We start from the raw sequence: 60,948 nt of genomic DNA on the forward strand, positions 1-60,948 counted from the left end.
TTTTTCCAAGCTAAAGCAATTGATCAGTGAGAGTCCAAAAAAAAGGAGGAGGGAGTCAGGGGTAGGGGGGAGGAGGGGGGGGGGGTATGGTTCAGAGGAAGCTGCAGGTGTGGGGAAGAGAAAACACAATCACATCTCAAGTCAAACAAATGCGTCTCCGCTGATGGAGATGGATAGAGGGTTAGCATTCCAGTCCACCCTGGAGATCCCCACTGCTTAGCCCCAGGTCCTCTATCTCACTGCGCCTGCTGCTGCTGCTGGGCCAAACATCTGGAGAGAGAGAGAGAGAGAGAGAGAGAGAGAGAGAGAGAGAGAGAGAGAGAGAGAGAGAGGAGTAGAGGAGAGAAAGTTTTGGTGGTGGCGACGGTGAAGCAAGAGATGAACTGAGGTCGGGGGGAAAGAGGTGAAAGATGTTAAACGAACAGCCGTGTTTATCTTCGGAACTCCTGTGGAGGAGGGAGCCCACATAAGTGAGCTGGTGTCGGTGGGGGAAAGTTCACACCGTCCCTCTTCATCTTCATCTGCCTCACCTCTTTCCGAACATTTTTCGAACATCTTCCAGGCAGCTGAATGTCAGAGGCTGCAGTAAATGGGGCAACGTGTTGTCTAATCCCACAGCCAACACTTTCACCTCCTCTATCAGTCTGCCATCCTTCACAGAGCAGAAGCCTAAACTGACTGCTCCAGACTTTGCGCTCTTATTTTTTTCTCCCCCCTTGCCTCCTCCTTTGTGTTTTCCCCAGGAGTCCTATAAAAGCCTGCTCTGCTCTTGTTTTCTCTGCAAGTCAAGGGATGAGCTAGAGCTCATAAAGAGAAAACTCGAGGGCACACTGAGGTCCCAGGCTCTGTAAAACAGGCTGTGGCAGCAGCTCTGGTGGTGGTAGCGGTAGTGGAGAGGAATATATAGAGTTATATTTGCACACACTACACCTTGGGAGTATTTGATCCCTGTGAACACTGCACGGCCTGGGGAGGACACGCTCTGTAAATTTCCCTCCCGTGTGCTGTGTTCTCTGTAACGGCAGCCTGAGCTTGTAAAAAGAAAAAACACACACATGACAGGTGCCAAAGTCAGGAATGTGAAAAAAGTAAAAGATGAAATATTATCACGGGGCTTGTTACTTCCTAACTTCTTTTGTGTGTGTGTGTGTTTGTGTGTGTGTGTGTGTGTGTGTGTGTGTGTGTGTGTGTGTGTGTGTGTGTGTGTGTGTGTGTGTGTGTGTGTATCAGCACTTAGGCATGTATACATGCAGTTACAGAGGCAGACTTCAGACCCTTTAATTAAGTAAAAGTAGCAACACTGCAATTTAAAAATACTGCAATACAAGTGCATTGGAAATTTAACTTAAACTCACATAAGTGTTATAAGCTGAATACTTCATGCATCAAAAATAAAAGCACTCAGTATAGGTTATAGAATAGTGCCTGTGACTGTTTACTATTATGTAATTAAATGATTACTCTATTTTATATACTGTTCTCAACCTTTTTAGTCTGAAGTACTCACAGCTTTGTCAGATAAACTCAAGTATTTCATTATCATCATGTATTGATTACGAAAGTGTTATTTTAAACTGGATGTTTTAAACACTGTTAATTGGGATATTGTTACTTTGTTTTCATACAAATACTTATGAATACAATTAAATAAATGAACAAATAAATAAAAAAATAAAAAATGCAAATATAATTGCTTAGTTCAGTTTGGTCAAGTTTGCATCAGTATGAATGGCAGAAGATGAATGTTTCAACAATTTATTTATTTTATTGCATTACTGTCACAATTACAATGTGTTCTTTTTACCCACTGACCATTCATCCTGTTTAGCCTTTTCATCATTTATGCAGTACTTTTAGTGTAAATGTTTTATTTATTACTTTTGGTTGGAACTTTTATTAACTGTTTATTCATGAATGTTAGTGAACTATTTAACTAACTACTAGTTCAAATTCTCTGCAGTTTCCACAGACTCTCAACTGCAACATGTATTGTTAAAGTCTTACAGTTGCTTGTTTGTTTGTTTGTTTGTTTTAGATTTTTTTTTTCAAATAAGCTTAAAAATGAAATATAGTGGAGTAGATGTAGAAAATAACATGAAATGGAAATACTGCAGAAAAGTCCATTCAATTAGAATTTGCACTTAGTTACTGTACTGTAGTAAATTTACTTATATTACATTCCACCACTGCATGCATGTGTGGACCGTGCATGTGTGTGTGTGTGTGTACGTGTGCGGGTGTGTGGACAGTGCACATGTGAGTGTGTTTTTACTGCTGATGGCACAGTGGAGGATTTATTTGAACAGATGTGAACTCTCAGTGCCAGGGTGACCTCAGGTCCTACTTGGCTACACTGCAGCTGATCTCTCCGCCCTGGAAAAATAACACTCAGTTTAACAGACTGACCTGTGAAAGAAAAAGCTCGCAAACACACTGTGTAATAAGTCCACGAATAAGGCCACATTTCCTCTCGCGGAGTAATTGAAACTCGGTGTAACCTTATCAGTGTATGGCTCGCTGCAATGTGGAGCGCATGTGTCAGGTTGTGTCCTTGTCTCCTGTGAAATATCTCAGTTACAGTAACCAGACTTACAGTAAAACCAGAAGTTATGTTCTTTTCAGAGTCAGATATATTGCACTGGATTTATACTCTCATTGACTGAAAATGGAGAGTTTTATACCAAATGCACTGAGCATTAACAGCACCGAGCATGAGTTAGGGGAGTGCAGAGGTTGCCGACAACAGCCATAAAGGGGGTAAATTTATGTGTCGAGTGATATAGGCGGGAGGTCAGAGCCAGAGTGAAGTGTGGAGGGTCGACAAGGATGAAGAGACAGCAATGTTTGGAGAGAGGACAGGAGAGAGCCATGCTAATTTATACCCCGGTAATTGGAAACAGCAGAGTCCTGCACCTGAACCGCATTCTCGGCCCTGTGGCCAGCGCGCCGGGGCCCGGTCAACGTGGGAGGGTGATGAGGGCCAGGGGGATGGAGAAATGGAAGGGATGGAGGTTAGGGGGTCAGTGTCAAAGGCAGCCTTGTTGTTTCTGTCCCTGCAGACGGGACATAGTTTGGCGGGTGTGCGTGTTTATACGGAGGGGTCTCTACATCTAGATGAGCGTGTCTGTGCAGAATTACTGTGTGTGTGTGTGTGTGTGTGTGTGTGAGAGAGAGAGATTTTCATTTACTTGGGGGTCATGTTGTTGTGACAGTTCCACACATACACGCACAGAGTGAGGACCACCCTGCCTCAACAGAGAGACACAGAAAGAGAAGAGTGTGGAGGGGAAGCGGGGGGGGGGGGGGGGGGGGGGGGGGGTCAGCTTAATGTGTCATGGTTTCAATCTGACACGATCTAACATACGACATGGCTGGACTTCAGCAGTCTTAGCTTCCTAGTTAAATAAATATGACAGCCTCCTCAGATAATTACCGTGCTGCGACCATGTTGAGTCATAGCATCGGTTAATTATTAGACGGGGCTGTGTGTGAATACGTGGGTTCATTTTTCAAATCCCCGCCGCTTCTGAGTTTTCTGATGTCTGTAATATTTCAGTGAGTGATGGTGTATTCAGATGTTGGCTGTGACTGGGGTTTGGCATGCAGCTAAAACATGAAGTAATCTCGGAATTTAGATTGAAAAAACATTGACGTTGCTTGATGTGCTTCGTATCTGCGAGATCTGTTTGCACTGCCGAGCCACAAGTCTTAGTGTTCAGGCCCATTTAGGTCCTATTTTCCTAATACTGCTGTGTGTGCTATTGATAAAGCAAGCCATCAAGTCAGTGCTAAGTGACGGGCTGTCAGCAAAGACAGACTTCCTTTAATACGCAAGATAAATAGAGCAAAGAACAGATAAATAGATATGTGCCCAAAAGCCAAATTCCTCATAAAAACAAAAAGAGTGGACTGAGACATATGGGGAGCATATTGGTGGCAGAGTTTTGATCACACGAGTTTCTTCTGAGGAGGGGAGAATACAACAAGATTTAGATGTGGTAGGAGGCTGTTTTGTTTCCCTTTTAAGGCGTGTCAGTTGTCTGCCCCGCTTGAGGATGTTGAGAAGAAACATTTTTTTCTACTTCATCACTCCCAGTGATTGACATCTCGATCGTCCGCACACATGAATGAGTATGTGCAAGCCATTTGCGAATTATAGTGCCAAACATGCAATTGCACACACACACACACACACACACACACACACACAGAAATACTTAGACACTCTTCTACTGTAGTGGTTTGCAAAGAGACTTTTGTCCTATGATATTGCTGTTTTTTTCTCCACCTACTATCTATTCTGAGGACTGAGCTCCAAGCATACATCAAAGCCACCACAATCTGCCTGTTTCTCTCACGGTTTGTCTCTCACACACTCCTTCTGTCTCTTTCTCTCTCTCTCTCTACGGCCCACACGTCTGTGCACAAACCATGCACAAACTGAAACACATTTGTGTAAGAATATGTTATGGGAGGGATTCCACATATTCTTTGATCACTGTTCATCTGACAGCACATCCCGTCCAAAACGGTGTTCAGAAACGTTTGCGATTCATTTTCTTTGACGTTGAAGTCCTTGATTTTAACATAGTTGTCATATTTCTTTTCTTTGACAGATTATATTATTTGAGCTTGAACAAATGGTGAGACATCACCAGAGACATAGCATGTAGCTAAAAAAGACCCACTTTTTGACACAACCTTATCATTTCCACATTGATTCCACTGCCCTCTCTGGGCCAAAGTAAAGCCACTACAGCTGCACATCTTAATCTTATTTCTCCTCCATCCTTGCCTGTCATGTTTACTCCATGTTTCCCCTCTCTCCTCTCGGCTGCAGGATGCATGGTTTCAAAGGGACCACAGAACAAATCAGAGGCCCATCCCTGAGCACTGATGGCCTGTCTCTCATTTCAGATGGAGATTGAAGGGCATGTCTACCCCTGGGGCGTCAGTAGGGATCAGGGGCCTCAGTAGCACCCGCCGCCCCCGGGGCCCCTGTGTTTCCACTGCGTGGGAGCCGGACCGTGACACACACCAAACGTCAAGCCTACCGCAAGTGCCTTTCCCCCCGCCATCTTCTTGTCTGATGCATGCAGTCATTGGAAAAGCCCCGAGAGCTTCCACTGCATCCCTTGTTAGCTCAAGGTCGTGTGTGAGTGTGAGTGTGTGTGAGTGTGTGTTTTGGGTTTGGCATCCTTTGAAAAGATATGACAATAAGGAGCCCTTGAACAGGAATTATTATGTGTTTGGCTGAGAGAGAGAGAGAGAGAGAGCAGAGGCTTGTGTTGCCGTTATGGAAGTTGGAAGTTTCCCAGTGTTGTTTTGAGGTGCTTTGGGTTTGTTAGTCATAGCTTACTGTAAAGTGTCTCCTAAGACGCTCCTATTTAGAGATTGCTACGCGCACCCGCCGCTCTGAAGTGGTGTCACGGGTCAGATCATCTGGGGTTTCCTGGCGGAGGATGTGTGGGCTCGGTGGATCTGTGAAAACAACAGGGCAACAGAAGATCAATTCCAGGTTGACGGCGTAGACTGGATCTAGGCGAGACGTGGCTCCAATCTTCCCTGCTTGTCTGTCTCCAGCTCTGGTCTTTTCTAGGCCTCCATTAAGCTCCTTCAGCTTTCATATGACACGGCGATACCCATCATAAGTTGCATGACAGCATATGGACCTGAGTGACATTTGATGTGTATGGCAGGAGTGTATGGCAGCTCCTCTTTGTGTCTCCCATTCATGTGGTGAGGGCAGGATTACGACTTGATCCAATAGAGCAGAAGTGGAGAAGCACGAGCTGGGGTCAGATCTGCCTTGAATTAAGTCAGTGTTGCAGCAGGAATAATACAATCACCTCCCCCAAGTACGCCATAATACTACTGAAGGATAACGTGTGTGCATGCGTGTTTGTTTGCATGTGTGTGTGTGTGTGTGTGTGTGTGTTTGTGTGCTTACGCCGAGCTTGGCCTGTGCCGAGCCTGCGACCAAACCACAGGCTGGTGTCCTTTACAGAGAAAGAGGGGGTCTCTGTTGACGGTTCAAACACAGCCCACGGCCCCCAGCTTCAAAAGACCTCCAATCATCGCACCCACTTACAGCCAACGGCGCATGTCACTTAATGTGGACCACACTATTCATCAATTATGGTGAGCTCAGGGACCATCCAACACCCGCACCACAGCTCCACAAGTAGTGAGTTGTCTTCTGTTCTGACTTGAAGTCCCCCCCCCCACCCCCCTAAAAGGCCATGTGTTGCATTGAGGTGTGGTAAGAGCTGTCAGACAAACAGAACTTGGGCTTTCTCTTCTCTTTCATGCCCTGTTATCCTGCCACAACTCCCCAAACTCCTCATCCTCTTTTGTCTGGCCTCCCGCAGTGTCCTTTAAGCTTTATAATAGCTCTCTTCTTCCCTTTCCTCGTGTAATTGCCAGGAAACGTCCCACAGTAGGCTAATGCACACGCCTGTAATACACACACAAGTCCACGACCTTACCCCCCCCCCCCCCCCCCCCCCCCCCACCCCTCCCTTACTCACTGTTTATCTGTCCCTTGGCAAGCGAACTGAGCCAAACTGGAACTCATTTCATGTCATTTGATTCTGACATGTCGCCATGGGGTATTAGTTAAGGCCAAATGCCTTTCTGGTATCCAAGTGACAGAACGTATGTTAAGGTTGTAAGAGTGAAAATAAATGACACAAATGTGGCGACCATATTTAGAATTTCCTTTTAACAGATAGATTACGGCGGGGCGTGCAAACCTGAACCAGACCACACAAAATCAGTCTTTTTCTCCTCCTCCTCTTAGTCTTCTCTCTCTCTCAAGTCTCTGTCAGCAAGAGGACTTCCTCCTTCACATCTGGACAGGGCTTAGGTCAGGTCGTCCCGGCGTGAGGGGATGAAGGGTGACTCTCATGCGGGCCCGTTCACCTCTCCAGCGTACCTCTATTTGAGTCGTGTCTCTCCTATTCCCCTAAAAGCGGTTCAGCTGTTGGTGTATGTGTTGCTGCTTTAGTATATGTGTGTGTGTGTGTGTGTGTCCATTTGAGCCCTAACCTCAGCAGCTGTGTGTGATTTTACATTCATGTTGTCTGGGGGCTTCTTTCCTGTTGTGTTTTTTTTCTCCCTCTCCGTCTGTCCTGACACCTTGTTCCGTGTGGTGGAGACACGTTCCGGTCAGATTATGGATGTGAGCTGCTTTATGTCAGCTGCAACGCTTTAAAACGGGTATTTTCACTCCATCTCTGACAAGGCAGATAATGTACAGACACCTTCAATTATAGTGTTTGAAATTTAGGAGAAAGGATACATTCATGTCTGGTTTATTTTTTTAAATAATTAAGAATATTTTTGAACAAGTAGATCTGTCAGTGTGTGTTATTTCTGCCAATTCATATTTGGTGTGGAGATATTTAAAAATCAGTGATTTCCAACCAGGGATAGACTCATTGAGTACATCTGTTGTTGCCAGGAGATACATGGAAAGATTGTGGAGTAGTTAAACTAATTTGAAAATATTTTGGACACATGTTCTCATTCACATTAACAGGAAGGTGTGTCAAACTTTTAAGTAGTACTCTGTAGAGGACTGTGAGAAGTTCTTAAAGAGTTTTCTTGAAAAGACAGAAAACATCAAAGCATCATTCACTCCTGTTGCTTCACTTCTACCTTCGCCTGAGTCCTTCACCACTCTGTTAGATGAGTTTACTCCCCATTACCCTTAGGGATTTGGTTACCATTGTGTCTCACTACTTTTAAATGTAATATTCTTCTTTCCAGGGAAGTTTTTGGAGCTTCTTTGTGAAGGAGTTTCTTCTATCTAGCCTGGTCCTGGACTATTTTAAACAGGCCTGTATCCAGCCTCTCCCTAAGAAACCTGGTTTAGATCCAAGCCCCTCGATAACTATCGTCCTGCTATCTTCATACCTTTGATTCAAAAACTTTGTTGAAAAGGTGGTTGCTAAGCTACATTTAGAAATAATGGAAGGAAACTAAATATTTGACAAATTCCTATCTGGCTTTAGTAGTATGGAAACAGCCCTGCTCAGAGTAACAAATGACATCCTAATGACTCTGGTAATCTCACTGTTCTCATTTTTCTGGACTTCGATACAGTTGATCGTAAAACTCGGCTGAACAGACACAGGAACTGGGCTGACCGAGGTGAAACTGCTCTTCACTGGTTCTCATCTGACTTATCAAACAGGGTCGTTTTTGACAAGGTCTTCAACTGCTCTCGTGTCAATCGGGGTCCCACAGGGTTCGGTTCTTGGCCCTGTACTGTTCGGGTTATTTTATTCACAGTTTCACCTGTGTCCTACCATTGTTAGGCCAATGACTCCCCATTGTATGTCTCGTTTATCCCTGAAAATTGTAACAATCTGGATTCTTTGCACCGCTGCCTCGCTGGCATTAAGGACTGGATGGTTTCCAACTTCCTGCAGCTGAACGCAGATAAGACTGTAGCGTTTGCACCTGATCGTATTTCTAACAGTGTCACCCATAACCTTGGACCACTAACAACTAACACGACACAACCAGCTTGAAATTTAGAAGCTGTTTTTGATCAGTACCTCAACTTCAATCAGCACTTTAAGAGTCTTCCTCAAACCCTGCTATTTAAAATCAGGAATATCGCCAAAGTCGAACCAATGCTGCCCAGAAACACAGATGAACAACTTCTTCACACCCTCATTTCCTCCCTCCTACACAACTGCAATTCATTATTTACTTGCCAGAAACGATGCAGCAGTTGCCCGTGAGTTGGTGGAGAAACACTCGCAAACGCTCAACGTGGGGAACACATCACTCCAGTCCTGACCGAGCTACACAGGCTCCCCCATTCATTACAGAATTCAGTGTAAGATACTGTTGATTACTTCTAAATCCCTACATGCGTATGCGCTTTTAGACAGTGGAACAACACCCCACCCCCTAACCCCCACATTAAATCAGCTGAGTCAGCGTGTCATTTTAAAAAGCTTCTAAAAACCCACCTATACAGTCTATTATTTTTCTAATGTATATTGTATAATAACAGTAATATAATGTTTTATTGTTGTTCTTTCATATTTTATTTTATCTCTCCATATTTGGACATTTCTTGAAATTTGCATTTTCTGTGCATGATGTCCTTCTACATTCTTTGTGAAGTATCACCACCTCTGTTTTTTAAAGGTGCTATAGAAATAAAGTTTATTATTATTATTATTATTAGTATTATTATTAGTAGTAGTTGTAGTATTAGTTAACATACACCATGTGTTGTGGCCGAAAGTGCATAAAAACTAGTTAGCAACCTAGCAGAGAAGTCTAAACAGTTAGTTACACACACAAAAAAAAACAGTTTAAAAAAAGATAGATCAAATAGTCATCTAGAAATATTGGATAACCTGTTGAAATAGGGCTCAAAGTATGGGATAAACTGTTGAAATAGTAAAAAATAAACTGATAGGCAGTGGAAATGGTTATTTGACAGAATGGATAAACAGTGGAAAGCTCAAAGTTATGAGTAAATGCTGAAAATGAAACACTTCATTTATAATCTAAAATGGTTCAAACAATAGATCAAAATAACGGGGAAAAAACTCAGTTTAAATATTTATCTAAAAGCAGCTTCATGGATAAATGGTTGAGAAATGAAACTTCTGCCACTAAGCTGGTAGTACAAGTGTTAACCAAACCAACCTAAATACACACTGTTCAATTGTATGAAAAATATTGCAACAATGTCAATGTTAATAGTGTTAAATCCAGTTGAAAATCAGCTGATTGAACACATGTGGAACACGACTGGTGGTTTTAATGAAGAGGTTTTGACAAGACTGAACCCATAAAAAAATAGGGATTATGGGAACTATAGTTTAAATAGTCTGTTTTATATATCCCAGCGAAGTGTTGAAATGATTATATATTTGAGTACGTTTTAAATTAAGTTACGCACTACGATTCTCAAATAAATTAAATTCATTTCAAAAAATTCCAAAATAATGCAATTAAACATCCTACCATTAGCTTTCTTTTCTGTGACATTCTTGGTAATTTGTTGCATAAATCCATGTTGGACACACACACAAACACACACACACACGCAGGGACACAAACACACAGTCGGATGGGGCAAAGCACTGCTTCATAAACAATTGCAGCCACACACGCTCACGCTAGGAAGGAACATGAAAACAGCACTAATGGGAAAAAGATGAGAGGGCTCACAGTGAGCACACCCAGAGAGAGAGGAGGAGAGAGCCGGCTGTTGGACACCGCTGTCTCAGCCCTGCTGGCACACACAAACAGCCAGATCCAGATCCAGATCCAGAGCTGCTGCTGTTACTGCTGCTGCCTGCATCACATCGTTAGGAAAGTCCACTTCAGTTGCTACATTTAATATATTACATTTGATCTGCCGCATTTGTGTAGGTACTATTTTAAAATGTCTCTCTACTGAATCCCATTTTTTTTGAGTTTTTCTTGATGTTACTTACACACCGTTTAACTTTAATTGTAACTTATAATAAATAACTGCTCCATTTTTAGGTTTGACATATTAAAATAAAGCAGATAAATTTGGTATTCAATTATCAAAATTAGTTTTTTAATGTATTCCTTTTTTAAATGTATGTATTTTTTTAAAGTAGGAATGTGGACCACAACATTTACTTATTATATTATTAAAGAATATATAAGTTTTGTGCTTTTTGGACCTCTTATTTTGAGGTTTTCTACATTTCTACAGAGCTGCTCTGCATTTACAAACTATTATGTTCAGATTAATCCAAATTATTTATGTGTAAAAAAATGACTCCTGCTTTTTGGACTCTGAAGAAACAACCCAGGTCTAAAATGTCACTCTATCTTTTATGGAAAAAACAATGTGCAGTATTTAAATGATAAAAGCCTGATTTCCGCAGTGAGGGGAACGGCCTTGCACTGTTAAAGGAAAAAGTGTGTCATCTTGTTTATTTTCCTTTGGTTTGCTGTCTTTTCCAGCCCGTGGGGCGCGATGATAACAAAAAAATACTGCGGTGTCCACGTCTCACAGCAGACTGCCCCCAATCCAACCGGGGGACCGCAAGGCCCTTACAACAACATTTTTGCTCTGAGGGAGAGGAGCAGGAGTTACAGCCTGTGTGTTAATGATGGCTCACTGGTGATTCCCTCACATGTTTGTTCAGATTTTGGCTTTGCTTATGCATACAGGCACAAATCAACTCTCCATCCCCTTTACTTCCCCCCTCTGTCCTAGTGAGGTCTCATCTCCAAACTGATACTGCCGACGGCCGTCTTCACCCTGAGGGACACACTGAGGGACACCACATCCTTGATTAGTGATATGGTTTGATATGATACTTTTGTGTCCCATAGTTTTGTCTTCCTGAAGAAATACATCTCCCTCCAAAGAAATCCTCATTAATTTTTCTTCATAATGCCAACTCCATCATTCCTCTCTCTGTCTTATCCGTGATGTGTATCCACTGAGACTGAATAATATTTGGACAGGTGTTCTCTTATATACATTCACTTCAAGGGGTCCAGTGTGCTATTTCATTGCAGTTTCATGAAGAGGGAAAAAGGCAAGCGTATCCAAGCTGGTGGATTCTCAAGCTGGTGCTGTATACTGTAGTCTATACTGTATGCGTAATCCCTAACAATAAAAAACTGTTTAGCACCAATTTTCCTGTACTTTTAAAACCTTCTTTTTTCCCATTTCAGACAACTGTAGTGTGGAGGCCACATCTGGAAGACAGATGTAGTCCCTAAGCTTGTTCTCTGCCTTTGACTCTCTCTCGCATTCGCTCCTTCTCACTCACTCTCTCTTTCTAGCGTCTTTTCCTTCCCTCTCTCTCTCTTTCTCTCTCTCCTTTTTTTTTGCGAAACATGAGAGCTGGGCTAATTCTCTCCCTCTCTCTCTCTCTCTCTCTCTCTATTTCCCTCCCGTCCCGGCCGGACCACCCACATTCGGAAACGCCTAGCTGTTCCTGAGGCAAAGCCGCCGGCAGCGTAGAGAGACACAGGGAAAGTGAAGAAGAGAGAGAGAGAGAGAGAGAGAGAGAGAGATGTAAGGATGGGTTATGGCTGACGGTTTTAGCAGAGTATCAATTACATCAATGTCAAAGCCATAACCTGCCATTGTGTGAGGAGGAGAGAGTCTGGGAGACCATCACACTGCTTTGGTGCTCAGCTGAGATTATCCAGCATGAAGCTTTCTGTATCCACTCACTTTATTCTTCATTCTCCAGTCATTTGTTGTTGCTTAGACACATATATCTCAGAAAATAACTGCTTTTATGATTGGAGCTTCCCATTAATATATGCTGTATGTTAGACATTCTTAAATTGGATATAACTCTCCCTGACTCAATCATGCTCTATTAAAATAAATAACTTGAGATTCATATGAGAGAAATAACAGTGACATGTACTTAAAACAGCAGCTTTTATTTGCTTGGTAAGCAGGAAAAAAGTATCTCTCAGTTCACCTCAAACATTTATACTTCTTCAATAAAAAGGTCAATGTCTCCACCATGTGGACGTTTCTTGGTACTGCCTCTTAACAAAAGTGTTCTCAACCATCTGATGTGTCACTTTCTAAAGTCTAAAACTTATGACTTTTTAATGGTTAATGAATAGTGTGGTATTTATTTATAGATCAGTAATAAGCCACTAGTTTTTAGGGTTGCCAGGTAAGCTGTGGATATCCTTCAAATTAATGACACCTTAAAGCAGTTATGATGAATATTTTTATGATATCAATGGATCAGTTGGCTGTGTAATGTGAAAGGTGTCACTCATATTGATTGATACCACAGAATTTTCACATATGTTACCCTCAGATCTACAGAGCTTTACAGTGTTTTATATCTCATTGTTTTGGCTTCCGACCCGCAACTTTGCTGTTTGCATTGACTCTCCAGGCTCTCATGTTTTAATTTTCAGCCACGACGGGTGACTTCTTTCATCAAAAAAGTTCTAAAAACGGACTGTACGCTCATTGCACAGAACCAAACAGCAGACAGACAAGATTAGTGACTAGTTGGTGAACACAGAAATGGATATTTCCTGCTGGAGCTGGTGGAGACCAAAAATGGAGCTAAAAGAGAGTTAACTTATGAGTGTACTTATGTTTATCTAACCCTTTTCTGCTGGATGCATAAGAAGCAAGTGTTAGCTTAAAGGGTGATAATATGTAAGTGACACCACTTACATATTATCACTGTTCTGCAGATTTATTATTATATGATTATTATAATGGAAGAAGACTTAAGAGAGAGACAGCGTAAGTTTAGTAGAGGATGATACACCAGCCAAAAGGGATATTACAAACCTGGCAACCCAAACATTACTCTAATGAATGGCTTATTACTGGGTCTTATCGACACAGGGTCATTTAATAACCATTAATTAAGTCATTAGATAATACAGTTTTCCTCATTAGAGTGGTTCCCATCCTAAAATAGAAAATAAGTAGTGCTCAGTTGTTAATATAAATACTTGTTTTGGTGCTAGCTGATAAGCCAATAGCTCAGTAATACGTTGGTTTGCTGAACACAGTGAATTGACTTCTAAGTGCAAATGAATGCATAATAACTTTTTATGACTTATTTAGTTTTCTGTGTTTTTCTTCTCCCCACCTCAGTAGCCACTGATCCCACAGTGGCCCCCACCATACCTCCAAATGGCCCTCCCACAAACAGGCCTACCAGAGCTCCCGCCAAGGCCTCCCTTCTCACAAGCTTGGACGCCCACTTGATCCAGCCTGTCAGCTTCTCCCACAAGCCCCAGAGGAAAGAAGGAGGATGCGAGGAAGTCATGACGGTAGAAGGGAAAATACTATCTACATCCACATTCAAATCCCCTACGCTCCTCTCTGCCTCTTCCCGTACTCTCTCCATCTCTTCATCCGTCACGTTTTCCTCCGGTAGTGAGTCTGTGGGAGGTGCCTGGTCGTCGAGCTGCTCTCCTCTCCTCTGTCTGACTATCTCTAACTGCCTTGCTCTCAGCATTTCCTCTGCTTCCTGATAGAGGGGGCAGTTTAAGTGCTGTGTCCCACTCTCTTTCACCATCTTCTCCACCTTCTCCAGCAGTTCCTCCACAGCTTTCCTCTCCTCTGGTTCTCCACCACGGGTTTCCAGGGTGTGATATCTGTCACCGCATCTTTCCACCAGCGCCCCCAGGTCCTTGCGCCACGTGACCAGGTATTCCTCCAGCTGCTCGCCCTCATCCAGCTCCTCCGTATGGGTGAAGAGTATGATGGTGTTGCTGCTGACTGCAGAGGGGCCAAACAACGTTTGCAGGACGTCCAGCACTTTAGCCTCTCCAACAGCTGGCTGGTTCACAGGGACACACAGCAGGAAGGCATGAGGCCCCGGGCTGGATAAGGCAATAAAGGAGGAGATGTGCTTTCTTCTGTCATCTGAGTCGCAGTCGCCGCTGAACCAGTCTGGGCTGGAGACCACCATCACCTACAGAGAGGCAGCAGATGCATTAAGGACAAACACCATCAAAACAGTTGAATTATGTGCACATAACTCAAATATACCAGGCTTTTGTCTTTATGCTATCCTACAGTTATAAGAGTGGTGTCAATCTTGTCATCTAACTCTCTGCAATGATACAAAAATGATGAACTGTTCCTTTAAGCTCAGACATTATGCAGATGATAGGAAATGTTCAAGATCTGAAGGAAAATTCTGCACATACACTTCGGGAATGCCTTTTAGTTCAAATGTATTGGTGAAAGATCCATAAATGTGTTTATGTATATGATAGTTGATCCATTAATTAATCGATTTATAGCTTTGTCTATAAAATGGCAGGAAATTGTGACAATGCATAGTTTTGTCTGATCAGCAGTCAAAAATGAAAGACAGCCAAAGATATTCCATATTATTATAATCTATGACACAGTTAACCTCCAAATCATCAAATTTAAGAAGCTGCAATTGACATTTTTGCTTAATAAATGAATTTATTATTTAATTGCCAAAATGATGCAGATCAGCTACTCGCTACAGCTCTAATTATGTGTTCATATATTTCTCTCTTTCTGTTTGCCTATATATTGTTTTTAAATCTTTTTTTTTAACTTTTGCATTTGTCTCTTTTCACTCGTGTGTTGCCTTTACAAGACTTGACTATGCCTTATATTGTATGATCCAACTTTAACTCAACTTTTAAAAATTATGTAAAGATGCTTCCTGTCTTTAGCCATTGTTATCTGATGTAATATGTGTGGGTTAGGGTTAGGGTGTGTGTGTTTGTTTTATTCCAACCTGTCTGTCTGCAGCTTCTCCTCTGTGTTTGCTGCACTCCTGGCTGTCCTGGCCATCTGTGCCCTGCTCCTTGTCTTGCAGGTCCAGGATGGTGGAGACAGCTGGACGCTTCTCTGTCCAAGCCCGGCCCAGCACCACCAGCCTTAGCTCTGCAAATACAAATACACTGTACTTTGTTCATGGTCAACACTGTGTGTGTAGTGAGTATATTATGATAATGATATAGGAATTATCATTTCCTGTTTTACCGCAAGAGTCACATGATGTTTATTTTGCGTGCAGTTTATTCTGTTGAACAGCTGATTTAATTTCAGTCTCATGATCCGGTGTAGTCAGAAATGTTTTCAGATATTTCTAAGCAATGCCAGCGCCCTTAAACAGCCACCTCTCATTTTATACACGTCATATATATGAGCCGCACCCAAACTGACTTTTTGTACTGTTTGTGATCACAGATCCAGCGGCTAACAGACATGTAGAGAAAACCATCCAGCATACCTGAGTGTGAATCAAACGTTGCCATCTCCTCTCTTCTCTTCTTCAGTCCTGCTCACTGCCGTATTTAGTGTTGAATCAGGGGGGTTGAACACTTCCTCGTTCCTGCAGGCTGACTGGTTCTGCCCCTGGTCCTGCCTCTGATACTGACTTCAACAGAGGTGAAACACAGCTCCATCTGTTGTGGAGGTTGAGCTATGCAAAAAATGAATTGGCAGTTTTATTATTATCATTCCTGCCTACTAGTGTTAGATATGAAGAAGCCTGGATAATATGTGATGATTTGGAGGCAATAAACTTTCCTCTTTAAATGAATGTGAACTCTGCACTTACATCCAGGGGCGGATTTAGGAGTTTATTAGACCCAGGGCTAAGTCCAGAGCACCCAGAGCAAGGGCCAGTTTTTTTTTTACGTGGGCAGAATTTAAGTTGACTGCATCATATGACTACTGCAACTTAGTAGTAGTTGTAGTAGTAGCGATAAAAGTTTTCCAAAAACAATCCATAGAAATAAATAAATGGGTCAGTGACAAATATGGGTTGGCAAGATTTTTTTTATTATTATTTTAAAAATATTTTTAAAAGCAGTATCAGGTTTATTGTATTTTTATTTTTGCTGGTTTTATATCATTGACATAAAATGACATTTGCAACATTTTTTGACCAAAAGTAAGACTGAATGCGCCTGAAAATGTCAAATGGTGTAATCACAAAAGAATGATATTAAATATTTTACCTACAGTGCATTTAAGTGCACTTATAAAAAATAATTACTTAATTAATTAAACATCAAATGAAAAGAAATGTTTTAGTGTTTCTACATTTAAATTTTAAGGTACTTTGTCATATTGAGCAGGACACATCCTAAAAACTATATTTTCCAAATAAGTTTTGACATTATGTAAAATTTGTTGTTTAAAACCATAGTGTAGCATTGCAAAAGAGGATTATATATTTTTTCCTGTATATAACCAGATTTTTATGAAAAAAAATACTGGTTACACCAATCAGACACTGGGTTGCATCACATCATTAACCCAAATAACAGATATTAGATAAAACATCCAACTTTAATAAAAACAATTAAAACACATTTTTGACTGGAATGGGACCCTGAATTTTTGAATTTGATGTATTAAGACTATTTGCATTTAATGTCAAAGTGAAAACAAATCTCATTTTATTGCATACTTCAGCACATATAATCAAACCCTAACTGCACTCATTACTTATTAAAATAAAAAAGCAGGAGCTGAGTTTGGAAACAGGTCATATTTTATTGTTGCCATTTTGAAAATGAGCAGCTCTGACAGTGATTTTTCTCAACAGCTCTTGATTCCCTCGAATTTTTTAAATCCTATGTTACAGTCAAAATCTAAACCTAAAATATCAAATGTATAAAACAGCACGGTGTGACAGTACTTTTTTTTTTTTACATGGTAAAAGGAAGAGATATAACAAATATATTACATTATGTTGATGATGAGAAGACAATGACCTAAATGTTCCTGTACAAATAATAAAAAAAAAAAAAGCGGACATGTACAAGGGCGGTAAAACTCAACAAGCTAAGTGAATGCACACATACATTCAGTACAGCACATACACCCATTCACACACTGAAAACACACTGTACAGTAACAATAAACCTAAAATGACGTGCTGAGAAAAGATTAACGTGTTCAGTAAAATGTTTCATTTAAAAATATAACAATTAGAAAATTAAAAGAACAAGGTTTTTAAAAAAATACACTTTAAAAACATGTTGACACTAGAAATATTTTCAGATGCCAAAGCAGTGGCTTAAATTAAATTCTGAGGGTCTCTGCTTTAAAGGACCATTACAGTCAAATCTTTTGACTTGTGTTGCCAGATCCAGACGGATCATCCTCCTCCTTCACTCACAGCCCCGGCATGATGTAGGCAATGTTATCCAACGTATTTGACTGAAATGAAAAGAGAGAAAAATGTTAGAAAGCTGCAATAAAAACAATCAATACAGTGTGTGTAATTTGGTTCATAAATGCAAATACATACCAGGACGTTTCGAGGACATCCGTTTAACTGTGGTATCTGTGCTGTGAGGCAGGTCAACGGGCCCAGTGCGCACAAGATGGAGTCCAGAAGCACAGACAAACTCCCGGACACCGCCACCATCCCCTAACACGAGATAAACAGCCGTCACATGCTTTATTTTTCACTGCTTATTAGTGAAACATCTTCATGTTAAACATCAAATAGAAAATGTGGTGCACAAAACTTAAATGTCTGTACAGATGTTATAAATGCATACGAGTGGTAATTCACCTCTGTTTCCTGTAGCCGGTGACCAATCAGGGACAGGGACTCTCCTAGCAGCTGCAGGTGAGCTGCTGCGTCGATGGGATCCACCTCTGGGACCCGAGCTGGGGACAGGGACATGGTTCCGGGCGTTTTGTTGGGTGACACCATCCCTGTTCCTACTCCAACCACTTTGATGAGGAAACATGATTTAAAGACAACAGTAATGAGACTACTGAGGTGATAAATGCTTCTGAATCAGCTGAGTTAAGAGTCAAACACACCTTTGCTTTTGGCCTCACTGGAGCTCTTGTGTTTGACTGTGGTGGCTTCAGCTTTGTTCTGTTTGTGCTGCAGATACTGAGCCTTCTGCCTCCAAACCTGCACAGGAGAACAGAGAGAAAACCACAGGACGTTTAATGCACGAATGCAACAGCAAGCATGACAGTGTTGTTCCATTAAACTGGATGGATTTCCATTTATTTTTCCAGAATCAGCTACAAGTAAGGAAAAAAACTTACTAGCTTGTCTTTTTCAGGCATTGCCTTCCACACCTCCGCCAACTTTTTGCTTAGTTCACCAAAGACTGCAGATTAGACATATAAAGATGTTTACAAGGGTTCTATTAGGCTGCATGCACACTATTATGTTTTCCTTTTAAAACACATAACTTTTGCTATGTATACACCCAGCATCTGCGCTACTCCAGTGTTTCCAAAACCTCTAAAACGAGGACTGATCCCGTTTTATTTTGAAAATGATGCAGACACCCACCCTGACGCGTCACGCCCTTGTCAAGTGACCAACAAATGACATCAGCCTTGAGGACCAGAGGTTAATTCAACATGGATAACAAATAACAGGTGTTGCTGACATTTTCATAGCTAGCAGCTGTGTTGCAGTTAAATTCTGCATTTTATAACGCTACTGTCTATATGTGCAGGAAGTAAGCTATTGTTTGAGCAATGTGAGACGATTCCCATGTCCAACAGTGTAATTTCTCATTGCTATAGTACATCAACGTTCATGTGTTATGCATTATCAGGCGTGTTAGTATGGGTGGAGATCATTTCTGAAACGGTGCTAAAACACTAGTGTGGATGGAGATCGTTTTTGTTTTAAATCAGCATTTCAAAAATGAAAACGTATCAGTGTGGTCTTAGTAATAGTTTAAAAGGATAAGTAGTGTCATTACAAGAGAGTAATACTGTATGTCACAATATGACCTACCTAGTCCTGGTTGTTCTGCATTTATATTGACCCTGTACTCCTTACAGAACACCTGATATGCTGTTGTTATATTCTTCTTCTTGGGCTGTGAGAGGATAAAGAAAAAAAACAATTTTAAGTAAGAAACAATGAAGCACAATTAAGAAAAATGACATTTAGAAGCAAAAAGTTATCTACCTCGTAAAATTAGTAATTGAAATTTCAGCACTCAAAAAAACTTTTATTTTGACAGTTTGTAACTATAGGAATCATGAGGGACTGTATCTCACCTTGTCTTTATTCTTCGCGTGCCTGTCCCGTTCTTTGTCCTCTTTCTTTTTCTTCTTCTCTGTCACTGTATCATTAGCTTGGTGGTGGTGTGGAGGGATAGGCGCGCCCATGGCGTACATCGGACCGACAGCACTGTGAGTGACAGTGGGATGGGAGTGGCTGTGGCCCCTCGATGAATCTGGAGATACAAGTCATACAAAGATAAAGAAAAGGTAACCATATGAGGGGTTCAAAGAAGAGCTGCAATATTATAATAATATCCCCCAATTTGTTATACTCCTTTTAAAGCAAAAATTACAACATTTTGATGGTTTCAGGGTCTCAAATTTGAGTATTTGCTGCGTTTCCTCGTCTTATCTTTGAGTTTTGGGCCTTTTTAAAAATAAAATAAGACATATGATGATGTAACAGTGGACTCAAAGAAATTGAGATGGACATTTTTCACTGTTTTGATGTTTTATAGACCAAAACTATTAATCAGAAGACTAATAATAACCTAATAACCATCAGTTGCTGCCCTAAAAATATGTCTTTGTTTTGGTAGCATTTAAGTGTTTAGAGTTTAAAAACTGGTAACCCAAATGCTGCTACATAGGTGCTCAAATTTTAATAAAAAACTAGACAACAATACTACATTGTATTCCGTTCTTTAACACGTCGTAAACTCACCTCCAAATCCTTTGCTGTGCTTCTTGTCCTTCCCACTCTTATCCTTGTCTCTGTCTTTCTCTTTGTCCTTTTTCTTCTTGCTTTTCTTGCTCTTCTTCTTCTTTTTCGACAAGTGTGTGTATGAATCATCTATAACTAGCTCACCAGCCTCCAGCTCTGCCCCAGAAGAAGAGCTGTCATCTCCCATGCCTCCTCCGTAATGACCTGTATAACAGAGAACACAGAGATGGATATCAATAAATAAAACTAGTTGTAAATATTTAAAGAAGAACCATATATTGGGACTAAATAGCTTCACTTACATCCCTATGAACCTCAATTTAAGCTTTCTTACCTTCCACCTCCACCTCTTTCCCCACCACAGGCAGTGGATCTCGACTCTGCTGTGTTTTCTTCTTGGGTGACTTTGAGAGCTGCATGCGGTCTCTGTCCTTCTCTTTCTTTACACCTCCTTTGGACGAGTGAGGTGGGAAAGGAAAGGTCTCTCCTTCCTCTTTCTCTGGTGACATGATGAGCTTCATCTTTAGCCCGTCTGCCTCCCGCAGCGTCAGGGGCTCCTCTTTGGTGGCGCCGCCGTGGAACAGAGACGACTTTGAGGAAGAGGAGGAGTGTTTCTTGGAGGAAGACGACGACGAAGACACAGGCCGGGAGTGAGATAAGGAGCTTTTGCTTCCGCCGCTGCTGCTCTCACGCTTGCGGTCCTTTGAGGAGTGCGAGGAGAAGGAGGGGTAGGAGGGTTTTTTGTGCAAGTGGGGGTTAGGGTCCGAACCTGTGGCCAGGGGAGAAGTGATAGCCTGCAGGAGGCCCATCGCTGTATCTGTCGGGTGGGAGGATGAGGGGGAGGAGAGAGGTGGGGAGCGGTCTGCAGACTTGTGTTTCTTTTTATGGGGAGGTGGGCCTGTGCCATCATGGTCTAACACAGATTAAAGAAAAGAAAAAAGTAAATACACTTGAAGAATCATTTTTTATTCAAATACAAGAGTATTACAGTGAATCCACCTCTCACCTCTGTAATAGTAGTCATCACTGTGTTTCTTCTTTTTTTTATGTGAGTCCCCTCCCAGCATGAAAAGCTCTGAATCCTGATTTGGAATGACACAGAAGCTCAAAACATTCAAATATGTAATAACACCATAACTAGCAGTATATATTACAAGCTATCTGTACTAATAACCTATGATGTCATAATATTTTAAAGAGATTACTTACCTTGGGCCGCTTCTTGGAAGACTTGCGGACCTGAGCAGCGATCTCTTCTTCCTCCCTGAGCAGATCCTTGTATGACCTCCTCTTCTCTCTCTGGCTGCGACCAGCTACAAGACCCCTGTCTCCCTCCATCCCCATATCTAAAATATGTGGAATGACTGTTATAATCCTATTTTAAGCACATATAATTGATAATTAACAGCCAATGTGATGGGTCTCATGCAGTTTTGTCACAACTTATTGTATTTAACAGCACTAAAATGGATAGTTCTGATAAGCATGTGTAATAGGACCACAGTAGATCATCACTACAAGCAGACATTACCCATTCCTCCTTTGCTCTTGATCTCCTCAAAAGCCATTGTTCCTCCTTTGTCAACACGTTCAATTGTCACAGGATGTCGGTGACAACATTAAGGCAGGATACTGACCTGTTAGGTGATACCAAGAAGGAAAATGTCAATGCAAGTACCAAGTATTTCATATCTATCATCTACCATATCTATGCTAGCCCACCAAAAAATGAAAGTGAGAGCAGTTAGACAATAACAAAGTAGGAAGCTTTGCCATTTTGTTACACGAACCCATCAAAAAATGTAGCTATACCTCAACAGCGATTTAGTTGCTAAAACTATTACTAATTACACCCACACTGAGCAGTCCAAGCAACACCAGAGCTGCATGTAACCAGGACATGCTCAAAAGTGGAGAAGTGGGTCAGTGATTAGCCGCTACTTGAGGAAAAATACCATTTGCGTTATATTACAGTCATTCTCTAGTGCCTCACCGATATAAGCGTACAAAAAATTTGATAGCAAAACAAATTCCCGCCTACTTTCGTAAAGATACACAAACACACCCCCTCTCCATTCACTTTGATTCCCTAGCTTCCCCAACATTTTGAGCACTCGGGTCCGTACTGACCGACTGAGCTCTCATCTTGCCGGTGAAAGCGGCTCAGGACAGTCCGAGGCTTTCACCCACAGCTAGGCCGCGGCTGCCTTAAAAGGACCAAATAACTATGGCGGATACGTATTTATAGTATGCTCTAACACTAGGAGGTGAGGAAATAATATGTTTATTAAACTTTACTACCTCTATGTGGTTGTCCAATTTACGCGGGTCCAGTCGCCATCTTTTATTTTCGGTGAAGCAACAATACGTGTCCTGAAGAGGGAGGGGCTTGAGTGAAGCAGCCACTCAGCGCAGAGGAAAGTAGCACATTAGCAACATATTCATTATAGACTATACAATGTAGCATACTGTTCAAAATGACAACTTATTTAATGTATATATTTATATTATGTATGTATATTTATATTATTTATTAAGTGCCACAGAAATAGTAATAAAGCATTTGTGAAATAATGAATAATTGTACAATAAAACAGGAATTTTACTATCAGTTGAATAATTCATAAGTAAATATACTACATTTAAAAAAAGTAATTCATTATTTTATATTTTAATGGCCTATAAAAATAGTAATTATAAAAAAGATACATAGGTAGACAGATAAACAATTCAATGTATTTATTCAGATATATCCATCTTCCAACAACAGTCAAAATCCATTTTTACAGTACAGTCCAAATCCAAAACATAACATGCAATACAAGAGAAAAAAAGGCAACGTGATACAAAGATGCTGTTGATAAGAGGAAGAAAAAAAATACAACATGTGAAACAGTGTACTCATTTAATGAGAAATGTGTCTAATAGTTATCACAGAACTTAGCTAATAAAGGCAGGCAAAAAGAGAACATGTCAGCAAATACACACAGCTATGACTCTCTCTCACACACACACACACACAAACACACACACACACACAATAGAGAGCCGACGTCCAACTGCACTTCTGGTCCACTACCACTTTTTTATTGTTATCTTTTTATGGAAAGCTTTAATGTGATACAAGATTTTCTTTTTCTTCATACTCTGAGCTATTCTACTGCAGTGGACGGTTAAATAAGAGCATTATTTTAACCAAGTTATTTTGAAAGCACTGGACAGCAACAGCTTCCCTCTATTTATTAAATGCAAGCACAATAATAGCTGCGTAAAATATCAATGGTTACTTTACTCCAGTACCTTAGTATTGTGGACAGATATTTAGTTTCAGTTCCTCGTTCGCTTGTCCGCTTGAGGCTAGTGGAGCAGAGGCTGGCTTGAGAAGGAGCAGGACTTCAGCTCTCTATATGCTTTATATCTTCTACCTATCCCCCAAATTCTGTTTCTGTAGGCTGAGTGATGTAAAACTGGCCAATAAATCAGTCACTTCATCCACCTGAAAAAAAAAAGCAAAAATAAAACACAATCATGTATGAAATGGTGAAAGAAATATCTAGTTTAGTTACAGCATACATCTAAATGATTATGAATGTGAATCTGAGAGGCGTTCAGGGAGCATGTATGTCTCACCTGCTCTTTGGTGCGTGTTTGCTGCAGCTGTGTGGAAATGTGCTCCAGTCTCTCTTTAGCTTCACTCTGGCCCATTAGGTTCAGATATTCCCTCAGCATTTGAATAATCTGTAAGGATGGTGAAAAAATGTAGATGATAGTAAGCTGTGTAACAATCATTCTGCATCTATGAAAGGACAGAAGATGCTTTTCCATTCAGGACCATCAGGATCTATGTGTACCAAATCCCCAAATCATGACTCAAGCTGTGCAAGTTAACTCATCCTCTACCTGTGTCACTTCCCCTCTCAGGGTTTCTAAGCTGCGTGAATCTCCCTCCTGCAGGATGTTCAGCTTGGAGCGAGCTAGATGCAGAGGGGTCCTGCCTGCTCGGTCGAGGGCGTCCACACGGGCTCCTGTACGGAAACGATAAGAAGACAAATCTCTTAGTTACACAGTCTTATCACCAATTATACACCAGTGCCACAGAAAATATTTGTTTCAGAAGTGTCCAATTGAATCATACACAGGACACTTAAAATTAGCACTGGTGGACAATTTATTCCCCTTTCTAAATCAGTGCTCATCAATAGTTAAACTCATGTTATTAAAATCATTTCCTGTTTAAAAGACTAATTAAGTTAAAAATAGTGTTGAAATGGACGATGATTTATATGTTTTTCTTTTCAGATTCATATTTAGTAAGTGTTAAGTTACTAAGTCACTTTATCTCCTAAGCACTACAGCTGTCTTCACATCCACCGTGTCTATTATTTATCCATATCAGGACATCACAAAGCACATTATTGAGCTTGTATTATTAATAGTACATTATGATGAACCGCTATTGTTAGTAGGAATGTAATATTAGTGTTCCTGCAAGAAGGGGGGGGGGCAAATAAAATGATTGGAAAAACAGACAGTGTGTTATTGCACATATATCATGGAGACTTATCTATCTTACGTACAACAACATCTATGTGCCAAAATATAATTACTGTTCTAAATATGTACAAGAACAAGATGTTTTCTAGCCAACCTGAGTAACAGAACATGCTGAAGCTTTGAGAAAAACAAACCTTTGATTTATATCTTTCTATTTGAGTCTAAAATGTTCAAATAAACAAATAAAAATACAAGATTACATTTGCTGCTGACTGAGAATACGCTTGACCTCCTCTTTAATGCACATCTAGTTGTGCATTATACCTTACATAAGCTCTTTCATGGGAACAGAAACCACACTTGGAGATAGTCCTACATAGAAAACGCTTAAAATGTGAAACTGTGAGCGACACGCACACACAAAGAGCACAAAACCACTACGGTGTTCTCACCTCCTCTCAGCAACGTGGTGATTACAGGCACATGGTTGGTACAGGCCGCTGAAGAGAAACAGATTGAAATGAGCATGTTGCAACACAAAATACACTAATGAAGCTGTTTAATCTTATTACATGTAAAAAATATCACACAAATCTGATGTTATGTTTATGTTACTCTGTAGTGTATCTGCCCATTTTAACAGTAGTGAGTCTAATGCTGCACAGCTGTGTCACAATGAAACCAGAGTCATAGGCATGACTGACCACAGTGCTGCAGTCTTTACAGGTCACGCTTATTGTTCTGTCTTACCCAGATGGAGGGGGGTGTTCCCAAGACTGTCTCGCTGGTTGGGGTCAGCGCCGTAGCTCAGCAACAATTGCACTGCAAACATAAGGCAGGACATTGTTCTTGATGATCTTGAAAGCTTTGATTATTGCATTAAAAATAGTAACTCCTGTTGATGAACTGTTTTCATTACTTTTATTCCATGTGGGGGTTAAACTACAGGGCCGGTTTTGTTTAGTGTATTGTTCAAGGACATAACAGCAATACAATAACCATCAGTAACCTACCAATGCTCTCATTGCCATTGCAGGAAGAAAAATGGAGGGCTGTTCTTCCTTTGTCATCAGCTGCACAGGGGTCTATGTCGTCTTGCAGGAGCTTTCGTACTGGAAGAACACAACATTTTTAGCAAAGAAAAAATAGTCCCTCAAGTCATTTTCAATGTGTCACCTCATTGTTTGTACCTGTGTCGATGTCATTGCTGTTCGCCGCTTCCCTCAGTCTTTTTGCAGCTGTGGAGATAAGACATTCAAAGTAAAAGGTATGTAAATGTTTTTGCTTCATAATTGGATGAACAGGATCAGATCACACAGCCATCAGAGCAACAAACAAAGACTGCATTCAGAGAAATACGTGGCTTTACAATTTACATTATGTAGGAACAGGAAATTATGACACAGGTTATTAACCAGTCCCTACTGGTCAGGGTCACATTAGACCCTTATTTGAATTTGAAAGCAGTAAAAACACCCTAACACTTTTTTCTTTTAGTCTCAAATTAGATGACTCTTCCTGATGTGATCCAGAATGTACACCTAACATACAACATGGAAATATTTCAACCTTTTATAAACGTTTTCTGCAACTGAGAGACATTTTTGTGACATTTAGAGACTGTTTGACCCATATTTATTAAAAAAATAAATAAATCTTGTTGCATTCTTTAATACAATTTAAATTAAATCCTTAAATTTTCCTATTTTATGCAAAATAAGACAATAACATATTGTGATTGCTAATATTTTTTTCCTCTATAAACAAAATGCATAAAAACTGAAGAATCAACTCTCTGCTCTCTGAAAGGAATCACACATTAATCTAAGACTGATGAGGTATGTGTGGTTCAGAAATTTTAGGAAGTTGGTTATCATGACAGCCTAAATGTTAAATGTCTGTCGTGATTTATGATATTAGACTGTGATACAACTGAGTCCTCACTTTACCTGTTCAGTAATATTCAAATGACTGATGTGTTATCTAAAAGGACCATATACTAACGTTTTGTTTACATACTGTATGCAAGCACGAGACTCCTATATAGAAAATGTCGTTATTGAAATATCAATATCAAAATATCGGTATAAAAATATCTTCACACGATGTTATTAGATTTTAGCTTGTATTTTGTAGCTTAAATGTAGCTTAAGTCAAACCTAGCTTAGTCTTTCTATTACACACACACACACACACACACACACACACACACACACACACACACACACACACACACACCTTATTTACATGTCAAATGGATAAACAATGTAACTGTATTGGTCACATTAGCTGTCTCTTACCATAAATATCTTTACCAATAGGACCGTGGTTCCACGCAGCTTTATGGCTCCGCCTGGCCCGGCTGCTACCCGTCACCTTCCCCAGTTTGCTCGCCACACCGCCGGCTGCTACCTCAGCTCTCCCCGGCTCCCACAACAAGTGCAGGTACCTTAGTTCTTTGTCGTCTCTCTGTCCGACTCGACCCAATACCACCTTGCCCTCCCCTATCCCACTTATTCCAAACCCTACAGCGGTGCCACCGTCGTCCATCCCGTCCACGTTATCACCGCGATGCACTCCGTCCTCCCGGGTCTCGTCTCCGGGCTCAGGCTCCACCATGTACTCCCCCTCCGAACTGGAGCGGTCGTTATCCGAAGGTGTCGCAACGATTGGGCTCCACCCGTCCATGCTTTATAGTGACATATGGAAGAAGTGTTTACACGACACACGGTCCTTACTAGTCCTGTCGAGGCAAAAAGGAAATAAAGCAGTCGCTGATATCAGGACTCAACTTTGCATTGGCTCCGTCTGGTGCCATCGCACGACGCGTCAACACAGAACCCACCCCATTAAATTCCTCGCATCCTGGTTAATAAGTAATTAAATAATAGTGGGTACCTTTCCTTCACAGCACCAAAATGTCCCCTATTTCATTTTCCATTTCATCGAATAGCAACAGTAGTAAAAAGGCACACCCATTGTACAGTCACAGCTTCAGAGCAGCAACGACCAATCAGATCCCGCGTTATTAAATCGCTCACGTCCAATAGGATTAAGGCAAGCATGGAGCCAATCACACACGTATAATATAATAACTCTTTAAAACATATTTCTATGGATAAATAAAGACACATCTTTATTCACTCTTCAATGTGCGTTTCATTTGGTGTAAAATGTATAATGCATAATCATTTTCAGCCCTCCACCTTTACAGCTTCAAATACACAACCATTCACATCTGGATACATATGAAATATAACTTTATAATGTATATCAATATTCAGTGAGAAATCATATTAGTAATGATAATATTAATAAGGGAACTTTTAAGGGACTAGGTGACTCTCCAGTGATAAGCAGCAGGTAGTTGGGGTCCCCAAGAGGTCAGCAGATCATTCTGAGGGGCCATGAGATGATTAATAGAAGTTTATTTTCAGACTTTCCTCTAATCTGCCAGATAGTTTTACATCTTTAGGACCCATTAACATGATCAAACTAAAGCAAGGAAAATTATTCTTTGGTTGAAATAGTTCAGTGGTGACGAGGGTTTGCAAGTATAGACCTCACAAGCCAAAAAGGTTAGGAACCACTGATTTGCAGGATGGTATTCTGTCAAAGTATTTGGTCTCGTGGATGGAATTATTAATATATGGGTACTGGAGGTAGAAAGTATGAGGAACCTAAATGGCGCCATAGGCATAGCTTTAACACGCTAAGGTAAGAAATCAAGTTTCAATCCTGAAGACATTGAGGCTTCAGCTTGTGCCAGGTATTTGGAGAATGCAGTGTCAGCCTCTGATGGGTCCGCATCCTGCTCAGTAGGCATGAGTCCCGGGCCGAGAGAGTACTGCCTCAGCAGACTGTTGTGAGTGACTCCCTGCTGCTTCAAGTATCCTTGGCGGCAAAACAGTGGTGGCTTGCGGTGGATAAGGGAGAAGCGGAAACATGATTCTAAAAGATGAGAGAAAACAGGAATAAGTCACAACAGCACTGGGAGGAGTGTGGCTCAGAAATGCAACATGATTAAAAGTTTCATTTTTAATTTTCTGCAATTGTGATTCAGTGTGAATGGAAGTTTCAAGATGCAATTTACCACACTACTATAAAAATATCTCAGATAGTAAACTAATGGACAGTATCTCGACTTTCTTGGTTCTTCTTTTGGCTGCATTTCTTCTTTTTGACTGTTTTCCACATCAAACTATTTCAACAATGCTCATTAGCAGAAATGTTGAAGGGCCCTACACATGCATGGTCATCTTCACAGTTTTGTGGGAGGTTTTTTTCTGTGTGGGAGTGCAGATGACCCTGACTCTTCTGTTGGTTAGTTGCACCCTTTAAGGCTGGACAACTTTATTGTTTCCACCAGCATGAGCAGTTTAATGACTTCACATTATTTCCAGATGTAATCAGCCTAAATAAAGAACACCTGTGTGGGTGTGTAGGATAGTTAAAACTATTTAATGAATCGATTGTGAATGTCAGGTTTCTGTTAGTTTCTTTACTGACAGTAGCCGCAGTTTACTGGAATGCATCATCACTACAATACATGATGATACTTTCTGTATCCTGCTAGTGTCACTGAACACATGAAACAACAGGTAGAAAATCACACACACACACACACACACACACCCCAACATCCCAAGAAGTCCTCTATTACTGTACTGATCAACTGCAGACATCACACATTTGTAAATGTTCAACATCATTGTCCTCAATTTGTTGCCACATGTTTTGCAAAGGGGACTCATTAAAAATGTTAGTTTACCTGTGTTTATTTTCTATACAAAACATAACATGGATTAAAAAAGAATTAAAATATTTGTGTTAGTTATATTTTTTTTACTATTTGCAGGAAAAACCCTTAAACTATTTCCTATTTTATTGATTACAATTATGTATATGTATGATGTCCCTAATCATTTCCTTGCTTTCAGTAAGAGTTTTTTAAACAATGTTCATTGCAAGAGGTCCTTGTTCACTGTAAAAAATTGGAGCATTTTTTAGTGAAAAACTGAGACTGATGAGCCTCATATCTCCAGTTTAAATGAGAGAACATATTTAATGTGGATAGGAGCAGATTGGGCTCCACCCGGCTGTCAACATGCTGCTTTACCTGCATAGAAAGCTCTGAGGTCAGTCTGGACACAGTGTTCCAGGAAGCGCCGCAGTGGTTGGATGTGTGATATGGGGCTTTCCCATTCTGCAAGAAAGTCCTCAACCATGTGATGGATTGCTTTGGGCCTGGGTAAAGGCCAACCATGGGGACGGAGCTTCATTTCTTCCTCTAGGAAAAAAAAAAGACTTGTGTTAACCTTAATACAGAATTCATTACCTGTTAAAACTGCAGTGACTCTATTCCTAAAATGTACTTTAACCTTCTAATAGCAGCAGGATTCTTACTCACCAGTAGGAAGTGTGTCATAGTAGTACAAAACCGGGTGCAGAAAGTTGGATTTCCAAGCTTTGGTCCAGTCTGTTACTGCCCTGCCACGCCCCAAATAGTCAATCTTCTTCTTCCCGTACTGCATGACCAGAATGATCAGTCCATGTTTGGACACCTCATGTCCCGAGACAGAGGAGAACTGAGGCAAGGCCTGGAGTGGAAACTCTTCCACGTACTCACAGTGAGACCTTTGAGTCAAGAACAGAACAAAGGACCAAAATATGATGAGCATGAAAAGCATTCAACTGCAGCTTTGTCGTTTTTTGCTGGAAAAAGGTCACGTAATGTAATTTTCAGCATAATATCAGTATGATAATAATGAAGAACAGTGTAATATGTAATGAGTACAGAAGAGTGAGATTCATGGGATGAATCACTGTTGTTACAATTCATCTAATTACAAAATAATTAGACCTTTTCTTTGGGAATATCATCCACGTTATTATTACCTGTAACATCAAAATAACATCAGCTTACCCTCGAAGCAGTATGATATCCCCAAGTATCTCAAACATTTGGTATGGCCCAGAGGCCTCGCCGATCCGCTTCAGAATCCAGGACTGCAATTGTGTTGTCAACAGTTTTGTAGATGGCCACAGGTTGCTATGGTAACGTTGTTCAAGTACACGATGTACAGCTCGCACTGTGGTAAAGGATCCAAACAGCTCAGTTAAACATCATGTTGATTTTAGGTAGAACTGATGTAGCAAAAGGGCCGCCATACATGAATGCAAAGCAGGGTACATAATTCATCTTAATTCCAACTGTGACACATTTTTGTACTGTCCATTACATTATGTGGTTAGAATCAGGCCACATAGACCAAGATGTGATGGCTGCGGTGAAAGAATGCTGTGCATGAATACTCAAATACTAAATACAAAATAAATATCTGTAGGTCTTTCACCCGTGTAACGGAATCCATGGATGAACCCTCCAGCAGATGAGCGGTAGTCTCTGGAGTGGGCAGCAGTTCCCAGTACAAACAACCCAGGGGTGTTTTCACCTTCATACCATGGTGACAAAGCTGGCAACCTCCCTCTTGCATTCGCACTGTTCGGTGGGCAGGCAGAGCTAGGAAGATTTAAAAAAAATATAAATAAATATAAAATATATATATTAATAAAAAAACTCAATTTTGAGAGTGTTTCTTGAGAGGACAGTAATGCATGTATACTGGCACAGTACAGTAAGACTACCATGTTACATGAATCTACTTACCTGTCAAATATGCTGTAGTTGAATCGGAATCCAAGGCATCGAATCACCCGGTCGTAGGGCTTTCGCATGGAGAAATTGTCAATGTGATACCCCGGCAGTTCTTCAGCTGTCACATCAGAGCTGTTCTTTTCTTTCTCATCCTGTATGTACTTATTTAAAGTCACATACAACTGTCCTTTCTTCTCATTGCCATGTTTTTTTCCGCTTGATTTCTTGCTGCCTTTCTCCTTTCGTTTAACAATCACTATTTTCTCCAGCTGCGCTTCCAATAAGCCGTCAAGGGACTTCAGCTGGTAAGTGTCTATTAGTTCATTATTCACAGCTCTGACAAAACAAAAACAACAGATACATGTATGTTAATAATACTGAATACTGAAAAGTGCCAATGCAGAACAGTTGATGAAGTTCATATATGAAAAGCAGAACAGTATTTGAAATTATTATTTGATATTTAAAAATATATCCATATATTTAGACACTGTAACACCTGAACACTAGGGTCCAGTTTCTCAGACGGAGATCAAGACTAGTCCTAGACTGAAGACAAGAGTCTTTCATTGAGAAGTTTCATTGAGAAACAACACTAATCTTAGACTAGACTTAATCCCTGCCCAGGAAAATAGCCCTACATGTTGCAATTGAGAATGAGTGAAAGCTAGCAAGCAGAGAGGTCTACACAGTTAGCTAAAAGTAATGGTTGGATCATTTAAATGGAGTTACAACTAGCCTAAAAGATAAACAGTTTTTGCATAAAATAAAAGTTAAACAGTTGGAATAGTTAGCTAAAAGTAAGTTAAACTGCTGAAATAGTTAGCTAAAAGTTAAAGATCAACAGTTAAAATAACTGGCTAAAGGTAATAGATAAATTGTTAAGAATTAAAGTATGAATCCAAACTTGACCAAACCAACCTAAACACTGATAGGTCAATTGTATAAACAATTTTTGCATCAAAATCCACTGTTATAAAGTTCATAATGTTAAACATTCAATTTGACATGGATTCAAATGAACACATGTGGAACATGATGGATGGTGTTGATAGGGCTGTTGAGGTACATCTAAAATGATGTTGGAAACCACTGATGTAGATGTACGATTAACCCTAACCCTCATACACAGAAAAGATAAGTAAAGAAAAAAACAAATGTTTAGTTTTACCTGAGATCTCCCACATAATGTGTTTGCCAAGCCAGTCGAACAGGGCTGCGACTGACCATGTGGACATGACTTGCTCTTCCCAGGATGTTCTGAGCTGTTTCAAAAGCAGAGTTCCCCTTGCCCAGGATAAGTACGAACTGGTTCTTATAGTCCTCGGGGTTAGTGGAGATGGACTCATAGCCCTCAACCAGGTCAGAGCCAACAAACTCTACCTCCTGAGGAACCCACAGACCTGTGGCTACCAGAAGGACGCTGAGGGAGAGAGGACACCACCACAACATGATATGCAATCCTTGAAAATCTTTCACATGTAAAATTTGCACCTCAGGTTGAGAATAATGCAAAATACCTGCATTTGTAGTCCATGCCATGTTGATCAGTCAGGATGTAACTCCTACTGGTGGCTGACTGCATTGCCCTGATCCTTCCGATATCCACACCGTACTGGACTCTGAGCCCGAGCTCCTTCACATACATGGACAGGTAGAGTGGGAAGGCATCAGCTGGCGGGTAAAACTCACTGCTGACTCGCTTGAACAGGAGGTCAGGCTTATCGCTCAGCAGCGAGTTCCAATCATGGCGCAGGTTGAACTCTCGGTTCTGCCTTCCTGTGTAGATCTTGTTGATGCTAATGAGCTTCCTGTGTCTGGGATACCTCAACACACAGAACAGAGAAGGTATGTGTCAAATGTGATTCAGGACAGGAGGACAGACAAGTACCATGCACTTCCATTGCCCCATTATGCCCCACCAGGCTTTCACAAAGTCACTTACTTGTTAAAGAAGCTACCCGGTCCTGAGTTCCTCTCCAGGATGATGTAGTCTCTTTTAGCCTTGGAAAGGAAGTGACCCATCTGTAGCCCTGCAGGCCCTGCTCCAAGCACGCAGTAATCATAGTGGCGGGTGCTGTTGTGATGTTGGTCATCAACAGAACATTTGACAAGGCCAATCAGGATGAAGAGGATCAAACAAGTAAGGCTCGAATCCATAACCTGCTGGACATGAGACAGTGAAGTACAAGTGTCTTAATAGTTACAGGATAAAATCACACAATGGATCAATGTAGCAATAAGGAGAGAAACAAAGATCTGTGGTTCGATTCCCGACCCCTCCAGTCTGCATGTCCATGTGTCCTTGAACATGATACATAACTTCAAACTGCTCCCAATGGCTGTGTCAATGGTGTGTGAATGTGCGTGTGGATGTTAGTTCCTCCTGATGAGCAGGTTGGCAGCCCGTACCATCAGTGTATGAATGTGACATGTAGTATAAAAGCACTTTAAGTGGTCAAAAAGACTAGAAAAGTAAATGGACTGTATATAAGTATAGTCCATTTACCATTTACTGCATTGCTGCTGTTTTGACCAGGGCTCCCTCGAAAAAGAGTTCTTGTAATCTCACTGGGAATCAAATAGTTAAATAAAGGTTTCATAACAATAAAAAAAAATAGAACAATGTATCACCAAATAATCTTTATGGATGTTGCATTTAGCATCTTGCTAAGACATATATTAGGAAGCCAACAGTAAAATAGGTTTAACATGTGTTTTTTCAAGCTAAAACTAAACAAAGCTTGCTATTAAACAGACTGAAGGGTAGCTGCATGGGCTTTTGGGAAATTACTGGCAACTTTCCTCACATCCTTCTACTCTGGAGCGTATACATACATTCAGCAATCAACTAATAGACCCCAGACTACACAGATAGGTCATGAGATACAGTAACGACACCAAACAGACAAGCGCCCTAGGCTCGGGGTAGGAATCCCCCGGTTCTCCATGAACTCTCCAGCCCATGTTATGTCACTGTGTGGAGGATGCAGCGGCTGCCATAGCCCGCTGATCCAGCTGTGAGGTCGCGGACATGTAAACGTGTAAACACCTGCATTACCTTTTATAGGAGTCGATCCCTAGTGCGCGACATCTGCGGTTTAGCCTGCAGCAAACGTGACGACACAGCTACATGTTTACTGTGTTGCATTTTAAAACGCCTAAAGTGAGAGACAGTGTTTATGTGTGTCTGTACTCCCCTCTGAAAATCCACTAGCTCAACCCACTTCCCCCCCAGGATGACTAAAACCAATGGAGCGCTGCTTGCATAAAAGGGGCGTGATTATAAAACAGCATAGAAAAGAATATAGTAGAATAGAATAGAGTAGACCTAGATGCCCTGGCCTGCATTATATGCCCAGTTTCATGTGGGGAAGTCGGTCTAGCATTCATTGCATAAACTCTAAGAGCCCTAAAGTTCAATTTCTGAACATGAAAATATGTTTAATATTAAAAGTTTAACTGCTGAGCAAGATACCCCCTGTTTCAGTGAAAAAACAATTTTCACTATATGTGAAGTGGAGGCTTGTTAATTACATGTTGAACCATGATTGGCTCCAAATGACTCAGATTTAACGATTTAACTTTCCATTTTCACCCATGGATGTAAAAACAGGCTTCAAGTGTCAAACTCTGCACATACATCATTGTGTACAGTTAAACTTAAACCTTCAACTGAAAGAACAACAAGAAAAACATGTTTTTTGTGTGTGTGTGTGTGTGTGTGTGTGTGTGTGTGTGTGTGTGTGTGTGTGTGTGTGTGTGTGTGTGTGTGTGTGTCTTCTAAGTGCTTTGAACTTAAACTGAATCGTGCTTTACGTGCTAAAGGAATATCTTATCTAATCTTATCTTATAGACATTCTTCAGTTTCACTCAGCAGTTACACTGAAATGGAACCTAAATATAGCACTTCTTCCATTTTAACTGCCACTATCAGTATTTGGCAGCATTTTCATGGTGAATGCAAATATTTTGAATGTATCTTAATGTTTTATTATTGTTAACATATTTTAATGTTTTTCTTTCTTATTTTAAGGTATTTCTTATGTATACAGCACTTTCAGTTAAAGCTACTGTATGAAAAGTGTTACACAAATACTTCAACTTAACTAATCTGTTAACTAATGATCTAATTGTAAAAAGTTTAAACACACCTTTCTGCTTGTCTTCATTGTTGCAGGTATGAATCACATATGACAGATGTATTACTCAGAATAGTCTACGCAGCATCTTGATAGCATAATGTACATATATTTAATGTTTTACTTGAACAATTCAAACACACAATATCAATCCAGATAAAGACCTTTACTCACCCTCATGTGGACGATGTGTGTGACTGTGAAGAAACTAGCATTATCTGGAAGATTATTCAACAGTTCAACCGTTCTAGTCTAACTTTTCCCAGGTGAGACAAGAATAAATATTTGCTTACAAATACAAACTCCCATTTAGTGGTCTCCGCCAATAGTGTGAAGCCTTTACATCCAGTGGTATGCCTACAGGCAGAACTACACTAATAAAGTTACAAAAGGTGAAGAGGCTGTGTTAGTCTATCTGAATGTTACACTGATACTGTTTCATTATTTCTTGAATTCAAAATGTTCTTAAATTATTTAAAGCACAAGTCCTCAGTATGCTGAATTGTTCCTTACAGAGTTTTTTATTATAGTAGTATATTATAGTACATTATTATTATATTACTACAGATTCATAGAATATACTACTTTTTAATTTAATAGTAGAAGACTGATCATATTTTATAAGATCATCATATTTTGCGTGTGAACTTTTAATCTATGAGAGGCACATTGATGTATTGGGCTAAAAAGCTCAATATTCTTCTCAGAAAAGAAGTTAAATTGAAGCAATAAAGTTCTACAAAAATGAAAATACTTCAGTAAACTACAAGTAAAGTAAAACTGTACTGAAGAACATCATAACAGCACTTATCCTGAGTATTCCTTCACCAGAAAACATGTTTTGAACTGAGCTTCTGATTTCTGCCTCATCATGTTTTCATATTTTTTTCTGTACCTCATTTCATTAACACATTTGCTCTGTCATGGTTAAGGGGTTAGCGGTTTGAGACATGTGAGTCAGCAGTCATGCTTCCTCTTTGACTCAGCAGCTACAGCACATCCTGCATGTATAAAAGAGGCAGGACGGATCTGTGAGGCCCACACTCCACTTTTCACTCAGAGGAAGTGACACTCATCAAGAGAACAAGCTCCAAACAGCAGAACCAAGACACTTCTAGAGACTTCAATCTATTACAGGTAAATACAAATATGTTATACACATTGTTGCATCTGTTTTTGTTTCCTATTCAATGCATTTTATTAAACCAAACCAACCTTTTATTACAGTCTGCAGAGATGGAGAACATGAAGAGTGCAAGGACATATAACACAGAGGAGCCTGGCAGGTATGACCTAAACCACAGAACTCTTTCATTTTAAAGACCTTCGTTTTAAAGGCTGTGATTTTACGCTTTAAAAGTTCCTTCTGAATAATTTTGTCTTGTCTGTGTCGCCCGCAGTGATTTATCAGAGCAGGTTAAATTAGCCACAAAGGACACGCACATCAGAGCAGAAAACACAGAGCTTATGTTGAGTTACCAGAAGGGACAGATCACCCTGCCACAGTACAAGGTAAGCTCTGTTCACTAACTACATTGTGGCCATGAAGAAAGTCCCTGAGTAGTGAATAATCCAGATTATGCTCCTGCTAGGTCCTGTTGTGTTCCCTGTATGAGATCTACGTGGCTCTAGAAGAAGAGATGGATAGAAACTCTTCCCATCCAGCGGTTGCACCCATATACTTCCCTCAGGAACTTGCCCGTGTGGAATCTCTGGAAAGAGACCTGGAGTATTTTTTTGGCTCAGACTGGAGAAAGAGAGTGATTGTTCCCGCTGCCACACACAGATACGTACAGAGACTGCGACAGGTGAGTACAAAGGAAGACATTGACTCAGTATCCAGGGTGGGCCTGTTGTGAAATGATTTACAAATGCCAACCCGCACTCTTTTTTTTTTTCTTGTTTTTTTCCCTGGCAGGTTGGCAAAGAGAACCCGGGGCTTTTGGTGGCCCACGCCTACACTCGTTATCTCGGTGATCTGTCAGGAGGACAAGTGCTGGGGAAAATCACTCAGAAATCTCTGGGGCTGAGCAGTAAGGAGGGGCTGGCTTTTTTCTCCTTCCCCGGAGTGACTAGCCCCAACCGCTTCAAGCAGCTGTACAGGAGCCGCATGAACAGCATCGAGCTGAATGACAAGGAGAAGAAGGCCATGCTGGAGGAGGCGGTTGCTTCCTTTGAGTTCAACATCCAGGTAAGGCTGGGCTATATGGACAAAATCACATATTACATTATTCTTGACCAAATACCTTGATATCGATATTGCGATATATTGCGATGTATTCTGATATATTGCGATGTATTCTGATATATTGCGATACATTGCGATATTGTAGGCATGATTATTGGTATTTTAAGAAAAAGCTTACACAATGAGATTTCTGATAGATAATCATCAGCAATGTGGATGTTATGACTAAGTGGGTGAGTTCAGAAAATGACATGGCTTCACTGTAATATAGCCTTTAAAACCAGGAAAAGACAATATCACGATATTACGATACTCAACAGCTAAGCCGATATCTAAGCCGTGTCCCAATTCCGAGGCTGCATCCTTCGAAGGCCGCAAAGGCTGCGTACTTCGAAGGATGCAGCCTCGGAATTGGGACACAGCTCTAGTCTCATATCACAACATCAATATTATATCAACATATTGATATTTAAAAATGTATAATCTTAGGAGTTATCAATAATTTAGAGACATGATTTTGAACGTTCCCATAACAACGAGCAATTGTTTTAAGTGATGAGGTTCTATATTCTCGCTCTTATTGGAGGGATTATTTCATTCTAACTTTTTTTGTTACTGCTGAGTGTTTTTATTTGAATTTTATGTCGTGTACATTGAGATCTCTCTTGAAAATGAGATTCTATCTGGATGGGATTACCTGATTAAATAAAGGTTAATAATTAGTCATGGTAATATTGCCAGCCTTGCATCCAGAAATTAGGAAATTAAACAGCATATTTAAAGTGTGAGTGTGCTTAATAGATAGACAATATGGAGTTCATGTGAAACTATAGAAAAGAGGAAGCTGATGTGAGCAGAAACATGCAGAGCAAGCACGCGACTGACTTACTTACTGGTTTTTATAACTTGTTTTCCCGTCAGGTTTTTGATGACTTGCAAAAAATGCTGAGTGTCACAACAGCCACGGTGGACCAATCCCAGAGCAACGCTGTCAACTTCCCCTCTTCACCCTTCATGAGGATCACTGTGGGATTCTGCATCGCTCTGGCCTCAGTGGGCGTGGGATTCTATGCTTTGTAATGTTTGCCAGCACTTTGCAGTTGATAATGCACAAACAGCACTTTACTCACATCACTTAAAGCAACAAAGGAAATGAAGACTGAAATCTGCCTTGTCCATAAATGATCATATCACAACTTTTCATCTCAACTTTTCAAATGTAATTTTGTATATATTTTAGTAAACAATCTGACACAATCTACATCATTATTTTTAGTTAACTGTAATATCAGAATTTGAATTAAGAGCTACAGCTGTGCTCTAAAAGACTGTATTTAAGCACAATGGTGCGTTGAGCTAATGTTAGGCTGACATAGTTCACAATCATAGTTTCAACATGTTAGCATGATTTTATTCTTCATATGTTATCAATCTGTAATCTTGTCATCCTGATTCTGTATTTTCATTTTGCCATCCAAATACACAGCTTCTATTACATTGTTATCTGTCCTGGAAGATGAATCCGTTCTGTTGTTCTTCCTTTTTATTTTTCTCATCTGATTTAAGGTTGTAAAGCCCCTTGAGGTAAAAATTGTGATATATAGCACTATATAAATCAAACTGACTTAATATGCCAACATTTTACTCATATGTAATATATCTATATGTAAAAGCTGAGGATGATGCAATTGTTCCTTTTCCAACTATTTGGTAATAAATAAAAATGTAAATAAATATCATGGTTATCCATCCTGTCATTATTCACTCAATACTATAAAAATAATAAAACCTGCTGATGGCTCTAAAGGAGAAGTCAGAGGATCATCAGTCAATAGGATATTATTTCAAATACTTTAATTTTTTACAGAGCATGAAGACATTTGATAACACCTGTGTGTTGATACAGAGCTGAACAGTGACACCCTAAAACATGTTTTCATGGTTCTAGTATACATCAGACAGTTTTCAGTTTCACCATGACTGACATCAGAAATGAAGAAGTCCACTTTACAAATAGACAAAAAGCATGAATAGAAAAAACTATTTACATCAAGAACAATATGGATATGTGTTAGAGCACAGTCTGCTCTACTTGACTCTGTAGAGCACTTTTCTCTGCATGCGATGTTGAAGCTCCCCCCTCCTCAACATCAGGTGGAGGACTTTGTAGATGGCGTGCTCGGGATATTTCTGTTGAGAGGCAAACAGAGAGAGAAGAGATTAGAGGACTCTAAATGATCATTAATTCTTTATCAAATATGAGACTGAAACTTGTATTTCTTGTGTCGGTTTATTACAATCATGCTTTTACAAAACATTTAAGATGTCTTTTTGAGTATACTTTATCCTCTAATGATTTTCTCACACTGACCTGTTTGGTGAAGTCTTGTACAATGCTGTGCTCGGACACCTGGGAGCCGATGGCAAAGCGTCTCTTCAGCTGCTTCTCGACACGCGAGACCATTTCCTGGTCCTCCTGAGAAGTGAAGCCCTCCACTCCTACACACACACACACAAAAGAAGACATGTTTAATGAAGGCTCAACCAGGGTTAGTGCTGCAGGTAAGTCAATAGTTTTATCTGCTGTAACTCCACAGATCATTTTAAACCTGAATGGTATTTCACACTATAACAAACATAGATTTGAACTTTTAGATAACTATTTATCCACCACAGCTAACCATTTATACCGTTTAACCAATACTTAAACTATTCTAACTGTTTCTCCATTACCATTAGCTTTTCATTCATTAGTTTTAGCTATATATTTTAAACACTATAAACATAACCTTTAGATAACTGTCCTTTTTAGGTGTTACAAGTGAAAAATACTGTAATTTCTATTTTTATTGAACTACCCTGCAATTTTTCCACATAGCCCCTAACTACAGACCCCTGGATAGTAATCAGTGAGATAATGATGGACAGTTAAACATTAAAACTACATTAACAGCAGTAATTACTTTAATGCTGGCACACATAAAATGGACAAAGTATGTCTTTTGTAATGAAATTGAACTCGTGGTAGCTCCAGTCACACACACACACACACACACACACACACACACACACACCTGAAAGGCTTCCAGAGAGCGCAGCGTCCAGCGTGGACACCTGGAAGAGTCTGAGAGCCTCGTCAATCTCTTCCTCTCCAGCTACGGCCTGCAGCTTCATCTTGGCCAGAGACTCTGAGATACGCACCACGGCCTCCAGCTGCCTGAAAACACACAAACACCAAGGATTATTAGAGAGGAAAAGATACACGTTGATTACTGATGTGTAGAAGAAAAAGTAAAAGAAAGCACGTTATAATACCTGACAGTGATGGGGATCGAGGGTTTTTTGTCAGACTCTCTTTCGTGCTCTCTGGCTCCGCTCCTCATCACCACGTATCTGTTTTTCAGCTTCTCGGCAGCAGCGGCGGAGAGGCGGGGGCCGCACTTACTGCAAGTCAAACATTCAGAGAGGGTCTTAATGAGGGAAGCACACGCAGTCAGTCAAATGAGGATGAATTTAGCTTGTGTGCCGTTACAAAGAAAATGTGGAAGACTCACGCTCTGGAATAGGCGATGTATTTCTTAAATGTGGCCAGTGGAATCTCGCCCTCGACGCCTTCGGTCTGCGTCTGAGCGCTCAGGTGAACATTCATCACGTGGCGAGCCAGCGTCTACAAACACACAGGTATTAAACATTTGATTTCATTATGTGTTCATGCTGCTTTTTGAAGATTCAAAAGCAGCAAATGTCCATGGGTCACACGTGTGCGTCCTTTACCATGTCTCTCTGCTGGTCGTGCTGGTCTTTGATGATGAAGATCATGTCAAAACGGGACAAGATGGTGGGCATGAAGTCGATGTTGTCTTCCCCCTTTGTGTCATCCCAGCGGCCGAACACGGAGTTGGCAGCGGCCAGGACTGAGCAGCGAGAGTTCAGTGTAGTGGTGATGCCGGCCTGGAGAGAGTCAGCGTGTTAGTTTGCATGTCAGAGTAAGCAAACCAAGCTTTTTAAAGTCACATTTGAAACAGGCGTTACCTTGGCGATGGAGATAGTCTGTTGCTCCATGGCTTCGTGGATGGCCACTCTGTCGTCTTCTCTCATCTGAAGAACACATTTAACGTTTTTTTTTAATCTCAGGGCAGTGACGAGGTTAAATACACAACTTCCTGCTTCTCGAAGCTCTTCTTACCTTGTCAAACTCGTCGATGCACACGACTCCTCCGTCAGCCAGCACCATGGCTCCTCCCTCCATGATGAACCCACGGGTGTTAGGGTCCCTCAACACAGAGGCAGTCAGACCAGCAGCACTGCTTCCCTTTCCTGAGGTATAAACCTAACGGCACAAGCATCACACCATAAATGATGAGGTCCAGTCCAGATATGATAAAAATGGAACTTCAATTATGCGTTTTTTAGAGCTACAATGATTCTCCAATCTGTAGACAATTCATCTGTACCTACTTTTATAATCTTATAATCATTTATGTAATTTTTCAAGTTTTAAAGCCAACTATCCTATACTTCATAGACATTTTTTCCACTTTCCCAGAGTCAGAAACTAATAAATACCTTCAGTCTCAATTGTGAAGTTTCTACAGCAGAGGTGTCCAAACTATTCTAGAAAGGTCCATAATGTGGCTGCAGGTTTTATATTCCAACCAATCAGGAGCACACCAGGTTTGACTCATTTAATCAGCTGATCTCAGTCTTCAGACAGATAGTCGATTGGTTGAATCATGTGCTTTTGATTGGTTGGAAAATAGTCTCTTCTATGCGATCAAATAACATAATTCCATAGAAATCAAGGAATTGAGCAAAACTAAGGGAGTAAACTTTTTTCTAAGTGTCTGATGGGAAGCAAAAATGATTCATCTATACACATCTATTCATCTATATCTAAAATCAAGAAACTAATCTGGATGAATTGATAGTGAGAGGTGATAATGCAGCTCTATTTTTTTTTTTTTATATGAAAGCTCAGGTGAACGGATAATTACCCCGATAGGTGAACACCTCTCCACAAACTTGAGCAGCTGAGACTTGGCTGTACCAGGATCTCCCAGCATCAGCAGGTTGATGTCCCCCCTGCGTGTGAGACCATCAGGCAGCCTGGAGAACAAGGAAGTGAAAGCATTAAATAACACGCGCGGGAAAAGATTTACAGTTACTGATTTGGAGCGTTGATTTTTTTCCCCGGTAGCCTCACCTCTTCCTCGAACCTCCGAACAACAGACAGGTGATGGCCTTCTTTAGATCGTCGCTGCCGTAGATGGAGGGAGCGACGGAGCGTGCCAGAGAGCCGTAGATATTTGGAGAAGCAGCCAGCGCTCTCAGCTCCTCCTCTTCCTGTGGAGAGACTGATCCAGTAGCACCACGACCTGGAAGAGACGAAGAAAAGAGAAAACATCTTATCAGGGCCTTTAATTCTCTTACTACATGCTACAATCATATTTATCAACACACGAGCAATGAAACGTAGAAATTCCTCTTTACCTGCTCCTTCTGTGTCAATCTGGATGCCCACCACTCTCAGGTAAGATGCACGGATGCCCACGCCGGCGCTCTTCTCATTGCCTCTAGCCTTTACAGCAGCCATCTTCTTGATGGAGTAGATTCCCATGATGGTCACTCTGTTCCCTGGCACCACCCGGTCACACAGGTACCTGAGAGGAGGAGGAGAGATGCAGAGTTAGCAGTGAAATAACTGAATATAGAGATCAAATATAACATTTCCCTGAGAATGTGTCCCTCACCTGTCACAGTAGAGCTGGAGGTGACGGGGCATTTCTCCATGTGGCACAGCATCCGGAGACTCCTGCAGGCGGAGCGTCTGGAAGTCGACGCAAGCGCAACGGTCCGGGATGATGAAGTAGGGATCAATGGGACACTTCACTCTTCCGGGATTATCACTGATAAAAAAAGAAGAGAACATTTGTTGGATGTAATAAAAACCTATAACGAACAATATTTGCATCCCTAAACTTTCAAATTGCCTGTGTGATAAGTTTAAATGGTGATTTTTACATATAGGTATCTTCAGTCATTCTTATTGTGTCACTGCTTTGGACGGTCATACTCACGAGTTGCACTTGCGTGGCAGAGCGTAGCCCTGCAGGCCTGGAGGCAGAGGGATGTTGTTGATGATGGTGCGACAGTTACGACACTGCAGACACACCCTGGTGGCCTTCGCACGCACCGCCGTGGCTGAGATGACGATGCCGTGAACCTTCACCAGGCGGGACACCTGCTCGGACTATGCGAGGAGAGAAATGACAAAAAATGTGATCAGATCTGCAGCGATAACTAACTATATATATGAGACACAAAAAGGTTGTGTAGGTATGTTTTACCTTGAGGGAGCGGATGGAAGCCTGATGAGCGTCACTCTTCAGCATCACCTGGATGTCCTGCACCGTCTCCTCTCCAGCAGGACGGGGGCGGGTCACCTCGTCCGCTACCTCCTTTGCGGCTTCCTCCAGCTGGAGATCAGATTGGAAAGATTAGAGCATTTAAGACACACTGGACATAGAGAGATTTCATGGCAGTACTAGTCAAAGAATGGACCGCACTGATGACCCACCAGTGGCAGATTCTCTGTAGGCAGCTTGTAAAGACAGTCAGACAGATCCTCGTCAAAGCTGGCGAGGTCCTCCATCTCCACCTCCACCCAGTATTCCCCCAGGGTGTAGTGTCTCTTCAGGTCATCTCTAAAAATTGTAAAAACAAAAACAAGCATGTCACTTAACAAAAATACATCTAATGCTAATAGACTGACAAAGATTTGGATGGTGCCACTGCATGCTTATTTAAGTATCATCACATTAATCCAAGCGAGTAAAAACAAACCATCATACACATGTTAATTAGACAACACTGCCCATGATGACAAATGATCTAATTACTACTGTTTGTAGCAGCAGAAGCAAAAATATGCTATAACTTTTAGTCTAGTGTGCATTGGGGGCTGGACACTACATTTCCCATAATGCAACACAATGTAGTTTTTCCTCTGAGCCTTCTCCATGCTCCTTTTTTTTCAAGCTCCATACTTTCAGTCATTCTCTTAATACTTCTCAAACCCAAACTGAGATGACCTTCATGACATCTTCATGGTTACATTCAGATTTATTAATATTTCCCTCCAGTGCTACAGAAGGCATTATAACACTATACAGTAGTCCTCATCACAAGTTAATTAAACTTCAAGTGTAAGTTAACTCACTGGCAGTCAAGTTATATATGCATCTTTTTTGTTTTTAGTTAATGAGCCCCCCCCCTCCCCCACCTAACCCCCTCTTCACTCCAATCATTTTCATACAGTCCCTAATTTTGACAACCCTTTTAAAGTTCGTTTACACGTGCAGTCCGTTAAAGTCACCTGTATTTGTATGTGAAGCCGGTGCGGTCGGTCCCCACTCTGAACTGCCGGAGGAACTCACGGAACCGTTTCTTGATATGGGTCCTCTTCTGTCCCCCTTCATCCAGGCCGGGTCCCTCTCCTCCGAAGTTGTCACTATAATACACTCCCGCGTCGTCAAAGCCAGACATGCTGATGGAGGTCGGTGAACAAAACGGCGCGAATAAAAACACGGGTAGGATATTAGTTTATCTTGGTTTAAAGTAAAAACCCTGATAGATAGCCACTGCCAGAGACTATGCTGCTCGGAAGTTCAGTTCGCGGCAAAAACTGAACTCCTTCCCGTCTCTTTCCCGCGAGTCGCTCCTAGCACCGCCCTCGTCCTGCCCGCTCATTGGCTGAAAGAAAACTCGCCTGTCGCTATTGGTTGAAGCGGCTGTACAGATGCGTGACTTCAATATGAAGGTGGAGCTTGTGAGCACTGATGGCGCGAAAAGAGACAACAGGGGAGGAGGGGAGGAGGAGAGACTGAGACATGTGTCACAAAGAAAGCGTGAGTGAACCTTTATTGTGCAAACTGCAGTCACAGTTCACACAAACATACATGTTAACGTGCACGCTGATATTTAGTAGATATGTTTCTTGGCTGGATTTAGAGTGTAGTCGGTGTTCATAATGGAAATATACTGACAATAAATAAAGGTCAACAAAGTCAGTATTCAAGGCATCTACAACACTTCACTTGGGGCATTAATGAATGATGTTGTTGTGACTACTGATGACCAGTGAGACTGTCAAACAATACTCACCCATACTTTAAAAGCATTAAAGGTCCCCTCCAAACATATTTTAAGGACATAAAACATAAAAAAGATATACAAAATACTGATTTTAATAGTATTTTTTGTCTGATAAGGCTTTTCTAGAAGACATTCAGTTTCCTAGTTAGAAATTCTTAAAATCAGCTTCTCATTGTCCCTCACTGAAAGATCCAGAACCAATTCATTTGCATAGTTTCTTAATCAGATTTTGTGTAAATGACATACTAGACACAACATAATCTGAAAGTTGTCACAAAATGACACTATTTATACCTCAGAAAAACTCCTTCAGCAGATGGATGTTAAATCAGCCTTCTAGTGTCAAACTGCACATGCATCATTCTGCACAGTAAAGCCCAAACATCAAAGTGAATAAGAAGGAAAACACATTTTTGAGTGGAGGGGGACTTTAATATTTTCCATCTTTCCATATTAAGCATTTGCAAAACTTTTGTTAGCATCTCTTCAGGATAAAGGCAAAGCAGCTCTCCCTGTGAGAATGAGCTGGGTAACATTATTTGAGCTTTGAGTGCCTAAAGATTAAAGCCACTGTCAAATTTTATAAATGTTGAAAGTGTCCTAAGACTTTCTCTATAATTAGCTTTATGAAAGGGTCCCAGTTCTTTCACTAGTTTTGAACGTTTAATGTTGACTCTAATCAATGCTTATAATATAAGGTTATATGCCTAGATGCTTCACTACATTTGTTAAGATTATCCTCATAGTCATTAAAACCACCACCTGGGGAAAAGGTGTATGAGATGAAATGAACCAATATAAACTGATCCATTATCAACAGTAACAATGACTCCATAGAAACATTTTCTCCCTGTCTGTTGGAAATAGGGAATTAAAAGCCCTTTTTCTTAAAACACAAACATCCACATGTTAGCAAAAGTGCTTTATTCAGCAAAGCCAACACAAAGACAACATTTACCTCTGCTGAAGTTCAAATGTAACTAATATTTCCATCAAAAGCATTCATAGGTCTTGAGTAACAGGCAGCATGATCTGCAAGGGCAAGCGCTTCAAGGTTCTTCAGTAATTCATACTGGTTGATGATTCCTTTGATTCGTGCTCATTTGTCCTTTTCATGAAACGACTCCGTGCTTTCTGCCGGTCTGGATGAAAGCGTTGACGCAGTGGTCGATGTCTTCGTCTGTGTGCGCGGCTGAGATCTGAACGCGGATTCTGGCTTTGCCCTTTGGTACGACGGGGAAGGAGAAGCCAATCACGTACACTCCTGTGGAGGGAAGATACGTGCTTAAAAAATGTCTGTGTTCAAGCAACTGGATTTCAATCTACCTCAGGGATGCATTTTACAATCAAGTTTAAATACAGTGTTGCTCATTCATATCAGGACCCAATGCAAAGACAAGCTGCCTGATAGGACTAGGTGTAAATGAGGCATTGCTATCTCACCTAGCTTCAGCATATCGTCGGCCATCAGAGAGGCCAGTCGTGCATCGCCGAGCATCACGGGACAGATTGGGTGAGCTGAGCCTGCGATGGTGAAGCCAGCCTGTGTCATATTGTTCCTGAACCTGAATAGACAGCACATTAAAAAAAACATTACAGTCACAATCACAGAGGGATATCAGTGTAAAGAAATGTAGCACTACAATCGATAAACATTTCCTTCTGTGATTGCAGGAAGCCTCCTAATCTCTACAAACATCAACTTCGTCTAATAGGTCTAGTCAGTGCATATTACAGTTTTATCAGCTGATAAATCACTTATTAGGTGCTTAAAAACACATTTGCCAATATAAGCTGTACTGCACGAGGTCAGCATGGAGCTGCAGTTGTGCTGTTTGTGGTTAACTTGCTTTTGGTGTCATTACATTGCATATACCAATCCCATCATATTATGTTGTATAAAAACCAAATTAAATAAAGTTTTGGAACATATGAACAGCAATATCTAGGTATGTGTAGAATCTCTGTTACAGTAGCTATGAACAGAAGAGACGGTAACATGACATCATTGAGATACCGCCAGTTTGTGAAAGTTCACCATGCTGTTTTTGATATATATATTTTTTTGATATATCAAATGTTTAATAATAAAATCTTTCAAAATGTCAGGTTGCATATCTCTAAAGTCTATTTCAATGATAATTCTGAAAAAAAGATTTAATATATAATAGTGTATATTATATATGCTTTGTCCAGCGAGTAGCACATGCTTACATAATGTGGCTTGAAGGTTGTATGTGGGTGTTACTGAACAAGGTTAAGAAACAAGATGGTAAACATCCAGTATTATATCCACCTACATATGTAGGACAACACTGCTGCTAGTACAAATACAGGCTCATTTAGTTTATCTTCAAGAACAACACAAAGAGGTTTCTACAGTTTTTTCCTCCTGGCTATTTGCAGATTCATTTCCATAAACACACTGTAGACTACATAGCACATAAAAAAACCATTAAAAAAGGCCTATGTGTTTTCTCTAGAGGGCTAAAGTAAACAGCTATATAAATTCAAATGGTTAGCTTTAAAAAAAAAAGTCATTCCAAATGTTTTGAACAGGTGTGAAAAAGTACACACACACACACGCGTGCACGCGCACACTTAAAAAGTGAATCCACTTTCAGCAAAATGTTTTCTACACTGATTATCTAGAAGTAACCGCCTCTCGACTCACACTAAACACACAAAGTCAGATAGCCCCGGCTCTCCTTTTAGAGCCAACGCACCTCATGGTTTTGGCCGCCATGCTCTGTGCAATCTCATTGGAGGCGAGCAGCAGCTCTACAGCCTGGGTGGCACAGCCCACCACAGGGGGAGGGAGGGAGTTGGAAAACAAGTACGGCCTTGAGCGCTGCCTCAGCAGGTCGATGAGAGGCTTGGGCCCAACTGTGTAGCCACCTGAGAGAAACAGAGAGAGAGAAAACATCACATGTTGTGTTTTAGTCACTTTTCAACACTAACAATGAATTAAATGACTGAAAACAATTGTACCACCGGTCTGTAGTCACTATATGGAGCTTTTTAGCTTCATTTATCTGCTTATTTTGGTTTTAAAGCCCACCAATTAAAATCTTGTTAACTATGTTTTCAGCAACCAATAACCAGACCAAATAGCGGACAGACAAAATAGGAAACTTGAAAGTGAATAAAGTTGGAAGAAGCCAAAAAAAAGCTTAATAAGAGAGTCAATGTTAGAATTAGACTAAAAAAATGACTCAAAATGAAAGCTGCTATTATTCTGATATTCATGTAAGTAGGCGACTATTATTAACCTGTAATAACTTTATACAATGATCATATGCCAGATGTTCCCCCAACAGGCTAAAATCTAAATAAATCAATGCAGTTTTAAGGCTACAGATGTTCATATCAGCAGCGATCCACAGGCAGAACTTTGGGCAGAACTTGTGTGTTGTTGAACTCATAGGTCAGATGTATGGAGACGTACCAGCTGCTCCTCCCAGTGCTTTCCCCAGCGTGGAGTTTACAATGTGCACTCTGTCCATTACTCCCAGGAGCTCGTCTGTTCCTCTGCAAAACACAGACAGGAGTATTATTAGTCCATCTCCTCTTACCGACGCTGAGATTTACAGCTTGACGTTATTAAAGTAGGATTTGAATTTTTCGGACTTTAGTGACACCTAGTGGCAGTATCAACACATGACTGCCACATGTTGCTGCCAGCAATTTTACCTGAATGTGTCTGTCCTACAGAACAAAATCACATCATAACAATAATAATGTGGAAGCATGAATAACTTCAATCATACATTTCTACACAAGCAAGTGGTGATATCATAAAACCTGTATGGAGGCATGTTCCTGTCTCTCTTGTATTATGTCCCTTATCACTACCTCCTACTTACTAATTATTATACTTAAAATCTAAGTCTTTGTTTATTAAGATGCCATTTTATTCAGTGTAATTTAAATCATAGTGAAGATGATTCAACATGCCAATAAGTTGAAATAAAGAAGGAAAGAACTACCCAACTGTGTCTAAGATTTCAAAGTGTTTTTTCTACAAAATGTAAACTTTCTCAAATTTCATATTCTTAAAAATTAATAAAGAAAAAAGAAAAGAGGTTAAATGTCCCTTTATAACTGTGACATTTGTAATGATGGGACAGGCTAAATGCTGAAATGTTCATGTTTCTCTCCTGATCTCTCCATTAATGAAACACTGACTCAACATAAAAATAGGAAAAAAATTAGTTTAGTCTTTTTCTTTTCATTTTTGCTTACATGGACATGTTACCCACCTGCCTCGGGCCCCCAGGAAGCCAGTGGCGTGACATTCATCTATAAACACCATGGCTCCGTACTGTTCAGCCAGGTCACAAATTCCTGTTAAGGGAGCCACATCTCCATCCATTGAGAAGACTCCATCGGTCACTATCAGGCGCATACGAGAGGACTGAGGAGGAAAAGATCAGTGGAGTGAATACTAATCACTAATCAATACTGTAACCCTTCCCTGACCCTGTCACCTCTGTTATATGGGTTTAATGCATCATGGAGCACAAATGGATCTAAAGCCCCTCAAAACCTGCTTTCACATCATCAGCATTTCTCTATAAAGCATCTTATTATTTATTTATTAAGAGTTTAACACTCAAAATCTCAGCTTTTTCATAACTGTGCAGATGCTGTGTGACCAGAAATGATTGACAGCAACCAAAAGAATGAAGAATTGGGGAATTTAAAGCCTACAGTGACCAAATCTAAAGACCTGAGAAAGAAGACTATGACATATATTTCATCATCAGCAGAAGCCACACACCTGAGACTCCTTGAGCTTAATCTCCAGATCACTGAGGTCCATGTGTTTGTAGCGGAGCCTCTTTGCCCGACACAGACGGATGCCATCGATAATGGAGGCATGGTTTAGCTCATCGGACAGTACTGCGTCATCCGGACCCAACAGAACCTGGTATGAGAGTCATTTGATGTTTTACTGATCATAACAGGACAATTATTTCTATTCTTGTCACAGGGTACGGGCGTGACATACCTCGAACAGCCCAGCATTGGCATCGAAACAGCTGGCATAGAGGATACAGTCCTCCCGCTCATGGAACTCTGCCAGCTTCTGCTCCAGATTTTTGTGTAGATCCTGTAAGTCACGTGTTAAACAGAGTGAACTGATTGTAAAGCCATTTGTTGTTATCCATGCATTATCCAACTGTTTGGTGTATTGACCGCCATACCTGTGTGCCACAGATGAATCTGACAGAGCTCAATCCGGCACCATAAGTCTTCAGAGCATCGATGCCTGCCTGCACCACGTCTGGATGACTGGACAGTCCAAGGTAGTTGTTGGCACAGAAATTCAACATGCCTGAGGGAGAGATTTATTAAATTCATCGTAAGTGAACACATTCCTATTTAAATCAATAAGATACCCTCGTTTTCCTTCTATAGAACTGCCTGTCTGTATCTTTTGGCAAAATGGCAGAAACGAAACAATAACGTATCAGAACAAAGAGTGACAAAAAAAACAGTGAATGGGGGCTGTTGCGTTGTCATCCACATCCATTGAACACAGTCAATTTCACACATGAGTGGTCAACAGGCCATTCATAAATCAGCAGAGTCAACCGCTGACCAAGTTCATCCTGGAAGTTTAAACACTGCCTGGCTGCTTGTACAGATCAGCAAACAGCACAGAGATTAGCAAGCCTTCAGTCAGCTACTGTGTGCATTTATAAAGTCTTATATTACAAATCAGTGCATATGTATTTTCCCATATTTTAATGTTTCCTTCTTGTTTTGCTTTGGAGGTCAAGTTCATAATGGCTTAATATTAATGTTAGAAGCAATCTTTAGTTACTTGGCTATATTCTTTATTATTATATTTTGGCTATTTATTTATTTTACAGTTTGTTGAATGTCTGGGAAGGTTATGCTAGAAGCTGATATGAATATCTCCTCATGGAAAGTTGCATGACTTAAGTTTACAGTTTGAGTTCAGCATCAAGATAACACTAAGGCAGAGCGCCAACTTTAAAGCAACAAGCTAATACACTACATATATTTATACAATATGGTGCGTTTAAGGAGTCATTGCTCCTGTGTCAGTATTTATATAGGGTGCTGTTACTTTAAAACACTTCCACTCACTGCCACGACTGCCGTCCACATTGATGTGAGGACCCTGCTTGGACGTGATGATCCTCTCTGCTTTCCACGTCCCCGCTGCTCGGATACCGTCGAGCTCGCTGTTCAGCACGGCTCTGGCTTCAGCTACAGCGGCATAGCTCCGGCTCACAACCGAGCCAGGGGGCCGTAGGACGCCCCGGAGAGGCTTCACTAAACTCTGGGCAGCTTTTCCGAGAGACATGACGGTGCCGCCGTGTGTTTGTAGAAAACGTCAAAACGTGCAAGAAAGCTGGAGAGCACAACCGTAGCCCAGCCGAGACGTCACGTAACAATCATGGGCGTAGAGCGGCGGGCCAATCAGATACCAGGAGGCTTGGCATGTGGTTTGTTTTGTCCAATTAGATTTGAGATAGTATTTACTCAGTCACTGTGGAAGCAGTATGTTGCTTAATATAAACTGCTGCTACAATGCTACAACTGCTGCTTTTCTTTCATTAAAAACTATATTCTCTATTTTTTAAATTAAAAAAAAACATTAATATATAGCGTATTACAAGTAGAACATATTTTATTACTTATTTATTTTTATCTCTCCACCAATTCTCCCTTTAACACACTGACCCTGTTTACCCTCTGACTCTTCTTCCATTATTTATGCATTCAGTTTACTTCATATAATAATCATACATGTGAATTCATGATTAAACTAAATGTATAATAATAATTCTTATAAACGTGAAATGCGCAGCACATGTAAATTGATAATATGTTAGTATATTTGTATATGTATGTCTGCTTTATAAACATCTCTGATACATGAATGAAGTAAATCCTGCTATGTGTTTTCTGTATACAAGTAAAACCTACTTAACACCAGACAGGAATTAAACAACAGCGGGGCTTCACTTAGTCTCATATCTTCAAAGTCATGAATTGGATTATACAGTTTGCCTTAAGAAACCTTAATGCACTGTACTCCGAGGTGTAAATAAGAACAGGAAGACTTCCAGTTAATAGTTTTATTTTCATATATGACAGCGGTCTGCCACGACTTTCTGTTAAACTTCAAGTAAAACATTTTCACAAGGGGAATGTTGGATGTAAAAAACCTCATGTAGTTTTCTTCGACATCCGATTATAATAATAATAATAATAATAATAATAATAATAACATGAAAACAAGCATCAGACTATTATAGTAACAGCTGAGCTTCTCTTACATACATGTTTAGTGTTTGCTACTTTGACAGAGGCGTTTTCTGTAACCCACCATGAGATTTGACATACATATCACAGCAATTTAATACATAATCTATGTTACAAAAGTTGTTTTTCAGTAACTTTATCTTCTCTCCTTCAACAGCAGGAATGTAACCATATAAAATGTGCAAATGTTTGCATTCCACACATGGACAAACTCCTTGTAACAATGTCAAGTAAAAACCTCTGTCCTTCAGCAAATAACTTTTCTTTTTTTTTTATCAGTTAAAAAAAAAACAGTTTGCACCCAAGTAAAGAGCAGTATACACAGATATGACGTTGTTCCTCAAATATGGGTTGCAGTGTTCCCATATCAGATGTGCCACTCAACCATTCATCAAAGAGAAATCTACATCTCTCAGTCGATGGTGCAGGAGTTTCATGAGTAGTGTTAGTTTGGCAGCTTTAAGTGCAGCTTAAGACTCGGAGTGGTTGGTGTCCTGTGAGGACGCTCGGACAGAAGGCAGGCGCTCAGCTGCTTTTGCTCTTCCTGCCAGAAACTTGTCAAACTCTGCAGAGGGAGACACACAAGATTAGATGAGAAAGCACTTTATTAATCAATTAATTTTGAATTTTTAAACAAAAAATAAATATATGGAAGTAGCAATTTTGTAGTAAAGGCTTTAAAAAGGTATATCTGTGTAGGGTTTCTATGCTGGATTGGTCTGACTACAGCAGCTGGGTGCTTTTAACACACAGTATTGAAGCTTTTAGTGCCACCCAGAGGTCAAATTCAAAACACATTTTGTGGCAGATACTGAGACTGATGGGTAGAAATTATCAAAAGTTTCCAGCTCTTTGTTTAGACAGTCAATTCAATACTAAATACATTTAAAACCAATTTGCTCTTTTAAAAGTCAAAGTGTCCAATCTAGTCAGCATTGTGTTTAGATTAGCATTAGTAGATTGACTGGACTTAACTTTAACATCAGAAAAACTCCTCAGAGCAGATGTGGATGAATGACATATAAAATAGTGGATGATAAAACCTACTCATTCAAGAAGGTAGTAAACTGATTCTTACCTTCACTGGTCACACCATCCGAGTCCTCAAAGTCATCATACTGTGTCACAAACAGAAAAGCAATGTTTATTTCACATGTATAAAACACAATTTGAGGGACAAATATTGTTAAAGAATATTTCTGGTTATTTTGCCATCAAGAGGACTGTGTTGAAAATTCTAAATGACTATACTGTCATGACAGTGGAGCTGGACCTCATTTGTTCTCTCTTGCTTTCATATCACACTAGAGGGAGCACAAGATCAGACTGTTGCCACTTCAGCTTGAAAACAAGCTTTGTGGATTTACCATCAACTCCATAACACCAACCACTTCATGAGTACAGTAGTTTGGCTTTGTGTGTATATAATGCATGATTTTGAATAGCTTAGGCTCTTTTATTGCTGTCGTTGACATATCTTTATTATGCAATTTATTTGACCAGGTAAGAGCCTGCAAAAATCATACTGTATATTACTTGTAATTGTCACAATGAAATTCAGCAAATATGTTTGCTAATAATCATTTGGTCTATAAAATATCATTAAGTGGTGAAAGATGCTAATCACAATTTCCTTAAGCCCAAAGTGACAGCAGCAAATCCCCACTTTTGAGAGGCTAGAGCCAGAGAATGTTTGGCATTGCTGGTTTTTAAAAAAATGTTAAAATAGTTCTTGTTGATAGAACAATCGTCTAATCATTTCAGCTCTACTTAGCTGTTTGAATGTTCAGAAGATGCAGCATCACAGTACGAAGACTGAACAGCCTTAAGTATTAAAAACCTCAAGCTAATGTACTGAAAAAAACATTCTGCAATTCTCAAAATATGCAAGAAGTGAATTAGTGATACTGGCCAGTGAATGAGGTGGTGAAATTAACCACAATGATTCAACACAATTAGACTACACAAGGTTAATGTGCAGATAAAGGCTAAATAAAGCCAAATAGCAGTGTTATTATATACCACTCACCTCATCATCTAGTGCAAGCCATTTCTCAATATCATCCATTACATTGGACTGGTTGATGGGAATCTATAAGAAGAAGAGGGAGGTAAGTGGAGTGAAATATGAGCCACGGGATTAACTCCATGAACGTGTAACAAAGCGACCAAACCACTGAAAAAAGAAAAAAAACACAAAAGAACAACCACACAACAGTAACCAAAGCATCACATGAAGTGAACTACAGGAATGACAAGAATGTAGCCCATCAGGGCAGTGCAAACCAACACTTTTCATGCTCTTTAGTGGGCGTAGGCACTGATTTAAAAGTATCTTATTGTCCTTTCCTCACCAAACTGCATGCAAACCACTGTTTCATAATGATAGCTGTACCACCAAACCCAAAAAACAATCCAAAAAAGAAAAGCAATCCACACGACAACAAAAGTACAACAACCTCATGACAAAAAGAAAAACAAGAGACAAGAGGGTATGAAGGGGGTGAATCAGTGTAGAACCAAGACACAGACCCACCATTCCCCTTTTAATCATCCAGTCTAACTTTGGTGAAGAGCTGCGAGAAGAGGCTGGGCTATCACCCTTCGTGCACAGACAGAGAGTCATTTAGGTCAGAAAAGCAACACATTTAACTCATCTGAGGAACAGCTGGGTCAAGAGATTCTCAGCTATTTCCTGACTGAAACTGTACATGATCAAGTTTCTTACACCAAATAAGCAATTTCCACACTTATTTCAATAGCAGTCCCAAAGGTCACATCACAGATAAGAAAAAAAATACACTGTGTGACTAAGCCTATTAGACCATGTAAAAAGCTGAATAACATGGTGTCTTTGCCTACCGTTCCAGTGATTTGTAGCCTGCTGTCCTGAGCTCTAGCCAAGCCGTCCACTGCGACTTCACTCTGCTCGCTGAAACACACGATTGGTACCTTGGTTAGCTGCCATGTACGCTAATAATTCAGGTTAACACTCAGTGAAACTCTGGCACATGTCTTAAAAAAGGAATTAGACACATTGAGTTTGAATTAAACCCCAAAACAGAAGATCGACATCCCGGAAAAGAGCTGCAGTATATGACTACTCTGTAATATTGCAATTATAGTAACAGAATTTGCTTTGTTATTCACACAGCCTGTATTTTGGAGTATATGCAAGTTGTGTTTACTTTTTATGTCTTCGAGGTCACAAAATTAGGATTGTCTTTTTCTGTACCTTGGTCTTTCTTGAGCTGAGAGATTTCTCCTCTGTAATAATGTGTCTAAATCATCTGTTTCACTTGTGCCTGCAAGAAGAACAGCGACACGTGACAAAGAGCGTTACAGAGCATCGAACAAGTACATGTGGAGTTTCTCTACCATTCACTGTAGGACAATATAATATAGAAGCCTACTGTTTTATAAATTAAAAAGAAAATGTTATCTGTTTCTCTCTTAGTAGCATCAACATGTACAGAAATCCAAAAGCTTCACCAGCCTGCTGTGCTTGGTTACTGTTGCTAATCTATGATTGGACGATTTCTTTTTGGCGCAAGGGTCAATCATAAGCACTTACTAAGTCTTGCCATCTGACCGGACAAACTGTCATAGGCGATGGATGCAAGCTCTGGTTGGCTCTCAGACGGTGTGAGATTGAGGTTTGCGAGGTTGACGTATGAGTGGCTCTGAGAGACAAAGAGCAATAAATTGAAAGTCAACAATATAAATATGTCTTCAAATTATAAGAGTTGTGCTGTGAAGGAAGAATAGCCCACATGTTCTTTACCTTCTGTGTTGAGTTTTGGCCGTTTGTTATTCGTCTTTCAAACCTGTGAACAGCAGAACAGCATTATATCATCTGCAAATAGAGAAATACACCTGTTCTCCTTACTTTGTTAAAGGGCCATAGTGTAGGATTGAGATTCAATGGCAGATTGCAACCGACTATTACACCTCCCCTTCCAAGCCTGTAAGAGAACTTACGGTTGATATGAAACTTGCATAATATGCAAAATGTCCTCTCTAGAGCAAATGTTTGTCCATTCTAGGCTACTGTAGAAACATGGCAGTACAACATGGCAGGCTCCAATAAAGAGGACCCGCTCCCTATGTAGATATTCTCATTCTAAGCTAACGAAAACACAACCATTCTTATTTTCAGGTGATATATATATATAATTAAATCATACTTATGGATACTATACTCCATTCTGCCAGGTCTGTTCTACCATATGCCAATAAATTCTACACACTGCACCTTTAATAATACTGTAGTATATAATAATAATTGTAGTTAACCTGCTGTAGCGAGTGAAGGCGGTATTCATCTCATCATTAGTCGCCAGCAGCTCCTCAATCAGCTTCTCTTCGCTGAGTCTGGGGACGATCTTCACTATCCTTTCTTGCATTTCCTTACATACTGTGTATAACTGCTAATGACACAATCAGACAAACCATGTGTGGGTGGGGAGGGGGTTGTGGTAGGGGGGGCAGATGCAACGAAAAATGTATAAAGTACGAGATCAGTTAAGGGTCAACACAACATGAATGGATGGAAAAGTTGTGTTTCTTGCAACAGAGAAAGGGCAAAATACTTCACAACAACATAACCTGAATCTGTTTGTTTTTACCTCCAACAGCTCCATGTCTGCTTGTTTTACCGTGACGGGATCCAGCTGACTCATCATGTCTGACATCATAGTCAGGTTGCTCCGCACCACTCCCAGCTCTGCCTTCAGCTTTGTTACCTGGAACAGGTTAAGCACAGGTGGAATAACTCTTTGTGAAGACAAATATTGATTTCATAAGTGTTGAGAGTGTTGAGTGGAGAAAGTGAGAAGTAAACACGAGGCGGCCTGAGGCATGAGACAGTAGTTCAGCCAAAAGAGAGATATCATGTGTAAAAAGAGGGTGATTAACAGGATTAAAATGCTATTTAAATAATACAATTTCCCGCTCTAATGCAGCAATGATTATCACCTGGTTGGGAGTTAAGGCATCGGTTCCCTCTAAGGCCTGTTTTAGCTCAGAGGTCAGGGGTGGAACGAGTGTAGGTTTGGAAGACAGGACCACAGCAGGAAGAGTAGTTACAGCAGGTCTATTCCCAGGCAAAGTCTGGTGAGCGAGGCACAGAAATGACCCGAAAAGAAAAGGCAAGAGATGATAGATAGCACCTAAATATCAGGAGTAAAAACAAAGCGCACCCAGACATGTTTGTACCTTTTTGGGAGCTTGGACGGATGAGTACCCATCCAGCTCTGTCATGGGGAATTCAAGTCCCTTCCTTCGCAGGTCTTCATACACTGACACCACACCTGTCAGGTCTGGTGAGCTTCGGAATGCATCAGCCCACGCCTAGAAAAACCGCATATTATTTCCAGGGAACAAAACAAGGCAACATGACGCTAAATGATTTTTGTTCCCAGCCTCACCTGTATGATACTGAGAACTCTGTCGTGCAGGATAAGAGGAGGGTTGTTCCTCGGGATGATCGACCGCACCAGAACCCCCTCAATAAAATCCCGCGTTGTCACCAGGATGTGAAACTTATAGCCGCAGTTTTTCACACATGTCTCCAGGACCTGCCATCAGAAGGAAACATGGAAAATTAGAAAAAATCGATTACGAAAAATGTTGTATTTTACAACTCAAACCACGTCTGATTATCTGACAACACTCACAGTGAGTGTCAGCATAACCTCCTTGAAGTTCTTGTTCCCAACAATCCTTTTCTTAACGGCTCGGATTGCGTCTCTGGGTCTGGAATTGAAGAATTTTGAAAAGGTCAGAGGCGTGCCATGTCCAGAGCTTCTTCCTGATGCCAACAGATAACAGACACACAAATGCATACACACCCTTCCTCTGCGCTGTTGATCACATCACAGATTTCCATGTTGAGTGCCCAGTCCTCGGACGGCAGGCTGGAGCTGGTCGCACGCTCTGTTGAGAATACATGAAGAGGGTTAGGACACTGCTGAGTAGTATGAAACTGACAATTGTGTTCAGATTCTTTACTGAAGTAAACGTAACACTCAATAATAGAAAACTACTCATTACAAGTTTAAGTCCTGCAATTAAAATCCTACACAGAAATATTAACAGCAATAATGTTCAAGTGTGGTTCAAGTATCACAAGTGAAAGTAGAAGTAAGATTCAAAGAACAAGAAGCATGTTTACAAAGTGTAGCATGTTTTAACTACTTCATATATATACTGGCCTTAGTTAATATAGTTCAGTGGTTCCCAACCTGGGGGTCAGGCCCCTTAAAAGGGTAAGAAGATAAATCTGAGGGATCGTGGGATGATTAATGGACTTTAGATGGAGTCTTTGAGGTTTTGAATACATTGGATAATTTGATCTCTTTAGGCTGCAGCTGTTAACGGGATGTTTCAGGGGTAAACCTGATAATGTGCCCCAACCACACACAATAGAGACATGTAAAATCCTAATTTGAAAAGTACATAACAAGTAGCTATTTCTGTCAAATAAATGGAGTAAAAACCATAACATTTTCATTTGAAATGTTGTAAAAGTACCTCACAATTGTAGTACAGTACAAATCTTTCCACAAGCTGCAAACTGATATGTGGGAATTATAGATCAATTAGAAATTCATCAAATTTGCCTCCAGGATTATTTATACAAATATTTATTTGTCATTCATTAATGCTTTGTTCATGTTTCTCACAATATAATCAAAAATTAGACTAGAACAAGCTTGCACAGTAGCTACAGTTAAGTCTATATCTCCTCCCCTGACCATTTTGTAAAGTCAATTCAAAAATTGATTCACTTGTATTAATAACCAACTATATTTTTCCATCAGTCAATGAAACATGTGGCTGCAGCAGAATAAAGGCTTCCTTTAATTTGGGTCAGGAGGATGTCGGTCACTTTTAGTCCCGCCCTGCTGTAAACAGACACAGTAATAACCAATCAACTTAAAGCCTTTCAGCCTCCTAATCCCGCCTCTGCTAAATCATTGTTTACCGGACGCGTCAATCACAGCATAAGCCGTTGCTCTTCTGTCACAGTGAATAAATGTAACTCAGACTAATTATGTTAACGCTTTGACGTTATAAACCTCTTAACGTGTGCAATAAAACATGTAATAAAACCGGGGAAGCAGCTCGACAGGAAACAAGAATATTGGCGGTTAATTAGTCCAGCAGATGACCGAGCATGAATGCACCATTTGGTTATTTTAATGTAAAGAGGCTAGTGGCGGTTATAAAAAAAACTCACCGATACGTTGTCCCACCGGAGTGCTAAACGGGTTTCCCATTAAAAACTCCATGTTGAAGGTGGTGAGGGCCCAGCAAAGCACCGACGTCCCCGGGGCCGAGCCGTCTGCACCAACCGGCGGCTCCCTCCTGCACACTGCTGCTGCTCCTGCTGCTGCCGCTGCTGCAGCTCACACAACAAAGTGGGGCACTAGTTGAACTGCGTCATACTTTAAAGGGAAAGCAGCATGCAGTTATCAGATGGCCGGTGTAATAATGATCATAACTGCGCCACTTACAGGCATGTTTTATGTCTGCATTCAACAATGAAAACTGCTCTTTTCTATCCTTATATTAGATAGCCTATTTTGATAATAATAGTAATAGGTCTAACTGCAACATTCCCGGATGATGGAGCAAGGGGAGCCTAGCAAAGGGGGGAGTGTCATCTGTTGCTATGAAGACTGAGGAGGACACATACAGTATCTATGATGCTTGGGCTCATTAAATCACACAACATGTATCTCCCAATACATGGATACCATTCACAATTAGACCAATGACATCTATGAA

General features: G+C 40.5%; 8 protein-coding genes across 10 annotated transcripts; 1 reads left to right on the forward strand and 7 right to left on the reverse strand.

Annotated features, from left to right (window-relative positions):
* Positions 1-13,214: 13,214 nt before the first annotated feature.
* On the reverse strand, positions 13,215-15,802 carry si:dkeyp-69e1.8 (uncharacterized protein LOC100001340 homolog). Its single transcript, XM_053338483.1, has 3 exons — positions 15,765-15,802; positions 15,267-15,415; positions 13,215-14,456 (listed from the first exon to the last, which is right to left on the reverse strand). The coding sequence occupies exons 1-3, from the start codon at positions 15,787-15,789 to the stop codon at positions 13,593-13,595; spliced, it is 1,038 nt and encodes a 345-aa protein (XP_053194458.1). The 5' UTR covers positions 15,790-15,802; the 3' UTR covers positions 13,215-13,592.
* A 1,232-nt stretch (positions 15,803-17,034) lies between these two features.
* hmgxb4a (HMG box domain containing 4a) lies at positions 17,035-22,625 on the reverse strand. The gene is made up of 13 exons (XM_053338246.1): positions 22,512-22,625; positions 21,742-21,847; positions 21,420-21,556; positions 21,217-21,292; positions 20,545-21,123; positions 20,211-20,414; positions 19,541-19,719; positions 19,272-19,356; positions 18,563-18,627; positions 18,326-18,422; positions 18,069-18,232; positions 17,799-17,921; positions 17,035-17,707 (listed from the first exon to the last, which is right to left on the reverse strand). Exons 2-13 carry the CDS (start codon positions 21,776-21,778, stop codon positions 17,663-17,665), a joined length of 1,791 nt encoding a protein of 596 aa, XP_053194221.1. The 5' UTR covers positions 21,779-21,847; positions 22,512-22,625; the 3' UTR covers positions 17,035-17,662.
* A 309-nt stretch (positions 22,626-22,934) lies between these two features.
* On the reverse strand, positions 22,935-27,646 carry ankrd54 (ankyrin repeat domain 54). The gene is made up of 8 exons (XM_053338197.1): positions 27,005-27,646; positions 25,895-25,942; positions 25,718-25,816; positions 25,455-25,526; positions 25,157-25,204; positions 24,111-24,235; positions 23,841-23,948; positions 22,935-23,706 (listed from the first exon to the last, which is right to left on the reverse strand). Exons 1-8 carry the CDS (start codon positions 27,390-27,392, stop codon positions 23,632-23,634), a joined length of 963 nt encoding a protein of 320 aa, XP_053194172.1. The 5' UTR covers positions 27,393-27,646; the 3' UTR covers positions 22,935-23,631.
* A 167-nt stretch (positions 27,647-27,813) lies between these two features.
* foxred2 (FAD-dependent oxidoreductase domain containing 2) lies at positions 27,814-34,555 on the reverse strand. 2 transcript variants are annotated; one of them, XM_053337738.1, is made up of 10 exons: positions 34,424-34,555; positions 33,308-33,525; positions 32,883-33,188; positions 32,534-32,785; positions 31,375-31,698; positions 31,061-31,227; positions 30,631-30,796; positions 30,115-30,341; positions 29,824-29,994; positions 27,814-28,655 (listed from the first exon to the last, which is right to left on the reverse strand). In XM_053337738.1, exons 2-10 carry the CDS (start codon positions 33,520-33,522, stop codon positions 28,417-28,419), a joined length of 2,067 nt encoding a protein of 688 aa, XP_053193713.1. In that variant the 5' UTR covers positions 33,523-33,525; positions 34,424-34,555; the 3' UTR covers positions 27,814-28,416. The 2 variants fall into 2 exon arrangements, with proteins under 2 accessions (XP_053193713.1, XP_053193714.1); XM_053337739.1 differs by having other exon boundaries at positions 33,308-33,528.
* Positions 34,556-36,401: 1,846 nt separating this feature from the next.
* Positions 36,402-38,983, forward strand: hmox1a (heme oxygenase 1a). The gene is made up of 6 exons (XM_053337743.1): positions 36,402-36,641; positions 36,732-36,790; positions 36,905-37,016; positions 37,097-37,312; positions 37,423-37,695; positions 38,614-38,983. Exons 2-6 carry the CDS (start codon positions 36,741-36,743, stop codon positions 38,770-38,772), a joined length of 810 nt encoding a protein of 269 aa, XP_053193718.1. The 5' UTR covers positions 36,402-36,641; positions 36,732-36,740; the 3' UTR covers positions 38,773-38,983.
* Positions 38,984-39,567: 584 nt separating this feature from the next.
* On the reverse strand, positions 39,568-45,357 carry mcm5 (minichromosome maintenance complex component 5). The gene is made up of 16 exons (XM_053337737.1): positions 45,068-45,357; positions 44,270-44,396; positions 44,040-44,168; positions 43,770-43,942; positions 43,443-43,598; positions 43,183-43,352; positions 42,896-43,067; positions 42,687-42,798; positions 41,879-42,022; positions 41,725-41,790; positions 41,467-41,643; positions 41,247-41,359; positions 41,008-41,136; positions 40,767-40,909; positions 40,064-40,191; positions 39,568-39,882 (listed from the first exon to the last, which is right to left on the reverse strand). The coding sequence occupies exons 1-16, from the start codon at positions 45,235-45,237 to the stop codon at positions 39,781-39,783; spliced, it is 2,211 nt and encodes a 736-aa protein (XP_053193712.1). The 5' UTR covers positions 45,238-45,357; the 3' UTR covers positions 39,568-39,780.
* Positions 45,358-46,750: 1,393 nt separating this feature from the next.
* On the reverse strand, positions 46,751-52,261 carry gcat (glycine C-acetyltransferase). Its single transcript, XM_053337742.1, has 9 exons — positions 51,970-52,261; positions 51,057-51,187; positions 50,861-50,962; positions 50,630-50,776; positions 50,109-50,263; positions 49,295-49,377; positions 48,573-48,744; positions 47,290-47,411; positions 46,751-47,110 (listed from the first exon to the last, which is right to left on the reverse strand). The coding sequence occupies exons 1-9, from the start codon at positions 52,187-52,189 to the stop codon at positions 46,959-46,961; spliced, it is 1,284 nt and encodes a 427-aa protein (XP_053193717.1). The 5' UTR covers positions 52,190-52,261; the 3' UTR covers positions 46,751-46,958.
* A 726-nt stretch (positions 52,262-52,987) lies between these two features.
* On the reverse strand, positions 52,988-60,583 carry tom1 (target of myb1 membrane trafficking protein). Of its 2 annotated transcripts, XM_053337740.1 has the most exons (15): positions 60,398-60,583; positions 59,007-59,091; positions 58,833-58,911; positions 58,584-58,733; positions 58,372-58,506; positions 58,132-58,266; positions 57,783-57,899; positions 57,451-57,584; positions 56,939-56,981; positions 56,729-56,837; positions 56,390-56,459; positions 56,017-56,086; positions 55,184-55,246; positions 54,233-54,272; positions 52,988-53,719 (listed from the first exon to the last, which is right to left on the reverse strand). In XM_053337740.1, exons 1-15 carry the CDS (start codon positions 60,447-60,449, stop codon positions 53,625-53,627), a joined length of 1,377 nt encoding a protein of 458 aa, XP_053193715.1. In that variant the 5' UTR covers positions 60,450-60,583; the 3' UTR covers positions 52,988-53,624. The 2 variants fall into 2 exon arrangements, with proteins under 2 accessions (XP_053193715.1, XP_053193716.1); XM_053337741.1 differs by lacking the exon at positions 58,132-58,266.
* Positions 60,584-60,948: the final 365 nt, after the last annotated feature.

Source organism: Scomber japonicus, chromosome 18 (assembly GCF_027409825.1).
Source record: "Scomber japonicus isolate fScoJap1 chromosome 18, fScoJap1.pri, whole genome shotgun sequence".
Classification (NCBI taxonomy): Eukaryota; Metazoa; Chordata; class Actinopteri; order Scombriformes; family Scombridae; genus Scomber; species Scomber japonicus.

Bases quoted from the DNA above. Each gene is read 5' to 3' on its own strand.
- gcat (XM_053337742.1), bottom strand. From the start codon at position 52,189: ATGTCTCTCGGAAAAGCTGCCCAGAGTTTAGTGAAGCCTCTCCGGGGC. The intron at 49,378-50,108 runs GTGGGTAACATG...TGTGTTTTGCAG, and splicing joins TTCCTGGGGGCCCGAGGCAG to AGGAACAGACGAGCTCCTGG. The intron at 47,111-47,289 runs GTGAGATAGCAA...TTCCCTCCACAG, and splicing joins CGACGATATGCTGAAGCTAG to GAGTGTACGTGATTGGCTTC.
- mcm5 (XM_053337737.1), bottom strand. From the start codon at position 45,237: ATGTCTGGCTTTGACGACGCGGGAGTGTATTATAGTGACAACTTCGGA. The intron at 43,068-43,182 runs GTAAAGAGGAAT...CGTCTCTTCCAG, and splicing joins GATTGACACAGAAGGAGCAG to GTCGTGGTGCTACTGGATCA. The intron at 39,883-40,063 runs GTCAGTGTGAGA...GCCTCTCAACAG, and splicing joins TACAAGACTTCACCAAACAG to AAATATCCCGAGCACGCCAT.
- si:dkeyp-69e1.8 (XM_053338483.1), bottom strand. From the start codon at position 15,789: ATGGCAACGTTTGATTCACACTCAG. The intron at 15,416-15,764 runs GTATGCTGGATG...TTGTATTTGCAG, and splicing joins AACGTTTGATTCACACTCAG to AGCTAAGGCTGGTGGTGCTG. The intron at 14,457-15,266 runs GTTGGAATAAAA...GCCTCTCTGTAG, and splicing joins GAGAAGCTGCAGACAGACAG to GTGATGGTGGTCTCCAGCCC.
- foxred2 (XM_053337738.1), bottom strand. From the start codon at position 33,522: ATGGATTCGAGCCTTACTTGTTTGATCCTCTTCATCCTGATTGGCCTT. The intron at 31,699-32,533 runs GTAAAACTAAAC...TTGTTTTGTCAG, and splicing joins CATTATGTGGGAGATCTCAG to AGCTGTGAATAATGAACTAA. The intron at 31,228-31,374 runs GTAAGTAGATTC...AAATCTTCCTAG, and splicing joins AACTACAGCATATTTGACAG to CTCTGCCTGCCCACCGAACA.
- ankrd54 (XM_053338197.1), bottom strand. From the start codon at position 27,392: ATGGACGGGTGGAGCCCAATCGTTGCGACACCTTCGGATAACGACCGC. The intron at 23,949-24,110 runs GTAGAGGATGAG...CCATCCTTACAG, and splicing joins TGAGAGGGGAAGTGACACAG to ATTATTCAAATGCTGAGGGA. The intron at 23,707-23,840 runs GTGAGACATACA...TTTTTTTTTCAG, and splicing joins AAACACGCACCAAAGAGCAG to GTGGATGAAGTGACTGATTT.
- tom1 (XM_053337740.1), bottom strand. From the start codon at position 60,449: ATGGAGTTTTTAATGGGAAACCCGTTTAGCACTCCGGTGGGACAACGT. The intron at 56,982-57,450 runs GTTAACTACAAT...TGCTGTTCACAG, and splicing joins GCCTTCACTCGCTACAGCAG to GTTTGAAAGACGAATAACAA. The intron at 56,460-56,728 runs GTAAGTGCTTAT...TTCTTCTTGCAG, and splicing joins CGGTCAGATGGCAAGACTTA to GCACAAGTGAAACAGATGAT.
- hmox1a (XM_053337743.1), top strand. From the start codon at position 36,741: ATGGAGAACATGAAGAGTGCAAGGACATATAACACAGAGGAGCCTGGC. The intron at 37,313-37,422 runs GTGAGTACAAAG...TTTCCCTGGCAG, and splicing joins ACGTACAGAGACTGCGACAG to GTTGGCAAAGAGAACCCGGG. The intron at 37,696-38,613 runs GTAAGGCTGGGC...TTTTCCCGTCAG, and splicing joins CCTTTGAGTTCAACATCCAG to GTTTTTGATGACTTGCAAAA.
- hmgxb4a (XM_053338246.1), bottom strand. From the start codon at position 21,778: ATGGCTTTTGAGGAGATCAAGAGCAAAGGAGGAATGG. The intron at 20,415-20,544 runs GTAAGAAAGCTT...TCTGTTATACAG, and splicing joins GAAAGAGGTGGAGGTGGAAG to GTCATTACGGAGGAGGCATG. The intron at 18,628-19,271 runs GTAGGTCATATT...TCTAATCTGCAG, and splicing joins TGCAGAACAACCAGGACTAG to TCTTTGGTGAACTAAGCAAA.